Source organism: Lepisma saccharinum, chromosome 14, assembly GCF_977018435.1.
Source record: "Lepisma saccharinum chromosome 14, izLepSacc3.1, whole genome shotgun sequence".
Lineage (NCBI taxonomy): Eukaryota > Metazoa > Arthropoda > Insecta > Zygentoma > Lepismatidae > Lepisma > Lepisma saccharinum.
This window is the reverse complement of record NC_139242.1, coordinates 5,145,972-5,218,060: the sequence shown is the minus strand read 5'-3', so window position 1 is coordinate 5,218,060 and position 72,089 is coordinate 5,145,972. Positions and strand designations below refer to the sequence as shown.

Here is a 72,089-nt window from a genome sequence, read left to right as displayed (position 1 = left end):
CATGATCTCCTTGTAGTCCGATAAGAATCCCGGCCATCCTGGCTGCATTGGGGGCCGTTGGAAGTTTGGCTGGGGGTAACGCCGCAATCGCGAAAACCGTCATCGACTCGAAGAAGAACAAGGCGGAATTGGAAGAACAGAAACGTCACAATCTGGCCATGAGAAGAAAGGGAAGGGCGTCATGAGGAAGTTTAAAAAAAAGAAACAGCACTCACCAACCGAGACATTCAATCTCTGATCAAACCATTACAAATCAAAAACTTCAGAGGCGTTTTCATGTCCGACTCGTTACCTTCAACCGTTAAAAATAGAGAATGCGGAGTAGTCAACTTGGAGTCAAGAAAATCCAGGCACGCATTGGATATGTTACCACAAAAATAATAAAGCATTCGTTTTCGATTCTTTCGGAGGTGTTCCACCTACAAATTTAGTCCGTTATCTGAAAACGAACAAACCTATATACTACAACGACGAACGCATTCAAAATTTCGGAGACGTGAACTGCGGTCATCTCTGGCTCTCCATGCTCGCGTTTCTCTCTAAAATAAATAAGGTGGAAGATTTCCAGAAAGCATTGTGGAACCTGAAACAGCATCACGATGGGCGTGTTCCATCTCACGAGCGAATCTTCGATCTTGAAACTCACGCTGCACGACGACATCGTCTATCCTAAATCCATAGCTCTGCGTGCATTCTACAGCATGTACCTCATACCTAACGTCACGCAGCACAACAACAAAATTAGCGTCGGAAACGAACATATCGTCGTCACGCCAGGTCAATACAATCTTTCTACTTTGCAAGCTCAATTACCCAAAGGCACGTACCTTTCTCAAAATTCGGTCACGCACAGAGTGGAAATCGTATCCGCGACGGAGACCGTGGATCTGGGCACCATAGGAGAACTTTTAGGTTTCGAGAACAATCACCCAAAACTCGAAGCTGGCATCAAGCACACGGGAGCAAACATTCCTAAATTTCTAGCCATAGAGACTCTGAACGTACACTGTAACGTGGTGGAAGGCATGATCACGAAATCCTCGGACGGGTTGCTGGGAAGTCACAAGCAGACGGGAATCATAGCCACGTTCAAACCCAGTTACGAATTCATTGAACCGATCATCTACACACCCTCTTCGCCGATCTATTTTCCAGTATGTCGCAACCGCATAGACAACATAGAGTTGGTGCTGACGAACGAGAAAGGAGAGGTGGTGGATTTTGCAGGTGCCACGACCACGGCCGTCCTGGAGATCAACGTATAATAAATAACACACATAGTGAAAAAAAAATGGAGCAAATCGAAAGCTACGAATTGCAATCTTTTCCTCCGAACCGTCGCACGTTCGCAAATTTGAACGAAGCGAACCGGGAGATCGAATACGACGTGGACGTAGGCGACGGGTTCGTTCATCCTCACAGAGCGGACCATTACCTTCAATTCGACGTGGTGAAGAAAGTCAGCGGAGAAGCGTTCCCCGCAGCAGCAAATTTGATACTCGTGGACAACTTCGTGCCTCACCTGTTCTCGCAGGTGGAGGTGAGGAAACACAACACCGTCATCGACAGAATCGATTATCCAGGCATCACGTCGACGGCAGTGGGAACATTGAAATTATCCAAAACGGACGCAGCATACTATCAGGCGAGAGGATTCGAAGCGGGGACGAAAATATCGACGAGAAGTCACACGGTGCTCTTTTCCATGCGTCTGCTTCCGGGATTCTTCTCGGACTACAAGGAGATCATGTAGAAGGGAGGACTGAGAATCACATTTCGAAGAGCGGCCAACGACAACGACGCACTGATGCGATACGCTACTTTGGGTCCGGACGGCACCACGCCGCTGCCCAACACTTTACCCGAAGCAGCCAAATGCGTCATCCGGAGCATGGAGTTGAGAATGCCGGTGGTGGAATACGAAACGAACTACGCCCTCAAGTTCAAAACGGAGATCTTGAAAAGTCCGCAGGTGCCCATTCAATTTCACGGTTACCAGTGCGTAAACTGTAGGTCCAGTCCCGATTATCCATACTGTGAACAAAGTGGACTTAAAACGCTAACTCAATCAATCAATCAAATTTTTAAACATGTCTTGTACATACTAAAACCGAGCAAAAATGTAACAAGTCGCTAGTATTGATTAAGTTGGAGTTCTAAGTCCACTTTATGGACAATAATGCTGGACCTATAGTTTAAAGGGGCATCCGAACCACTATGTACCTCCATCAGGTATCGAACCCGGGACCCCTTTCGCAAGTATTATCCACTTTCATTGGCATATTTTAAGTAAGAAAAAATAACACAATAATATATATACGTATATAATTTATATCCCCCTGTACTGCTAGGAGTTAAGTACAGTGTAAGTGACACCGGTGAAGAGATTAAGGGGAAGAAATGGCATGGCAATGAGCGAAGTTACTAAACCAAGAATATGTGCATGAGAAATTACTATTGTTTTTGCATGCTTAGTTTACCAATAACTTCTTTCCTTTTCTTGCAACATATGATTTCTACTTCAAGGAAGTGTGTGTAGGCCTCCTTGATGGCTCAGTGGTAGCGTGGTCGTCGCCTTGTAATCAAGGGGTCCAGGGTTCGATACCCGTTGGAAACACATAGTTGGTCGGATTCTACTTTAAACTGTAGGTCCAGTCCCGATTAGTCTTTCTGTGCATAAAGTTGACTTCAAACAACAATTCAATTCAATTATAATGGATGCTCTCATTATAATTTATTAATAATAATTATTATGCATTGAAATACATATTGATACAAACAACTCCTTAAAATACTGAAAATTGATATTGGAAATGTTAAGTAACGGGTGTTTAAAGTAATCGAATTTTGAAGGAAAATGTAACTCACTTCCCCATTGTTATCGTGTCTAGTGGAGTGACCTACTAATCCTGACAGCAAATTCAATGAGTTCATGATATTTTCCTGGTCAGGGTGTACCTGTTTTTATATTGTGTTTCTTTTATCATATATTTCATAATCCATCCTCATCGCCGCAATTAACCTGTATACATATAATTCTGACCATAAATAGCAAAATGCAAAACAAAATGGTTTATTGTGTTTATTAGGTTCGATTAAATATTCCTTTTGAGTCCCAAAACCATTTTCACATGTAACACACTTGGTCCCGAGCCGATTTTGAGCAAAATGCATAGTTTCAATTAAATAAGTGTAGATCGGAGACTAATTGCCCTAGAGAGATGAGTGATATACCGTTGTACGCGGAATGAACCACGAGATTCAGACCATATAAAATTTATGCAAATTCGGCTATATGTGGCAGGGTGGAGGGTGCACATAGAAATTATCGGTTGCATGTAAGAAAGAGAAAAATATTTGCATCATTGTCATATGACCAATGTAACGCGAGTTGTACTACTGAAACGAAAGGCTTGTACGCCACAGTACGCACAAAACGACACACACCTACGCACAACTTTCACGGACGAAAAGCTAAAACACAGTGAAAAATGAGCGCCGATTCTTGCAGCTGCTTGAAATTCTATTTTTAGACAATGCAGGGTAACCTATGTTGAAACATGTGCAACACTTGTGCTCAAAAACAAAGGTTTCCTTCTGCGCGCCCCGAAATTCTATTCTCACAACGCAGATTCAACAACCAGTCATCCCCCTCCCCCCACCCTCAACCCCTGCTTGCGCCCACACGGAAAAATTTCATTTTGATATCGGATACTGATAAACAAGCTTCCTTCCAATGCAGTTACCAGGCGGGAGTGAAAAGCATTACTTTAGAACAACAAAGCCGGTCTTCCTTTGTCGGCAAAAATTTTCCCTTGACAAGAGACGCAAAAGAGAAGTCCCTTTTCCCGTCTTTACCCCTCCATTTTCATGAAGAAAAAAAAGTGTAAGAAACATTTCTGTTAAATACATGTGTTAGGAACAATATATATATATATATATATATATATATATATATATATATATATAAATCAAAATTCTAGCCAAAAATAGAAAAGTTGTAACGTAAAAACTACGACCTTGACACAGCCTCTCGATCGAGACGCTTGGGACCGCGAGTGTTACATTTGGGTATCTCGATCGAGACGCTTGGGACCCAAAAGGGTGCATAGTGTAAAGGTAAAATTAATGATTGGATAGGTTTAAGTAAAATAATATCAAAGAACACGAAGTGTGCTGAATTCACTTGAAAAATGATAAAGGTGTTCAAACAATGTTACAACTAGGTCTGGATAAGTGGCACGAAATCATTAATACAGTTTTAGATGTAATAATAACATTATTCGCGTGTAGTTTGGTTCTAGAAAAGCGAGGAGGGATGCACAAATGTAAGTTGCATAGTGGGGGGGGTGGCAGAGCGTGATAGTTACTATCTGCTCCAATAGCAACACTGCTTCTTGAGTTGTGTCGCACATCGCACGGCATAAATATCTGTGGTGGGCTATACGCTACTGGTTATAACCGCTCTCACTGCCATTGCGAGGTCATCAATAATTGCACTAAATATTACACGGTTCTTACGAGAAAGAACACTTTTCGGATCTATTCTTGACATTACCTGGAGGACTTAACCGACGAAGAGTGTTGTGATTTTCTTTAGACTAATAAAGAGTTAAAAGAAGGGGGAAATATGAAAAGAAGTACTACTCTGGAAAGAATGGAAATGATAATTATTGGTCATAACTATAGACTAATATAACTGCATTTTTTTCTTCAAAAGGCAATGGTCGAGACATATAAAGCATTTAATTTCATCTGTCCGCCATTTTGGAAAATTGCCGTATTATTACATGCAGTATAATTCCGAAGGGAACCCCTTCTGAAATCGTTTCTTTTGTGTTAACCTACATGCATGCAAAGTGGCTCCTTACTATCCGGAAGTGCATTTTTTCAGTAGAGTGGGATACATGGGCTTTGCAACTATGGCGTAGAGATAACGTTATGGCCTTGTAATTAAGTGGTCCCAGGTTGGATACCAGGTGTAAGCACACGTGGTTCGGATCCCACTTTAAACTGTATGTCTAGTCCCGATTAGCCCTCGTGTGCACCAAATTTAGTATTGCCAAGCAAATTGCCATTGCCATCGCATTGAAACAAGAAGTCAAACAAGCTGCTGACAACTTCCATACCAGCAGACATTAAGAGCACGGAGCATGCAAGATAATATTTCGTGAAAACTGCTATGAACAATTTGCCGAGCAGTACTTGTGGACCCCTTTGTACAACCCATGCTATACGATACACATTGTCAGTATGGATGGCCACAAATTTTCTGATGCAAAAACCGGGATCCAAAATTCAAAGTGCACTCATACTAGAGTAGTATAAAATACTATAGGATGAGGACAAAAATCATACAAATGAAGAGCTCATATGATTAAACAGACTGATTTGGCTATACTTAAAACAATGTCAAGATGTCTATATGAGGCAATTGCCCAAGTGTGCTACATAGTTAAATCTAAAGACTCTTGAGCCCTAGTGTGCAAATGAAGAATTACAGTGTACAGATGAAGAAACCTCAACAGACTGATTTTAAACAGACTGATTTGGCTATACTTAAAACAATGTCAAGATGTCTATATGAGTCAATTGCCCAAGTGTGCTACATAGTTAAATCTTTAGAATCTTGAGAACTAGTGTACAAATGAAGAATTACAGTGTACAAGTGAAGAAGCCTCAACAGACTGATTTGGCCATGTGGATAAAAGCTGAATCTGTCAGTCTTTTGTCTGTAAGCCTGCTAAAAATATATTCTTCTTGATATTGGTATGGCTACACTTAAAACTAAGCCAAAAATGCTCATACGAGCTTTTTGCTTACACAGTAGTATACTGTAATATATGCTTAAATACTTGTTACTATTATGTTAATATGTTGACCTGGAATGTACTGAATATTTTAATTCAAGACCGGGCTCAACTCATATATCTAATACTAAGAAAATGCATTGTGCAGAAGTATTCTAGAATTGCTCTATGACTCTTTCATTTCTTACATCATAAACATATGCTTTTTCACCGATAAGAATAACACTACATATGGTGTCATCACGGAGTGTATCATGGAATTCACAGATAATTATAATTTTTGTCCTGTCATTACCCACAACCTGATTCCTTTTTGAGGTGTTGATTACAAACAATGATCTCTGTGCTTTGAATTCATCTGGTGAGTAACACATGTCGGTACTCCCGGTTGTAAGTCTTTCGTATGCTGTATATGCCTCGTATAATTTGAGGAAATCATCCTTGGACATGTTTAAATTATAATTTTCTCTGGGAAACACCTCATTTCTGCCATTTTTAAGATATATGTTCATGATGTTGCAGCTGTCAAACTTACTTGATTTTTTTAGTGGTTATTGTTTCTTCCGGTCTGAAACAGTACCACTACAAAATCTGGCATGTCATATCATATTGTATACTGGAGAATGAGTTTGTAGAATCAAATTCATAATAACTACCAGTAGCAGGCTTCTGGACACATTGATATGTATAAAATTGTAAAGGCATCTGTGGATTTTTTAGTATACCTGCTTTGTATTTAAGAGCATAGCTGCCTTCATATTCAACAACCGGGATTCTTAGCTCCATAGTCTGAATAACACATTTGCCTTCATCAGGTAGGGTATTAGGCAGAGCTGCCCCAGTAGAGTTTAATGTACTGTACCTCATCAAAGCATTATTATCATCGGCGGCCCTTCTAAATGTGATTCTTAAACCACAATTCCACATAATATCTTTGTAATCTGAGAAGAATCCTGGCAACAGGTGCATCGGGCTCTTGGTTAATATTTTATCACCAGCCTCCAATCCACCTATTTTGTAGTAAGAAGCCTCGGTCTTGGATAAGTTCAGTGTGGTCAAAGCTGTCGAGGTAATACCAGGGTAGTCTACTCTGTTTATAACAACACCATGTTTTCTGATCTCGATATCAGAGAACAGATGGGGTACAAAATTGTCTATCAGTCTTATGTTTGAGTTAGCCGGATAATCTGTGCCATCGAGCTTTACAACATCAAACTTGATATAGAGGTCTGCTCTGTGGGGGTGTACAAAGCCATCCCCTACATCAAGGTCAACCTCAATCTATGTGTTGGGTTGATTTAAATTTGCAAAGGTCCAACGGTTCGGGGGGAATGACCGTAGCTCATAACTCTCGATATTTTCCATTTTTTTTGTATGTATTTCTTTTTAAATATTAATTTCTATGATAGCAGTTGTTGTGGCTCCAGCAAAATCAACCAATTCTTATTTTTCATTAGTGACCATCAACTCAATGTAGTCTATTCTATTATGGCACACAGGAAAATATAATGTTGGTGATGGAGTGTAGATGATTGGCTCCATAAATTCAGAGTTACGTTTGAATGTTGCGATGATGCCAGTTTGTTTGTGATTGCCTATGCCATCTGATTTGGTGATCATACCATCGGCCACATTACAGTGAATATTCAGAGTCTCTATGGCTAAGAATTTAGGTATATTAATAGCAGTGTGTTTGATGGCTGGTACAAGTTTTGTGTTGATCTGGAAGCCTAATAGCTCTCCTACATTACCCAGATCTATTGTCTCTGTAGCAGGCACAATCTCTACTCTGTGAGTGACAGAATTTTGAGTTAACACTATACCTCTGGATAACTGAGCATTTAGAGTACATAGATTGTACTGCCCTGGAGTGATGACAATGTTTTGATCGCCAACTTCAATCTTGTTGTGGTGTGTAATATTGGGGATCAAGTACATGCCACAGAATGCTCTGAGAGCTATTGTTTTGGGATATACTATATCATCATGTAGTTTGAGCTTCAATATTGAATTTTGGCTGGTAAGATGGAATACTCACATGATGCTTCAGATACTACAAGGCTTTCTGAAAATCTTCAATTGATGTTTTATTTATTTGAGACAGATATATAAGCATAGATAAACACAGATGTCCACAATTAACATCTTTGAAGTTTTGAACATTTTCATTATTGTAATAAAGATTAGTTGATTTTAGATATTTTACTAAATTCTCAGGTGGAATACCTCCAAATGAATCAAATATAAATGCCTCATTGTTTAAATATTTAAGATAGCAAATCCATCTAGTGCCCTGATTTTTGTACTTATTGACTATTCCACACTCTTTTTTGAGTGATTGTTCTTGTAAAGAATCAGACATGTACACACCTCTAAAATTTTTGATGCCCAGTGGTTTGATTAAAGCTTCAATATCTTGGTTGGTAAGCGACTCTTGCTTTTTAAAACTTATTCATGGCTCTCTTAAAACCTTTGACTTGTTTTTCTATGGCCAGATTATGGCGCCTTAGTTAATTTAATTCTGCCTTATTCTTCTTGGCATCTATTACTGTTTTTGCTATGGCAGCTGAATCCCCTGCTAAGCTGCCAACTGCCCCGAGTGCTGCTAAGATGGCCGGGATACTAAATATGAAGCAACCTACATGTAATTTTTTTCTAGATTGCTGTAATTTTCTTAATTGGGGGGTACTAAGTAACAACTTTATACCATGGCCCTTGGCAAGACAAGAGCTTTTTTTCTTGCGATGCTTTTTGGTTAGAAGACTATCAATAGTCCCAAGAGATTTGAGACCTGCATAAGGTATCTGATACATAACACCCTTGGCCTTCATCGTAGGTTTATTATATACATATTCTGGGATTACATAGCTTAATTAAGTGGTTTAAATTTAAGTTGTAACACTTATTGCAGGGCCAGTTTATTTAGTCTGTTACAACCCCCACCCCAGTTTTTGTTTGATGTTCATAGCTATGGTGCTCCCTAATTTTTTCACCCAAAGAAGCATCTTTGCTCACTAATCTACCAAATGCAGCCTCTTCTAATTTTTTATCTGCCACATGTCGCCTATCAAGATTGACATGTGTATTGTATGCTATGTCATGGTCTCTGCAAGCTACATCTAGGGGATTTACACCAGGGTCACCTCTGTTTAGTCTATGTTCTAGTTTGGTACCGGGACCACAATACTGATAGCCTGGTATGTGTAGCTCAAATGGCAGTTTGTTTATGATGTCATTAACCCTCCAGTACTCGCGCGGGTGACCATTGTCACCCAGCCCATTTGTTTTTGTTACCGCCAAGCAGTGTGATGGAATGGAGTGATAGGGGCTTCAGTACCTTCCCCCTACATTTCCAGCTACCTGACTAGTGTGAGTTTGTATGTTGTTGTGAGGAGTGGCCCGTGTTATTGCGCTTGAAAGTCAGTTGGGTGACACTTGTCCCCCGCGCGATTAACGGCGTTATGAATGCACCAAAGCGCCCACGACTCTGTAATAACTCTCTTATTTTGGACGTATTGCTTGGTGAGAGTTCCGATGAGGATGATGTTGTGGAGAATGATAGTGACGTTGATGGAGATGACCATTTAGATGTGCAGGACGATCTCTTTGACACAGAAGAAGCAGATGAGCCACAAACGGACCAAGTGAAAAATGCCGAAAATGACCTGCCGCCAAATGCGGAAGAAGAATCCAGTGATGAAGAGGACATCCCATTTGCAAATTTATACATTTTAAGAGACCAGTTTAAGAATATAATGAAGTGGAAGAACTATCCTCTCAGCCCAGAAATGTACGAACCATAGCTGACAACATTATTTTGCGGCTCCGAGGACCAACTAGACATGGTAGGGAAGCACGCAGTGCACTTGATTGCTTTGTACTTTTTTACGTTATTGGAACTATAGTTACATCAACCAACATTTATATTCACCATATAAAGGAGCATTTTAGCCGAGAGCGGGACGCCAAACACACGAATGTTGTTGAAATTCGTGCTTTCATAGGCATTTTGCTACTAATTGGCTGTTTTGGCAGTAAAAGGAAAAAACTAAGCAATGTGGGACAACTCTGCAGGGACTGGTGTGGAAGTCTGTTATCTTCTTAGTGAGAATAGATTTAATTTCCTCATGCGATGTCTTCGTTTTGATGACATCGGAGATCGTCAGCAGCGAAGAGAAATTGATCGGCTTGCGCCTATCAGAGAAGTCCTAGAACTTGTAAGGCGAAACTTGTGGTCAACGCCTCAATCATTTACAAGTTCAACAAAGCTGCAGCTGAACCACCTGCAAGACGAGAATTCCTGAAAAGTTTGGCGTTGGAACTCATAAAACTTCTGATTGATGGTCTAATCCAGCTTCCTTTCATCCCTGCACATCTGAAGAAAGAGGAAAGGCCCTCCTTGTAATCGAAGAAACTCCTCAGCCTGAGCGCAGACAACAAGGTAACAGTAGAGGTCGCTGCTATCTGTGTGGGAGGGCGAGAGACAAAACAACCAGAAAACATTGTGAAAAATTTGGACGTCATATCTGTAGTGATCATTCATCAATTCTTTGTCATTGAAATTTTCAACCTACAATATGCATAAAAAATTATTACGAGTAACAAACATTGTTGTGACTATACTCTTTCTATATGTAAAATGCAGGGTACGCTTTAGCGATTTATTTTGCCCTGTAATAAAAGCCAAATTATGTTAATATATATATTTATGGATTCTCAATAAACCAGACTTTCAGATGAGCAAGGAGTTTTACAATGTTACCCTGCATTAAAAAAAAAGATACGGTAGCCTAAAGTTTTAGATATTTTTTCCATGCAAAATTTTGTTAAAGAACGATTTGGTATTTTTTTCTTTACAACACCTGTTTCATACAAAAGTAATTAAAAAAATATTTTAAGTGTTCCTAGAATAGATTGTAAATATAACAAAACAAAAAATCCACCATACTATAATTAGTCTTATCGAAATAAATAAAATACCTTATGGGTGACAACTGTCACCCGCGCGAGTATCCGTGTTACGGGATGCCGCGCGAGTACTCGAGGGTTAACCAGTCCCCGACCCTCAGAGATATTCCAAAATTTAGGGGGTTGAGTATTAATAATTTTTATAAGATATAAAATCCCCTTAGTGTCATTGACTATAAAATTAGACAATTTGGTGGCTATCATGTCCATAATTCCAACCTTTTCATTTTAAAAATTATGGTTACCAGCATTTTCTTTCCCAGCTATAATCAGCAACCTATCTACAAGTTTCCTGACATCATCAACCCAAACAAATTCTTTAGGCAGGGTGTTGTACTGTTTGATCCCGCTACCAGTCTTGATCTGTGTCCATATGGGCTTTATTAAGATGTTGTATTTTGCTCCACTGCTAGACTTGACTCTTTTTTGTGTGGGATCATTGTTCTGGTATAAAGCATTTGTATTAGTATTTCTTTGTAGTGCTCATAGTCTTGATCTGTATAGCTGTCAGGCCTTTTCCGAGTCATCAGTTCCCACAATCCAGGTGTTCCAGGATACTTAACAAAACTGCCTCTTTCTCCAAGATGAGATTCTGAATATACTATCAGATCAAATCCCATAAATGTTACTCTGAAATTGCCAATTCTATGTATGAAACTACCATCAAGCTCTGTGTCAGCATATAAACCAAAGACCTCATCTTTGTTGTCTTTAGATGTGCTTAAATATTTTTGAGCAAGAAGACCCAATGCAATAGGATCCTGACTAGCTTCAATTCTTCGAGGAGGCATAGGACTAGGTGTATGAATACTAGAAAGTGGGATGATTGGATAATCTAATATGTTCCTAGCAGCTACCGGCACAAGCTCTGTGTTCAAATTTTGATTTTGCTCTGTAACAGTTCTGATATCTTTGCCTAGTTCACCAATAGCATCAATAATAGGCTGTTCTGCGCGCTTGTGTTGTTCATAAATACCTCGGTTCTCTGATTTCCATCCCTTAAATCTTTTTACAACATAGTCTCTTAATTTAAGATCATCAATGATTGGCCTTTTCATGGTTATTTATATATGTTTCAATGTCTAGAAAATTGTTGATTTTATTTCTGTATTTACCACTATTGGGTTTCCTTGTCATATCAATTGTGACAAACCCATAGCTGTCCTGGTTCCAGCACCTACTGCAAAACTTAGAAAAATCATTGTAGCTCAAGTCCTCACCTACATACGCATCATGTATGTGTTTGAGGTTGGTATGATATTGATGAAACACGCATATAAAATTGCTGTTGTCTCGGATCAGCTGTTTTGGTATTTTAGAAAAAGTCTGTGCCAGGTAGAAGCAATCTATGTTTTTGTTTTGCACCTGTGTAAAGAAATTTCTAACCTTGTTTTGATTATCCAGTATAATGTCATCAAACACAACAACAGAGTTATCAAGACAGACATTGAGTGGCTTAACATCTGATTCAAAAGTGGCTATATCCAGTTCATTATATAGCTTAATCAGCTGCTGATATTTTAATTGTTCTAAGCTCTTAGAGAAGACATACAAGTGCCTGTTTTTCCAGTCTAACCAGTTGGGTGCCAATAAAAAAATTATCAACCATTAATGTAGTTTTACCACATGCCGATGGCCCAACAATAAGACATCTAATATTATCAGGCAGCAGCTTGCCATTTCTCTTAGTCTGCTGTTCTGGCTCTGGTAGTCTCGTTATAACATCCCAGGTGTTCATAGTATCACTTCGTCTGCCTCGGTCCACCTGTGTTCTGGGAGACCTAGCCATTTGACCAGTATCTTGTTGCCTTTTCTGCGGATGACTTTTTCTATAAGATATGTGTCGGGCTGTTTAGTTTTGGTGAGTTCTTCTTCATAGATTCGGCCTTTGAGGATTTTGTTGTGATGGTCTTTTATTATATAAGTGTTACGGGTCCCATAGTAAACAGTGTTGATGAATTGCTGCTCATCAGATGAAGTTACCTCAGAGGGCTTCATGTTGATTGTGGTGTGGACTGAGTTGTTATACTGATCTAGAAGTTCTGATAGCATAGTAAGCCATTTATAATTACCTTGAAGGCTAAATTGTTTATACATATGATTTTTTAGGGTTCTGTTGAATCTTTCTTCAATAGAGGCCTTGAGATCACTTTAACTCGAGTAATGTTGAATTGACTGGCTTTTAATACATTTTTGGAACACAAAATTATAGAATTCTTTTCCATTATCTGTTTGTAGATAGCGCGATGATCTTCCACTCTGATTGATGATTGTCCTGAAGGCTTCTGTAACACATGCTCCATTCTTGGATTTGAGTGGCACAGCCCAGGCATATTTTGAAAATGTGTCTATGACAGTGAGTAGATATTTGTAGCCTTTGTTGATCTTGTCTAAGTTTTTCAGCTGTCCACTTGCCATCTCAACCAAATCAGCCTGCCACAAATCATCTATGCTTTTGTGACCACTGGCAGTCGCTTATAGTTATGTCTGGCTGGCCTGTGTAGTTCATCAACAATGGTTTGTCTAGACATAGTATGTAAACAAGAATATTGCAGCTATGGGGTGTTCAGCAGCAGATACTAAGGGATTTTCTAAATACAGCTTGTCCTCTATGTGTATATTAAATTCAAGAGAACCATCATCTTCAGCATAAGCGTCTTATTGGTCCGTTCCGTGCCAATAGCATATTTTATCTGTGCAGTTTCCAAATATCCACGGAAACGTGCGAATTCTGAGGGTGAATTCAATTGGACTCGAATACTATCTCTAGTTATTCGAATTTTTGGGTCGATTTTCAGTTGCTGAGCTATCGTGCTAACAAAGTTATGTGGAGCTAACTGTTCATAAACATAGACCAAAGGATAACGATGTGTACGAGGAGTATTTTCCCCCGATAAATCCTGTGCTTGTTCAGGTACCTCTTCGGCACCGTCTATCTGCATTTCGTTGTTATTGTTATCTTCTTTCTGCTCCATTGGTTTCAGAATTTCAAATGGATTGGAAATCTCAATCGGCGGCTGTGATACATTGTCCTTCGAAGACGACAGACTTGATTTTCGTATAGTAATCTGCTGAAATCCATCATTGTCAATAATAGGTGTTTGTCGATTTGGAAGCGGATTATTTACTGTTTGTTGGGTACCAATATTGGTTGAATCTGCTTTAGATAACCCTATAGTTTTAGTCGCCGTCGTTTGCAAGCCGGAACTTTTGGGATGGTCCCAGTATAACTAGCTTTCTTTTCCTCTCTGGACAGCGCCGAATCTGACACATACCCTTCCCACTTCGCCCGGGTTGCTGCGAATATATATCTCTGGAGTCGACGAATTACGTTCAACTTGGTCGCTCATTTCCGAGCTTCGACTCCCAGCATGAAATGGAGCCGTCTCAATGGTCGAACCAGAGAGCTAGGTCACTGATCGTCTTTCATTTTTCTCAGGAGGGTCGAAGGAGTATGTGCGCCTGGCTGCACAGTCATCACGCCGGAGCTGCTTGCTGCACTGTGCACTGCCTTATATAGACTAGTAGAAGCGTTGCGCAATATGGTGTGATAATGCGTTGTTGCAAAAATATTCTGCAATAGCTAAACTTTTTAAATAATACAACATAAATATGAGTCAGCACATTACGTAATAACTTGTTGCAAAATATTTTGCAATAGCTTACTCTTGTAAGTAATACAACAAAATAAATGCATTGCACAATATGTTGTGATGTTTTTCAGCCAAACAAAAGACGCAATGTTAGATATAAATTACCACGTTATATAATAAAATATTGAAAATGTGCAATAGCTTTAACCCTGTAAGTAATCGTACGAAGAGCGTTGCAACAGAATATCGATACACTTCGATCACTCACAAGTTCAGTTTTTTTTTAAATTTGTGAAAATTTCATGTTGGCCCACCCCTGCCAAAAATGCTTTAGGGTGGTACCCAATTTATGTCGAACACAACAAAACAAACCGCATGTGTCTACAAGTATTTCTAAGGAAGAAGCTACTGAAGACAAACATTAAAAATTTCACAAAGATCCCTTTGGTTTTGCGTCGTATACTACATCGCATCACGTGGCATTGCGTCGCATGGAATTGGCGTTACATCACGAAAGAAGATACAAAATGTGCAAAGTTTACAATTGAAAAATCACTTAAATATTCTTACAGACATACGAGGAAGTATGTATTTAAGCAGTGCCAGTCCTTTGTTACTAAAAGCAGATAAAACAAACATAATTTTTTGGGGGTAAATAGATATTGTCTTTTAAAAATGTGAAATTATGCACACGAGAGTTGTTGCATCAGTGTGCGAAATATAATGCAGTACTTATAGCACATGGTAATCGCTTACAATATATCACATATACGTCTCGAAAGAACATATGAAGATACAACATATACAAAGTTTACAATTGAAAAAAAAACTTTCAATATTCTTACATACATAGAATATAAATTATATATTTAAACAGATAAAACAAAACATAATTCGTCTGTGTTAAATAGTTAACGCCTTTTAAAAATGTCAAGTGACACACACGAGAGGTTTTTCACCTGTGTATGAAATATCGGTTGCATCAATAAACATACGACATGTGAAAATAGCTTACATCAATGAAAGAAACATATGGATATACATTATGAATGGTTATGTGCCAAGCATGTATTTAAGCAGCGCCATTCCTTTTGTACGTAAAAACGGATAATACAGAATATTATTTGTTTTGGTTAAATATATATTGCCTTTTTAAACATCAAGTAATGTTGTTCCGTCTGTGTACGAAAAGTACTACATCACTTTTTGCACATGGTAACCAACACCTGAATATTGTATTAAAGTAAAATATAATAATAAGTATTATGAAAAAAATAATTATATTATAAAATTAAGTAATATAATACTTATGTTACCGTTACTTGTATTGCCTAAGAATACTCTGTTGCAAAAATATAACTCTCGCAGACCAAAAACGTATGAAAATGAACTTCACACCGCTGTACAGCCAGTACCAGTGAAGATAGAAAGGCGGAACAAAAAAAAGTCAAAAGCAACACCAAAGTCGCCCACCGGAAAAACACCAGGCGGCAGCCGCGAAACGCATGCGCAGGGGCTTCCACAAAGGAAATAGGAGTGTCCCGCAAGACAAGTGAAGGGAAAGGGTAGCGATCGACAACGATAGGGACAAAAGAAGCAATGAAGCATGAAGTAACAATTGCACAGCGGGAAACAAACACCATGACTGAAGCAGTTCAGTCTAGAAAAGTAGTGCGGGGTTGCAGAAGCACGGGAGGACGACGTAGGACGAAGAAACACACCGAGAATGCAAGCAAAGTGGTCCGTGACAATCGACAGGCAGCAGACGCGTACATGGGTCGGGGCAGAAATGGCGGCGCTGGCGGTGCAGCGCATGGGGAGTCCCCAAACACAGTGGGGAGACACCGCAGCAAGAACAAAGCACGGTGCAACAAGAGAGAGAGAGAGGACCGGACTAGGGATGGTACCTGCCAAGGAAACAAGAAATGCAGGACGAGGGATTCCCCGTACTTGCACCGAGGGGATGTCACTCAGAGGTCGTGCGTCAGCAGGACAAACACAGCAACTACGGGCACAGGAGGTTATTGCCAATTAAATGTGCACGTACAGATAGGACAACGTATACCGTACAGACGTTGTTACAAACTTCGTGATGAGGCCCAATCAGCCTCTGAGAAAGGAAGCCGGAGGCACATCGCTGGGTGGGAGGGGGTGTAAGGCTGCTCGAGTGTCGTACATATCCCACCACTCCGTACGGTGGACGACATCAATTGACGAGTTCGGAAAGTGTCCAGCCCGATCACCAAGTCCATCGTCCCAAGATCTGACGTGGCTGCTTACTTCAGAGCCGAACCCCAGCCGAACAACTCGAGTCCCTCCTCGGCAGCAGCCTTCCGCTCCGAAACCAAGCGTGGCCCCACACCACCGCAGCCGCAAACTGCTGCGGGGGTGTGAGACCGGGCTGAGCGAAGCTGGACAGACAAACTGCGTGGGACAGCCGTGGCATGAAGCTACGTGAGGGTATGGACGTCTGTTCAACTGCTGCGTTACGCCAATTTGGTGTACGCAAACACCACACGATCGTACGTAGTGCTCCCCGTCGGCTGGCAAGACGGACGACGTACGTGTTGTGTGTGAATGGGGCAAGAAGAAGGACGCTACATGTGTTCCCGACAAGCACCCCAGAGTACATGGCCCCACCTGACGGCAGTGGTCAGGTAGTGAAGAGCACAGGCACGGGTGGCTCAGGAACGTCAGCTGATTGTACCACAACACCGTGCGGACGTGTGGGCTGCAGGCGTCTGTTCTGCGTACACAGTCCCAGATTGGAATTTCAGCGTCAGGGAGCGTGTCAGTGAAAGAGCCGGTACTGTGGTGGTGGTGTGCGGCAGTTGAGTACGTTGTTTCAAAGCCGTTGTGACCAGTGTGTGTGTGTGTGCCACCTGTGCACTGGAGTACAGTATTCCATAATTGGCACTGTCATCACCGTACCATGGAACGCTACACATTTGTAGAACTGAGGGACATGCATTTTGTTTACGGCCTTGCAGATGGCAATGATCGAGCAGCTGCACGCCTGTATCGAGAATGGTATTCGAACAGGTGACACCCCGACAGCAGGTTGTTTTCGAACGTGTACCGTACCCTTGGTGAATCGGGTGTGTTACGTCCAGGCAATCATGTCGGTCACCCAAGACATGTGCGCACCGCGGCAGTGGAGGAGGATGTACTTGCTCGCGTGAACGACACACCGTCCACTAGCACCCGTAACATTACACGTGAAGTGGGAGTATCACAGTCGATAGTGTGGCGTGTCCTTCATGATGATCTGCTGTATTCCTATCATCCACAGCGAGTCCACGCGTTGCTGGCTAGGAATTACCCACGACGTGTGGAATTCTGTCAAAGACTGTTGCAGTTTTGTATCGACAATCCCCGTTTTTTGGGCCATGTGGTTTTCACGGACGAGACATATTTCACCCGTGAGAGCATCTTGAATTGCCGTAACAGCCATGTGTGGGATTATGAAAATCTACATGCAGCAGTCCAGGTGCACCATCAGACCCAGTTTGCAGTGAATATCTGTTCAGGTAATCGATGAACAGATTATCGGTCCATACCTTCTGCGACCACGTTTAAATGGCCGCCTCTATCGCACCTTTCTTGGATCAGTCCTTCCAAAAATGCTAGAAGATGTACCCCTCACAGTGCGACATCGCATGTGGTTTCAATTGGATGGAGCGCCTGCACATTTTGATGGCACAGTGCGAACCATTTTGCACCGTACCTACACACAGCGCCGGATCGGCAGAGCGGGCTCCGTCCCCTGGCCGGCCCGATCGCCTGACCTCAAACCAATGGATTTCTTCTTGTGGGGCCATGTGAAACCACTCATCTACGAGACCCCGGTGCCTGACCAGGAAACATTGGTAGCGCGGATACTTAGTAGCATCTACCGAGGTGTGTACCATGTCAGGGATACTCGGAAATCCATAATGGCAATAGGAAGTGGGTATATCTCAAACACAGTTAGACTTAGCTGAAATCTGTTTGCGAATTTACAATATACACCTATATGTGAGTAAAAGTCTCAGTACAACCTATCCTCGGATATCCCAAATGGCGACAGGAAGTGAGTCTATCTTGAAAACCGTAGGTAGTAGAGAGTTCGGGTTTTCTACATTAGCATTGTCTTTGTCTCTAAGTTTGGTATTTTGAAGTTCAAAAAGGGAGGGGTTTGGTCTTACTGTAGAAATTATGGATTTGATGATGACACTGCAATGTGACTCAAGCTTTCCATGTTAGCATGTTGAAATACCACGACAATAAGTTCCCTATGTTGCGAATAGGGATTTTCGTAAAATGCAAAATTTGCGACATCACAGTAAGGTAAGGTGTCATCCATTTAGGTTAGATTAGGTCGTAATAGAGTACGATGTTAGTTAAGAGCTTTGTGTGGAAGTGTAACATGAGTCGGTAACACTGAGAACCTCACCGAGCTCCATTTTCGAAAGCTGGCAATACTGTTAAATATACATCGTAAAAGGCTTTGAGATGGGTACACTGTAAAGTATACATAGTAAAAGGATACAGGTTACCAACACTGCGAGCCCCAATGAGCCCCTTTTCGGTTTCAGAATCGGCCTCACTACACTACAAAGGCTACAGTGGGTTTGGCAACACTGCAACTTCCGGTGAGGTTAACATACATCGTAAAAGACATTGGCCACTGAAAATAGAAATCGTAAAAGGCTACCGTAGGTTTCGCAAACACTGTGGGTGAGTTTAACATACGTCGTGAAGCCTGTGGCTACTCAAAATATACATAGTAAAATTCTACAGTGGGTTGGTAACACTGGAATTTCCGGTGACATTACTTCCGGCGTTGCCATGGCAACGTGTTAACTATTTCTGGCTATGCCTTTACTACTGGCTAGTATCTGTTACAATCTGAATCTATCAGATCCAGTCTTAATAGTGGTGTTTACCAGGGAGAAGTATAAAAGTAAAATGATTTTGATTTTAAAAAAAATATTTTATTAGATTAAGTTTTGATTTATTCATTTATTCCACTTTATTACTACTATATACTGTTTTTACAATATCATTAGTTATTTTATTGATTTCCGTGTTGCTGCATACGTATTCATAGGATTAATTACACTTTATTAAATTTTGTAACATTACTTTTTGTTATGTTACAATTTTAAGTTATATTTTTTTTCTGGTTATAATACACTGGTACAAAAACTACTGCACAGTACAATTTTGTTTTACAAATCTGTGCACTTCCCTTGAAAAAATTAATGTTGCATGCATACGGGTTTCTTACATTTTGTACAGATGTGATTGGTTTTCATATCTGCCTTCCATTTGCAATAATGCATATCGTTCCCTTTATGTTTAGTGCTGGAGGTGCAATAGGATTCGGATCAGCCGAGGATGAAGCACAAGCGATATCAGCAAACTGTTTCCCTAGTTCGATAAGGAAAAGTCGACACTGTGTGATTTTCCACTGCTAACTAACTAACTCCCTAGCCTTCTTAAACCCGAAGGTTCATGGCTGCAGCAACACAGGCCTTCCATCTTTCCCTATCTTGAGCAAGTTCTATATACTCTTTTCCATCCCTACTGATTTCCCTTAGGTCCATCTCAACGTTGTCCCTCCATCTTCGTCTGGGCCTTCCTACAGGTCTCTTGCCATCAGGTTTCCCAACAAGAATTCTGTAAACTACTCTTTCCTCTCCCATTCGTGCCACATGGCCTGCCCACCTAAGTCTTCTTGATTTAATTATTCTAATAATATCTTGACATGAATACAAATTATGTAGTTCTAAATTATGTAACCATCTCCACTCACCTGTCTCCTCATCCCTTTTAGGTCCAAAGATTTTCCTAAGGATCTTATTTTCAAATACTCTCAATTTATGTTCCTCTTTCAATGTAAGGGACCAAGTTTCACATCCATATAATACTACAGGCAAAATTACTGTTTTGTATATTTTAACTTTAATTTCTTAGATATTAAACGAGAAGACAAAAGTTTATGAAGAGAGAAGTAACATGCATTTCCTGAATTAAGCCTACTTTTTATTTCCTCTTTAATATAATTTTCATTTGCACGAACGGCGCAACTGGGAATTAAGAAAGGCGTTACTTTGCAACCGAAACCTGTACATACATAAGTCATACACCAAATGTTCGCCCTGTCCAAGTAGATATTTTTAAACATAGAAACAACAAACGGGGTGCAGTGTTGTTCATGCAATGTTGCCAAATGTAAGTGAAAGTGTAAATTTATTTTTCCACAGAGCATGGAAAATTGCATGTCAAACATTCGTACGGAAATTTGGACGTCAATTTCCACCTTGGGTATGTGGACTATTTCGTCGTCTATAGTTCAGAGAAGAAAACAGATCGTTTTCGCGTATAGCCAATCCTGAAATGCCTCGTAAAGGCGTACCGGTCCAAATGGGTGTTTTAAAAAAAAATTATGAGGTACAGTGGCAACACTGTTGATGTTTGAAGGCAACAAAAGGTGTGTTTAGTGATGGTCTTTGACATGGAGATACTGGAAACAGGGAAAAAAGAAAATGAAAATTATGGTGAAAAAAGTGTTACTTACCTACTCATGACAACCATGCAATGCACGTAACAGGCAGAGTAGCTATACAAAAGATGTTGGAAATGACAAACATTTTCCCTGAGGCATTCATCAACACGTTTTGTCATGTTGGAAGCACCTTTATGCAAGGTTGATTGGTTTATATTGTAATGACTGTGCAAATGTTTATTTTTAGATCATCAAGTGTTCTTGGGTTATTAATGTAAACTGTTTGTTTCAAACAACCCCACAGAAAAAAAATCTGGAGACGTCAGATCCGGAGAGCGACTGGGCCTTAAGTTTTTGTTTATTATGTGATCGCCAAAAAACTCTGCCAACATGTCTAAAATTTCAAGATGTGTGACATGTTGCGGAGTCTTGTTGAAACCAACAATCACGTTCATCACGTTCCAACAGAGAATTAAACTGTGTGATAGGGTCACGATAAACTATTCCGTCAACTGTTGTGTTGAAAAAGAATGGACCGATTACACTGATAAACAATGAAATACTCCTTTAAATAAAACTAAGTGATCTTTATGTATTCAGATGTGCTGATAACGAATATCGCATCCGTTTTCCTGTATCACCTAAATTTTTTGCAGAACACCCACATTTTATAGTATTATGGTTTCAGGTCTCCGCAGCCTGCTCCGCATCCGGCTTAACGTTTGGATCCTAGCAAATGGATAAGAACCTTTTAGCGACCTTGTGTGTTTATGACTGGCACTTAATATTTCATGGAGGAAACATGTGGCAGTAGAGTAATTTCCTGTTTCTCTGTTAAAATTTGTTCTTTTGTGGGTTAGTTGAGTCTTAACTTCCTTTCCGATAACTTCGCAAGTAGCCATATTTTATGTTTGTGTATGTTCGTGAAATTGTGAATGTAATATTGTGTATAGTGAAGTGAAGTGTAAGTTGTATTTTAACAAAACGATCAGAGCATTCATAATTGTTTTTTAACGAAATATATTATAACTCAATTAATGAGTTCGCCATGTCACACAAATGTGTGAATAACCCGAACTTGTTTTGTTATATTTGCTGGGAATTTACTCCGAAGTCACAGAGAAATACTATCACTCCTATAGTGAAAAAAGCATATGAGTTGTATTTTGGAAGTAAAGTAGACGAGGGAAAAAGCTGGGCACCAGGTAAAATTTGTTGTAATTGTTCACGAACTTTACGTGGTTGGCTTAATAGCACTCACAAATCAACGCTCTTCGGAAACCCTGTAATATGGACAGAACAGATGGATCATACTACGGATTGTTACTTCTGTTTAACAAATATAGTGGGATATAGTTCTAAATCAAAACATTCTATATATTTTATCCTGATGTTCCTTCAGCCAAGAAACCTATGAGTCATGATTTTATACCAATTCCTAAGCCTCCTAAAGAATGGACAGTGGATGAAACAGAACCAAGCAGTGCTTCTCCAGATGACGATCCTGGACCCTCTATTCAAACACCGATCCAAATTTTCCTGATCCAAATATACCTCACTTTATTTCCCAATCCGAACTAAATGATCTAGTCAGAGACTTCAACCTTTCTAAAGTTCGAGCTGAATTATTAGGTTCTCATCTCCGAGGGTGGAATTTATTACAAGATGGTGTTAAGGTGTCATATCGGAAACGCCAATAATCACTGACACATTTTTTTTTCTGTTAGTAATGAGTTAACTTACTGCAATGATGTAGAAGGCCTTCTGCAAGAACTTGGAAGGAGTCACAACCCAAACGAGTGGAGACTATTTTTAGATTCATCTAAGAATAGTTTAAAAGTAGTATTGTTGCATAATGGGAATATATACCCATCAGTACCCCTTGCCTATTCTTCCACCTTGAAGGAAACATGAAAATGTGGATACAATATTAAAAGTGATAAATTATGAACAATATGGTTGGCAGATATGCGGAGACCTCAAAATGATTGTTATACTGTTAGCCATGCAGTCTGGGTTTACAAAATTTTGTTGCTTTCTTTGCGAATGGGACAGCTGGGCAGAATATAAACATTACAACATTGTGGATTGACCCATACGAAAAAACTTAATTCCTGGAGAGAAGAGTGTTAGGAATCACCCTCTACTTGAGAAAGACAAGATTTTGTTACCACCGTTGCGTATAAAGTTAGGGCTGATGAAAAATTTTGTTAAGGCTTTGGATAAACACGGTGAGGGTTTTGGGTACTTGAGAAAAAACTTTTCCTAAACTCAGTGATAGTAAGTTAAAAGAAGGCATATTTATTGGGCCGCAAATCCGTGAGATCATTCATGATGACAACTTTGTGGAATTTGCTAACACAAAAAGAGACATGCGCATGGTTAGCTTTCAGACAAGTATGCTGTAATTTTCTTGGAAATGTGAAAGCTGACAACTACAAGGAACTTGTTAAGAATTTGTTGAAGTGTTATCAGCGCATGTCCTTGAAAATTCACTTTTTACATTCGCATTTGGACTTTTTCCACCCTAACTTGGGCACGGTTAGTGACGAATGCAGCGAGAGATTTCACCAGGATATTTCTATCATGGAGAAACTATATGCAGGAAAATCGGTACAGAACATGTTAGCAGACTACTGTTGGAACCTCAAGGAAGAGGTTTCTGGTGGCAGTTACAAACAGCAGAGTTCAAGAAAGAAATTTTGAAAATGTGAGTAAAAATGTGTTTTTTTCCCCCTTTTTTGCATGAAATTTCTTCATTGAACAGTCAAAATCGGTCCTATATATATATATATATATTTTTTTTATATTTCATAGTTATTCACTACAATATTTAAATCTTATTTCATGAGCAAACAAACAAAAATAATTTCAAATTTCGATGTATTATTACAAAGGGAATTAAATTTTCATTAAAAACAAAGAATGAAAATCCAGGGGAAACGATAGGTGATACAGCATTTCTACTTTCAGATTTGGATTCAGCGGGGTCGAATTATAAATAATCACCTATTTTCGTTCAAAGGAGCAAAAAATAGTTTGAATTTGTTCATCAGTGTTATTTTTCTCCGCGAACTCGCGCACCACACACCGATCTTTTGTGGATGAAGTGATTGTTCGTGTAACAAATGGGGATTGTTACGTGACCAGTGTCGAGAATTTTGACTGTTGACATATCCATTTAAGTGGAACCATGCTTCATCCGTGAAAAAAGAACCTTATCCAAAATATTCACACCATTATCTCTTATAAAATTTCTAAACCACTGACAATATCTTACACGTGCACCTTTGTCTGCTTCCTTCAGTTCTAGCACAGCCTGTACCTTATATGCACGTAGGTGCAATTGTTTTAACGCTCGGTGAGTTGTTGTTTTTGATACACCTGACTGTGCAGAAAGTTTACGAAAAGATTTCCTGGGAGATAGTGATATTCTCTGCTCCACATCCTGCAGCACACCTTGTGTCAAAACTGGTGGTTGTGTGTGGTAGGGTTTGTCATTAACTGATTCTGTTTCACGAAATTTGGAAACAAGTCGATATATCGTTGAATTTTCTGGAACACTGTTATTCGGATATTTCTCGCGAAACACAGTTTTTACACTAGTGTACGATTTTGAACAAAAATAATGCACCCTCTCTTCCAAAGAGTACTTCATTTCACAAAACAATTCTAATCTTCCCCTACGAACAATGCGAAATGCACGGCTCAAACAGTTCTGAGTACACAACTAACTGATTCTTTTGTTCTCGTTCCCGTATCGCATTGCATGGTTGCCAGGAATAGGTAAGTAACACTTTTTTCACCATAATTTTCATTTTCTTTTTTCCCTGTTTCCAGTATTTCCATGTCATAGACCATCACTGAACACACCCTTTGTTGCCTTCAAACATCAACAGTGTTACCACTGTAACATATAATTTTTTAAAAACACCCATTTGGACCGGTACGCTTTTACGAGACATTTCAGGATTGGCTATACGCGAAAACGATCGGTTTTCTTCTCTGAACTATAGATGGCGAAATAGTCCACCTACCGAAGGCGGAAATGGACGTACAAATTTCCGTACGAATGTTTGACATGCATTTTTCCATGCTTTGTGGAAAAATAAATTTACACTTTCACTTAAATTTGGCAACACTGCATTAACAACACTGCATCCCATTTGTTGTTTCTATGTTTAAAAATATCTACTTGGACAGTGCTAACATTTGGTGTATGACTTATGTATGTACAGGTTTCGGTTACAAAGTAACGCCACTCTTAATTCCCAGTTGCGCCATTCATGGGACACCCTGTATTACTCCTAAGTATTTGAATTTGGAAACTGGTTCAAACGAGTTGTTATCAATAATAAGATTTTGATTATTACCTAACACTTGGTTTCGGCCTGTAAGCACATATTTAGTTTTCTCTTTGTTAACTTCCAAACCTATCTCTTTAGAAATTTAAAAAAATATTTTAGCATTATTATTAATTGTATTCACATCATCCCCCAGTAAGTCTACATCATCTGCATATGCTAACAACTGAGTCACACCATTTAATTTTAGTCCTTCTTTAGTTTATCTTACCTTCCCAACAGCATATTCTAAGGCAAAATTAAAGAGCAATGGAGATAGTGCATCTCCTTGTTTTAACCCATCATGAATTGTAAATTTGTGAGACACATTAATACCCACACGAATTTTACTTTCTGTTTCACTGGTGCATATTATTATCATACTAACAAGCTTCTTAGGTATTCCAAACTATACTAATACATTACATAATTTATCTCTTTTGACCGAATCATATGCTTTTTTGAAATCAATGAACAGCTGATGGACATTTTCTTTATATTCCCACTTTTTTCAAGTGTCTCTCTGATGTGAAAAAATTGATCTGTAGTTGATCTGTTACGTTTAAATCCACATTGATAATCACCTATAATTTCATTAGCATATGGCGTTAGTTTTGTTAAAATAATTTTACATAATATTTTATATGTTGTTGAGAGTAGAGAAATTACACGGTAATTATTGCAGTTCATTTTATCACCTTTTTTAAACACAGGAAAAATTATGGATTCTTTCCACTGTTGAGGGATTTCTTCTTTATTATATATTAAACAAATTAATTGATGAATTTGACATATTAATGAATTTCCACTATAATTAATTAATTCAGCTGGTATTAAATCAATGCCAGGTGCTTTGTTATTCTTTAGCCTTTTAATAGCATTTTTAACTTCAGTCAAGTTAGGTTCTGGAACTAAAGATTCTGCTGTGTGGACTTCATTTACTTCTGATTTATCTCCTACATGGACATTTAAAAGGTCATTATAGTAGTTCTTCCATCTATTTATAATATCGGTTGGGTCAGCTAGAAAATCACCGTCTTTATCTTTTATCAAGTTTACTTTAGGTTGCCACCCCTTTCTAAATACATTTAAACCTTTATATAAATTTCTGATATTTTTATTTTTGCTGTTTGTTTCAATTTTGTTTATTACAAGTAATCTCTTTTTTTACTTCTAAACGTGCGGTTAACTTTTCGCTTTATTCTATTATAATTGTTTAGATTTGTATCATCAGAGTTATTTAACTACCTAAGTCTAGCCTGATTTCTTATTTCTATTAGATTATGACATTCATTATCAAACCATAGCTTACTTTTTCTTGGATTATGGTATCCTATACTTTATTTAGCTGCTGATTCTATTGCATTACGTATGTGCTCCCAATTATTATTTACGTCTGTTTAATTTATATACTGCTTGACAAAAAAACCGGACACCTTAATATTTGACATCTGAATTGCAATTACTTATGAATTACGCTCTCAGTTAAGTATTGAACAATTGAACATTCATTATTGAACATTTTCCACAGTTTTCCGTTTATTATTTATCTATTTATTTATTTATTGACTCGTATTTACTTATTTGGAACACTTAGTAGGCTCAAAATTAATTTCATGCAATTATTGACATTGTCATTGCTGGTATTTTTCTTGCAAGTGTATTGTAAGTTTGCTGCTAGCTTGAAAATGAGACGTGAAGAGGTAGTGTAAAAGCAGTAGCTCTTCGCGATGATGGTCGTAGTGTACACTATATTGCTAGGGTGCTAAATATAGCACGAAGTACTATCCATGAAGGTCTCAGACGGTATGACGCAACCGGTTCCTATGGTAGAAGACCGGGTTCTGGTCAGAAACGATGCACAACAGCACGGGAAGATCGTTTAATGCGTATCATAGTCTGAAGAGACCGTCGTACGACTTCAAATATTGTGGCACAGCATTTGAGAAATGTTCATAGAACTGTGCTTTCTTCACGAACAGTTCGTAGAAGACTGAATGAAAGTGGTTTATCATCTCGGAGGCCGGCTGCAGGTCCCAGGTTGTTAGCACGTCACAGGAAGCGAAGACTGGAATTTTCTACAAAACACTTACGTTGGAATGTAGAGCAGTGGGAAAAGGTTTTATTCTCTGATGAGTCAGAATTCAACCTACGTTCATCAGACGGGCTTGAATATGTGTATAGAAGACCTAATGAGCGTTATGCACAATGTTGTTTCGTTGAAATAACACCCTTTGGAGGTGGTGGTGTCATGGTCTGGGGAGGTATCTCTTTACAAGGACGTACAGAGTTGGTTCTTGTAGATAATGAGGCAATGGCAGCTTGCAGGTATATTACAGAATGTGTGGCAGATCATGTAGTACCATATGCACCATTCATAAGCCCGGACTTTGTTTTTATGCATGACAATGTGCGTCCTCACGTTGCGAATATTGTCACGGAGTACTTGGACGAAGTTGCGATTACGCGATTAGAATGGCCACCACAAAGTCCGGACCTAAATCCGATAGAGCACGTCTGGGATCAACTGAAACGACATATCAGAAACCGCGCAATAGTTCCAGAAACAATTGAAGAGCTAAGACGTGCTATTCAAGAAGAATGGGAGCAATTGGACCAAGAAGTGATTGCCAACCTTATTCGAAGTATGCCACGGCGGTTACAAGCTGTAATTGATGGCAGGGGAGGTAACACCCGCTATTAGACACCACCAGTACCAGTTAACAATATTAAAAAAAAAACATTGCTAAGATTTTTTTTGGTAGTTTTCTGTAACCTTCGTTTATGTTCTAATTTAACTTATTAACAATAAATTTTAATTTGCTTTCTGTTGAATATATTCAGGATTTCTTATTTCCAATAATTTCTGCAACATTTACTTAGCCTTCGAATCAGAATTTATGCGTTATCACAAAAAATGCAAGTGTCCGGTTTTTTTTGTCCAGCAGTATATTTTCATCATCAATTAAATCCTGCAAAACATCAAATCTATTTGACAGTTTAATTTGGTAATCTTTCCTAATTCTTTCATCAGTAAACTTTCCTGTATCAAATTTTAGAACTTTTAGATTTTGTTGCTTATGATTTATCACTGAGAGTCTTAATTGCTTAATTCAGCAATTACTAAATAATGGTCACTGGCACAGTCAGCACCTCTATGTGAACGAATGTCAATTATACTAGTATGCCTTCTCTTATCAATGAGAATATGATCTATCTGATTATGAGTTTTACCATCTGGAGAAGACCAGGTATATTTATGGATATCTTTATGTTTAAAAGTGGTACTTTTCACAATTAAATTCTTTGAGGTTGCAAAAGTAATCAATCTTATACCATTATCATTACTTAATTCATGAAGACTTTCTTTACCAATCGTGGGTTTAAATGTCTCTTCTTTGCCAATCTGTGCATTACAGTCACCTAATAGAATTTTCATATCATACTGAGAAAATTTATCAAAGACCGGTTCTAACTCTGTATAAAAATCATCTTTAGTGTTATCATCTTTATCTTGCGTTGGTGCATATATGTTTATTAAATTAATTTATTATGTTAATTTTACACCAACCACCCTGTAAAACTACTGTTTTAAGAGACGAGATAATTCTATTATTTATGAAAAAGCCTGTTCCAAAATTATGATTTTCAGTACCACCACAGGAAAAAGTATAATTTTTAGTTTTACAATTCCCTTCTCCTGGCCACCTAACTTCCTGTACAGCTACTAGATCTAATTTATACTTAACTATCTCATTAACTGCACACTGAAATGCCCCAGGCCGGTAAAGGCTCAGAACATTCCAGGTGCCTAATTTAATATCCTTATTCCTAATGTAGATCTTTTCCTTAGTCCAGGGACCTCCCAAAGTAGTCCCCACCCGGAGATCCGAACGGGGTACTATTTTACCTCCGGAATATTTTACCTTGGGAACATCCATGACCTTATATTGCTGTTTCTTGACATTTTTTTACAGTGCAGAGTTGTCAGCTCTACGCCTAACCCCCAATACGAATGGAGGAACTACTACACAAGACAAACACAGACACATTAGATAGCACATTTACTACACGAGACGAACACAAACACATTAGACAGAACAATTACTACACAATGTAATCATAAACAAGGTACACACCACAACTACTACACAAGACAAACACAAACAAATTAGACAGCACAACTTCTACGCAAGACAAAACAAACATACTAGACATCACAACTACTACACAAACATACTAGACAGCAATTATACCTTTTAAAGCACAACTACAACACAAGACACATACATACACACCACCATACTACACGAGAGAAACAGAAACACATTAGACAGCATAACTACTACACAATATAAACACAATTACACTAGAAAGCACAACTACTACACAAGACAATTCCAACCAGGAAGAAAATAGATAGGAGGAACAAACCTCTGCATGCAGAAAGAAATGAAAAAGAAGTAAATGAAACTACCAAGTTGAAGCAAGGGTATAATGATAATTGAACCCCTCACGAAGAATAGACATTAGAGGATGAAAAAGATCCACCTAGTTAAAGAATGGAGTTGGAATGTGAAAAGAGGAAAGTAGAAGTAGAAGAGGAAGAAGAGTAGAATGTTAGGTTATATAAGAAAAAATGTAAGAAATGGAAGAATGAGCTAGAAGAATGCAGAGAAATAAGTGGCAGAGGGAACCAAAAAGAAAGGAAGAAAGTAGACCTACAAGCAGAATGTATGACTATAGAAAAAGGTGAATAGAGGAAAAACTTAATCCTTCAATTAGAAGAAGGGGGAGATAGAAGGTAAAGATTTCATCATGGAGAGAAATCATGAGAAAGGAGAAAGAAGGAAGTAAATTGGAAGGTAATAGAATGACTAGAATTTAGGACTGGAAAGAGAAAAGAGAGAGAGAATTGATATTAAATAAACCTCCAATAACAAGGGATTGGTGTCTGAATTATGCAAGGATAATACAAGGAGATATTAAAAAATAATAAAATAAATGAAGTATATCCAGAAATTACAATGAAAGGAAACATAGTCCTTCCAATCAGGTCACATAATGCCAAAATCACAGATTCAAACATCGATGAAGTCACACAATTTACTACCCCGTCCCCGTATCAAATATGCATAAATTCAGAACAATTATTATCCCCAAAATTTTTATTGATTAGAATTTACAAATTACTGATTTTTATTCTAAAAAAACATGAAAAAAGATTGATAATAATAAGAAATAAAAATAAATAAATAAAACCTGTTCGGATAAACGCCTATACTGCCACGATTTGTGTCTGAACAGCCTAATGTTCCATAGCACACTGATTGCGAGACTTGGAGCGAAGACTTCTCCGCGTCGTCGCTTGCAATCAAGTAGTACGGTGTTCGATACCCGATTAGTGCACATATTCTTTCCAATTCTACTTTAAACTGTAGGTGCAGTCCCGATTAGCCTATCAGCATAAAATGTACTTACAACAAGTCAACTCAAGAATATCCAAGCAGCGTATGGGAAAGTAAGGTTTCGAATAAAATGCGGTGATTGGTGTTCTCTCCCCGTTGCTCTTCATTGTCTTCATGAATGATAATAATGTACATGAAATAACACACAGGAACACGAATCCAATTGCAATCTCTGACACAAAAAATCCCGCTCATTAACAGGCTAGAGATCAGGTTTCTAATCTGTAACTCAATAACAGGTTTGATGCGAGGCTTAGATACTGTATTACGGGTATATAGCACGGAGACTAAAGTAATAGTAATGAATAGCTATGTATGTTGTGGTACTGAGCATTGGGAATAGGCGGAATAAACGTGAATAATGTCAAATAGGACTATCTGTACATGATGTGGAAAACAAAATGTGTACACGACGTAGGGAAGAGGACAAAGAGAAGGAATATAATAGAAACTGCAATATTATTGTAATACACACAGTGTAAAGATTCATATTTGATATAAATTCTCTCTTTCTCTCTCTCTCTCTCTCTCTCTCTCTCTCTCTCTCTCACACACTTTCTCCTTCTCTCTCTATGTAAGTGTGGATCATACACGTCGATCCCACCAAGAAGCGAACCTGGAAGGACGCACAAGTTTCAACCCTAATACAGTATTTGAGGATTTTGACGAATTTTGCAGAAAAGGTATGTATTTCACCAGTTTTTCAAAATTAGCTTTCTTTTTATAAAAAGAGGGCACTTTTTCGAAAGACGAAAAACAACTAACACCGATTTTCTTCATTTTTATAGATAGTTTATCGTACTGAAAAAAGGTCTTCAACATTTGCGTGTGTTTTTGCATCTGCAGTTGCCTTAAAATTCAAAGCTCAATCGATAGAAATATTATTTTTTAGGGGTACCATAGTAGAGGTATTGGAGCGATTGAAAGCAATACTTGGTACGAGGCCTATTATTTTTATTAATTTAAGCACAATGGAAAACCTATTTTGACGATGTTTTTGTCGATTTTATACTATTGCAAATCTGTGATTTTTCATCTCGCACTTCGTACGAGTGTCATAATTTTTTTCGAGTTAAAGTATGTAACACCTACAACCACACACACCCACGCCAACCCACGCTCACCCACGCACACACACACCAACCCACACACACACCCATGCCCACCCACGCCCACCCAGACACACACACACACATTTATTTTCGGTCTACTTCCGGTCTACTACTATTGCATCATGTTGCGCAACAAGTTATTACTCAACATTGGGATGTCCCCGTATCTGACGTGTTGTTTTCTGATTGGCTGGTTATGACGTAATGCGATGACGTGGTGTTTTCTGATTGGTTGGTTATGACGTAATGCGATGACGTATTGTTTTCTGATTGGTTGGTAATGACATAATGCGATGACATGGTGTCTTCTGATTTTCTCACTGTTTCGGATGTTTTCAACGCGGTTCGCGCTTAGGTTACTTAAAGGGTTTTCGCATTACATATCAGTCAGTATCGTGAGAGTGTTTGAAGAGTGCAGACGTGTCGTTGCAGTGCTCTTAATTTTTTTTAAAAAAATTAAGTATTTAATTGATTTAAAAGCTACTTATTATTTATTATTTTAAGTTTGAAAGTGTATCAAGTGATCTTTTTTCATAGTAATTTCGATCAGATTGAGTTTTGGTTGATCAGATGTTACTTATTGGATCCGGAAATTCTGTATAAATAACATAGCTGAAAATTTTATCGTAATAGCTACAATCATTTTATTTTGAAGGGGGTTCAATTCGTTTTTCACACAGATTGAATTTGTATGAATTTGTGTTTGTTTTGAAATTTGAATTTTTCCCGAGAAAATTAATATATATACATACCAGAGCTGAAAAAAAATTAATTATAACTATTGTTTTTTAAGTTACATTCTATCAATTATCGTAAGTTTAAAAGTGCTTTTTTTCTAATAAATAGAATCTTATTCAATTTCGAGTTGATTGTGCGTCTTATATTTATTTACTTAAAGAACATTAAAAAAAATGTCATCTACCAATTTCATAGAATGTGTAATTTGTGAGAAATTAATCTCCAAAACTAATATTAGCAAGCATAGGGCAAGATGTACCGTAACAGGTTCAACAATAAATCGTTTGTTACCTACTAAGCCTTGTACTCAATGTGGAAATTGCTAATTTAAGTAAACACCTGAAAATTTGCAAAGCATCAACCGGACATGGAACATTGAAAAGAAAAATTGATCATCCTGAAACTGAAGCTTCTACTTCCAAACAAATTAAGATGTCTAATGACCAAAAGCCGATTAGATCTGCATTCCACAACCAACTCCTGGATTTTCTTTTTACTTCGAAACCAGGCTGTGATATTTCTAGTTTTTTGAGTGAAATTAAAACATCTATCATAATCATTTTGAAAAATAAAGTAGAAAACAACTCCATAAAAGTATATGTTGATCTAATCTGTAAATATGAGAAAACCGATGGTACAAGAAATATTTTTTTCACAAACCGAAAAACCAAGTTCTTTATTTGGCAGACAATGATAATTTGAATGTTTTTTATTGTAATCTTACTACGGAATTGCAAGAGGGAAGACGATGTATTATTGTGAAATTCTCCACTTACAAAATACGCCACCTGGTTTGGTCTTCGAAGAGGATGCTAAGGGACGCCGGGTGCCCCCATTTCATCACGGAGTCCCTCACGGCCACTCGCCAAGAGATCCTGCGAGTGACTAAGGACAGATTTGGCCGGCGCTCTTGCTACACAGAGGATGGGCGTATCATCGTACGCACGGAGAATGGCAGGAAACATACCGTCAACCGCATGAGAGATCTGGAACAGCTGTCGTCGTAGTCTCCCCTCCTCCCCGAAGTGACCCAAGATCAAATACACAAGGACTGCATTCACCTGAACTAAATATTTTGCTTATCTAATCCGTTGCCGCATGATAACACGTACTTTAAGTTCTTCACTATACCATATTATTATTATTGAATCTGATTTAGCAACAATAGTGTATGTGATTGTGTGCGCTTCTTTTATTTGCTTAAGTTTTTCGCAGATATATTCAACATATTCATTTTTTATATATATAATTTTTCCTTGTCCTATTAAGAGTGATGTAATGAAGAAAATGTGTGTAATCGTGTTACCTCAGTGTCCAAATATCAACCTGCCCGACCTGTCATTTGTTCCACGAGACAAGGTAAGCCTTTACTCTTTAATAGCAAGTATTCAATAGTTGGTAAGACTGAAAACATCCAAAGATTTTCACTGCATTCCTTGCAAGGGCTCAAATGTGAGGACGGTTCCCGTTAACCCCCGAGGTAACGACCAGCTGCTGGGAAGGGGAGGGCCAAGAAATCACTCATTTTTCCTTGTCGCTCTCGCGAATGTCAGATCGTTAGTTCCGAAAATGGACGAACTGCGGCTTGTTGTAAAAGAGGGAGACTTCGATTTGATTGTCATTACAGAAAGCTGGATAAAGGACGGAACACCACTATCTCTAATTAGTATACAGGGTTATGAAACGCTAACAAAAAATGGAACCAAGAAAAACTGTGGCGGAATTGTAGTTTTTCATAAATTCAACTTAACTGTTCGAACAATAGAGACGAAAGTAAATACTGAAGCCATCGAAACATTAACTTTGATTCTGAAGTACATGAATAAACAGTTTGGCGTATGTTCCATATACAGACCGCCCAATGTCCCGTACACAAAACTTACATTGTTCGAAGAATTAATGTCGAAATCTATCCACTAGTTGATAATCTCTTCCTGTTAGGAGATGTAAACTGCGATTATCTCAGCCCGAATAAACCAGAAACACGGTTTTTAAGATCGATTTTTGATTCATTTGGTCTAACGCAAACAGTTAATAAACCAACCCGTATCACCGAAAAAAGTAAAACGCTGCTTGACATCATAGCCGTCGACAATACAGAATTACTGTTTAAAACTGACGTCACTGTCCCAATCGGTAAATCAGATCACTGCGTTGCGTACGCTGATTTCTTGTTTGCTAACCGGAACCTCAAGCGAGTTACGTTTATTGTAGAAATTGTAATACCTTCAACGGAGAAATTTTTGCAAAATATATAACTGATGTAGATTGGTCAAATATTTACTCACTTGATGATGTTAATAATAAAGTGGAGTTTTTTACCTCAAATATACAAAATGTTTTTGACACGCACGCACCTCTAAAAATCGTAAATCACAATAAGAAAAATGCACCGTGGATCACCAGTAATGTTAAATTGTTGATGCGAATCAGAGATAACACGCTACGAAAGTTCAAACGTTCGAACAATCCAAGCGACTGGCAACAATATAAAGAACTCCTGAACTTTATAACAACTGTCATAAGACAAGAAAAGAAATGGTACCTTACCTTCAATTTTGGCGGGGAAAATTTAAACCGGAGAGAAACATGGAATGAGTTGAAACAATTGGGTATTGATAACAACAAAAAGTCTCACGATAATACATTCTCGCTCATATGTACCACTGACGATTTAGATGCTGTTAATGACCATTTTGTTAAAATTTGCAATGAATCTGAAATTCCTCCTCCAATTAAGGCTCAGCAAATAAAGCATTTCGAGAACAAAACCTGTTCCACCGCTGAACAATATTTTAACTTTACTGAGGTAACTGAAAAAGACGTACATAAAACTATTTATAGCATACGTTCATATATTCATGATTGGGAAAAGAGAGACGCGGTAGTATATAAATACGGAGAAACTAGTACTCACTTTTATCCGCGAAGCTGTTTTTTCTTCTTTTTCGATTAATTTCAGTGGCCACTGCCACCATCCTCGTTGGAACTTGCTGCGCTGTTGCTTGGCGTGCGTCTTTGTACCCTAGAGGTACAAGAGATAACCAGGCTATTGGAAGTTTGTCTAAAACACAATTACTTTCAGTTTGAAGATAAATTCTACAACCAATCCGAGGGCCTTGCGATGGGCAACCCGCTATCAGCTCCTTTAGCCAACATCGTCATGCACCTGGCTGAAAAAGAGATACTCCACACCCCAGAACTACAACATATCCGATATGGAAGGTATTCGGACGACACAATAGTTGTATACAAAAAGGCAGAAGAACTCAACCTCCTAGTGAACAAACTAAACAGCATCCACCCCAGGCTCAACTTCACCGTAGAGCATGAAAAACTTGGTAAAATCAACTTCCTGGACATCACCATCAGCCGTGCACTTAACAAATTCACAACCACCGTCTACAGAAAACCGGATGCAGGCAACCAGTACATACATGCTCTCTCTAGCCATCCCCCTAAGCAAAAAGCCAATGTGTGGCTAAACTTTTATCGAAGAGCCTTCTCCTACTGTGGCAAAGAAGAGGATCTGCGAGAGGAGATAGCCACCATCACAGAAATAGCCCTGAAACATGGCTACACTGAATCTCAACTTTCCACTTGGTGCAGTAAGGCGGAAATACAGGTCAGACACCCTAACCTACCACAATCAACCCATCCACAAGCAACCCAGCCACAACCAACCCCCAGCGACCAATATAAATGGTTTGCCTTCCCCTACCATCCCACCACTTCCAACCGCATAGTCAAAGCCCTTCTCCCATTTGGCATCAAAGTAGCGCACAAACCCAACTCCAAAATAACTGATAAACTGAACAAGCACAAACGGTACTTCCTCTCCCCCCTTGACAACCCAGGTGTATATGATGCAGAGTGTGAATGCAAGGCTCATTACATCGGCAGATCCATCAGATCTGTCAATGAAAGAATCCAACAGCACCTAGCAGATGCGAAAAAAGCCCAACCCACTACTGGTCTTGCTAGACATATCAAATACAATAGCCATAAAATTCAAAAAGTTCGAGTCAAACACACTGCCCACACGCTCATAGACACCAATATCAAGGAAACGCACGCCATAATGCACTTCCCGCACGAACTAAACATCGATAGCGGGCAAGCGCACCACACTTGGATTCCACTACTGCAGCAGTTATCGCCCGGAAATAGCAGACGACGCACCAAGATGCACAGCGCACCTAGCAGCGCACCTAACGGCAGCCAGAGAACTACGAACAAAAGACGCACGCCAAGCAACAGCGCAGCAAGTTCCAACGAGGATGATGGCAGTGGCCACTGAAATTAATCGAAAAAGAAGAAAAAACAGCTTCGCGGATAAAAGTGAGTACTATTTTCTCCGTATTTATACGTTCATATAGTTTTGGAGTAGATGGTATCTGCACTAAAATGCTCAAACTTTCTTTGCCTTATGTATTATCTCCGCTAACGCACGTCATTAACTCCTCTCTTTCCAGTGGCGTCTTTCCTGAAATGTGGAAAGAAGCACGAATCCTGCCACTTCAGAAAAAGGAGATCGCCACTTCTTACAATGACTTTAGGCCTATAAGTCTTTTGCCTGTGCTATCTAAAGTACTCGAGAAAATAGTGCATTCGCAGACGGTAAACTACGTTAACACTAATAATTTATTGCCCCCGATGCAATCCGGATTTCGTGAGAAACACAGCACAGCCACTGCTCTTGCTAAAGTTGTGGATGATATTCTCTATGCCATTGACAAACAGCAAGTCACTAATTTAGTACTTCTGGATCTCAGTAAGGCTTTTGACACTGTGCAGCATGATTTATTATTAGCCAAACTTAAATATTACAAGTTTTCTCCTTCAACATTAAACTGGTTTCAAACATATCTATTTAACAGACGTCAAAGGGTCGTATTACATAATTCACCATCTCACGTGTCTCAACCTGTAACGCTGAAAGCAGGCGTGCCGAAAGGATCGATATTAGGCCCCCTCCTCTTCACCCTTTACACTGCAGATTTGCAGCAAGTCATAAGATTTTTCACTCCACATTTTTACGCAGACGATACCCAGTTATGTTTCTCAGATCATTACGCTTCGTTGGAACATAAGCTTCAGTCACTAAATTCTGACTTGAACATCGTCAGTAACTGGTGTGTATCTAACGGTCTTAAAATAAATCCAGAAAAATCCACTTTCATGATCATTGGTTCTAATTATTCAAGGTCGTTAATTAAAAATATTAAGATCGAGCTCAAGATAAACAATTTGCCCATTGTCAGGAATAACACTGTTAAAAATCTTAGTCTGATTTTTGACGAAATTTTTGATTGGACAGAACATGTAAAGACGCAATGTAGGAAAGCTTATGGAACACTTAGGAATCTGAATCGTTTCCGTGACTTCCTCCCTGCGGAATGCAAGCTAAGACTCATCCAAGCATTAATCTACCCTTTGTTCGACTATTGTGATAATGTTTACGGCCCGCAACTCTCGCAAAAGCTCAGTAAAAAGATACAAATGGTGCAAAATGCGTGCTTCCTATACATTTTTCAAGCCAAAAGATCCGATCATATTCTTCCATTCTTAAATAATAATCAGGTTCTTACCATGGCAAACAGAAGGAAGTTGCACTATCTTTGTTTTATACGCCACATACTGACAGAAAGTAAACCGCAGTACCTGTTTGAGAAGATGCATTTCCGTATGGAAATCCATCAGTATGTTACCCGTAAGCGGAACAACTTCGATTTACCCCATCACTCTACCACGGCCTACAAATCATCCTTCTTCTTTTCGGCTCCTAAAGCATGGAATGCATTGCCCGCAAATATCGCTAGTGTAAACAACCCATTATATTTCAAAGGTAAAATAAAAGATCTGCTGTTAATGGAACAATGGCAGAGTCGGGGCACATACTGAAGGTATCAAGTCACTCACTATAAGGAATTGTATTATTGTATTATTATTACTATTGTCTTTTGCATTTCTAGTTACACTTTTTTCGTATCCAACTAATTCCTATGTATTTTTTCTTTCTTCATTTTTTTTTTTTTTTTTTTTTACGTTTAGCTTACTGCTCCATACGCAGTTTATATCATCTCATATGTATTCTCATATTGACAAGGGTTAGGTGGCAGAACAGCCCTTGGCTGTTATTATTATTATTAGGAAACACGATGAATTCGAGGCTAAGAGATCAGGTTGTAGAAGTCCTCACAGATTAATAGCTTATGTAAACAAATTTACATCTTTTTCTGCTTCAAGCTACGTTTCACTTTCGGTAGAAATTCAGCATAAGAGAGCCGTGCTGAACATTCATAACACCGACAATAAGTGTTTTATGTGGTGCATTTTAGCGGCACTTCACCCTGTTCATTGGATTGATCATCCATATCAGGTTAGTCACTACACACAATAAGTAGACGAGATTGAATATGCTATGTCAGGCATCAAATACCCTGCTACTATATCTGACATAACAAAGTTTGAAAACAGGGCCCGAGATGGAGAAGGAAAACGATTAGCAATAAATGTATATTCGTATACTTCAATTGTTTTTCAGGATAGGATAGATAAACCATATATATATATATCGCGGACCGAATGATATTGAACTCTTTTTTAAAAAGATGGTGGAGGAGGTTGAGAATACTGGCAGCTTCTTATGCCAATCGAAATCAATGCTTCCATTATCTAGCGATGAACGTCAGACTTACAATAACATTGAAACGTGTACGGTGTGTGATCAAGATTTCACGGATGAGAATCGAAATGTATTTCACCATAATGGTTTAACCGGAAACTACATTAGTGGAATCTGTAACACCTGCAACCTCAAAATCCAGAAGCCTAAATTCGTAAATATTTTTTCACAATGGATCCAATTACGACTTAATTTAATTAGGAATCTTGGATACGATATGCAAAAAATCGATATTCTTGCTCAAAACGAAGAACGTTATATTTCTATAAGTAAAAAAGTTAAAATTCCAGCAACGAATGAAATCATAGAGATGAGGTTTCTAGATTCTTTTAGATTCCTATCGGCAAGTCTCGATGCTTTAGCAAGTAAACTTACTGACGAACAATTTAAAATTACGAAAGCTAGTTTTCCCAACATACACGTAGAACTGATTAAACGTAAAGGCATTTATCCTTAAGAATATGTAACCGATGAATCCAAATTTGACGATGACACTCTCCCACCTCAGAAAGAATTCTTCAGTCAACTGAAAAAAACCGGAAATACGAATAAAGAATACGAACATGCGAAATTAATATGGAAGGAATTGAGATGCAATAATCTCGGCAATTACCACGATGCATATCTCAAATTAGACATAACAATACTTGGTGTTGTTTTGCAGGTATTTAGAAAAACAGCAATAAATATTTATAAATTAGATCCAGCATACTTCTACAGTCTTCCTGGTTTGGCGTGGTCTGCTATGTTGCTCCAGACCAGGATCAAGTTGGAATTGATATCGGACGTGGACATGTTACTTTTCATAGAAAGGGGAATACGTGGGGGGATGGTGCAATGCTCGCAGAGACATGCAAAGGCAAACAATATTCACATGTCTGAGAATCAATACGATGCAAATCGACCATCGAATTACATATTTTACGCTGACGTAAGCAATCTCTACGGATTTGCAATGATACAAAAACTTCCCTACGGAGGATTCGAGTGAATAGATCCTATTTCAATTGATATTAATCATTTCGACGATCGTGAATTTGGTCTGTTTATTGAGGTGGACATTGAATTTTCAAATAATTTGCATGATATTTTTTTCCGATTTACCTCCTGCTCCCGAAATTAAATGTCCACCTGATTTTAATCAAAGCAAGCTTATGTTAACTCAGGAGAGAAAAGAGAGATATGTCGTCCACTACAAGAGTCTCCAGTTTTTGATTGGGAAGGGTGTTCAGGTAGTAAATGTGAGAAGAATTCTCAAGTTCAAACACTCTCCATGGTTAAAATTTTATATTGAGATCAACACGAGATACAGAACAGCTGCCATTTCAGAATTAGATAAAGATTTTTTGTAAACTAATGAATATTGCCGTTTATGGAAAAACGATGGAGAACGTCAGAAAGAATATAGACATAAATTTGGTTTCAGATAATAATAAATGTAGATTATTGGTATCTGATCCTAGATTCAAATCGCAAGAAATTTACGAGAAATTGAAACTTTTTAATCTAGATATAAAAATGATAAAATTCAGAAAACCTCGGTTCTGAATGTATACAACTTCGAACGCAAACCAGCAAACTCAACAATAATATCACCGTTACACTCATCTTTGAACTTGCCGAGAACCTTCTTCTTGTGGGAAGGAATTCCAAACCTGTTTTGTTGAGGGTAGGAAGAAGTTTCGAAATACCCAAGCATGGAAGGATGTTTAAGATCTTCGTAGAGGTTAGGTGTTTGTATGTCATAAATAAAACTATCGGTATCTATGTACAAAATTGACAGCTTATCATTATAGAAAGGTTTCATAATATTATAATGAAATTCGAACATGTACAATTTCGACAAGTCGAGAACTGTTGCACCAACGCAAATAGGTTTTCTGAATTTTAATGTTTCAATGTTATTGTAAGATTGAAGTTCATCGCTGGATAATGGAAGCATTCATGTCGATTGGCATAAGAGGCTGCCAATTTTCTCAACCTCCTCCACCATCTTTTTTTTAAAAAAGTTCAATAACATTCGGTCCGCGATATATAAATGGTTTATCTATCCTATCTTGCCAAACAACAACATATCCAAAATTATTTGGATCATGAAGCTGGTACGGTGTTGTGGAAGAAAATTCCGGATCGCAATAGGACAATGGTTTGAGAAAAGCCTCAAAGTCTGCAATGATAATGGCCGGATGTAACAACAAGGCCTTGTGAATTTTAAATTCTTCAAATTCATTTGCTTTGGGCATTAACATGTGAGTCGGTCTGTTGACACCACAGTAGACTTTATGTTCAGCAAGTTTTTGTTTGGCAATTTCTTGATTTTGGAAATGTTGGTAATTACGTTGGTCACGATCGTCGAATACAATTTAACACCTTGGACATTATGCTTGGTTGTTTTGCTTCTGACCAAGCGGGAGAGTGAACGAGTTAGCGTGTATTGATGAACATTATTGTCAGCAATAAGAAGCAGATTGATTTCTATGGCTTCGTCATCAACAATATTAGTTAACCTAACAGGATGCACAAGATGCTTAATTGAAGTATACGAATATACATTTATAGCTAATCGTTTTCCTTCTTCATTTTGTACCCTGCTTTAAAACTTTGTTATGTCTGAAATAGCAACAGGGTATTCGATATCTGTCATAGCATATTTAATCTCGTCTACATATTGTGTGTAGTTACTAACCTGTTCCGGGATGATTTGAACAATGAATCGGGTGAAGTGCCGCTAAAATGCACCACACAAAACACTTATTGTCGGTGTTATAAATCTTCATCACAGCTCTCTTATGCTGAATTTCTACCGGAAGTGGAACGTAGCTTGAAGCAGAAAAATGTGTAAATTTGTTTACGTAACCGATTCATCTGTGAGGACTTCTACATAAAAACCAACCTGATCCCTTAGCCTCTAATTTATCGTGTTTCCTAATCAATTCATTAGTATGATTATAATAAAAACATTCAAATTATCAATGTCTGCCAAATAAAGAACTTGGTTTTTCGTTTTCTGAAAAAAAAATTATTGTACCATCGGTTTTCTCATATTTACAAATTAGATCAACATATAGTTTTATGGAGTTGTTTTCTACTTTATTTTTCAAAATATTTATGATGTTTTAATTTCACTAAAAAACAAGAAATATCACAGCCTGGTTTCGAAGTAAAAAGAACAGCCAGGAGTTGGTTGTTGAATGCAGATCTAATCGGCTTTTGGTCATTAGACATCTTAATTTGTTTGGAAGTAGAAGCTTCAGTTTCCGGATGATCAATTTTTATTTTCAATGTTCCATGTCCGGTTGATGCTTCGCAAATTTTAAGGTGTTTACATAAATTAGTAATGCTAATTATTTTTCCACATTTATTTTTGAACCTGTTTCGCTACATCTTGCCCTATGCTTGCTAATATTACTTTTAAAAATAATTTGCCACAAATAACATACTTCATGAAATTGGTAGATGACATTTTTTTAAAAATGTGCTTTAAGTAATTAACAATAAGACGCACAATCAACTCAAAATTCAATAAGATTATATTTACTAGAAAAAAATTATTTTATACTTTTGATAATTGAAAGAATGTAACTTAAAAAACAATAGTTATAATTATAGTCATTTTTTTCAGCTCTGGTATTTATATATACATTTTCTCGGGAAAAAATACAAAATTCAATACAAATACGAACTCTATACAAATTCAATCTGTGTGAAAAAACGACATGAACCACCTTCAAAATAAAATAATTGTAGCTATTACGATAAACTTTTCAGCTGTGTTATTTATACAGAATTTCCGGAGACAACAAATAACATCTGATCACATCAAAACTCAATCTGATCGAAATTACTATGAAAAAAATAATAAATAATAAATAGTATTTAGCTTTAAAATAAATTAAATACTCAACTTTTAACTTTGCGACAACACATCCGTACTCTTCATAACACTCTCACGATACTGACTGATCTGTAATGCGAAAACCCTTTAAGTAACCTAAGCGCGGATGAAAACATCCGAAACAGTAAGTCAATCAGAAGACACGCATCACGCCATAACCAACAACATGCTAGATACGGGTCTGCGTAATAACTTGTTGCGTAAACATTGCGCAATAGTTTACCTTACGAGCCATCACAATGTTGCGTAATTTTGCGTAATTTGACTCGAAGGAAATTATGACACACGTACCAAGTACGAGGTGAAAAAGCACAGATTTGCAATAGTATAAAATCGACAAAAACATCCTCAAAATAGGTTTACCATTTGTGGTTAAATTAATAAAAACAATAGGCATCGTACCAAGTATTAGTTTGAATCCTCAAAAATACACTACTTTAACTTATAAAAAACAAACTGGAAAAACCCACAGGCGTCTGTCAATTAAACCGGAAGTAGACAGGAAGTAAATTTGTGTAGGTGTGCGTGGGTGGGTGTGGGTGTGCGTGGGCGTAGGTGGGTGTAGGTGGGTGTGGGTGTTACGTACTTTAACTCGAAAGAAATTATGACACTCGTATGAAATACGAGATGAAAAATCACAGACTTGCAATAGTATAAAATCGACAAAAACATCGTCAAAATAGGTTTTCCATTGTGCTTAAATTAATAAAAAATAATTGGTCTCGTACCAAGTATTGCTTTGAACCGCTCCAATACCTCTACTTAATATCCTTACGACCAAAGCGTTGAGGGCACTGATATCTATCATATTGTAAATGATCACCACCAGCCATCTAATTGTCATTCTCTTCACAGAATAGAAATGAGCGATTTAGTCCATTGTTTCGACTCCTGCCTTAGTGCTATTTAAACAGAGGATGATCTCTGGCTCTCTCATTGAGTTTTTCTCATCGTTGTTGCTTTTAGAGTTATGGAACTGAGAACAACAATTACTTTGCCCTTTTTGGGACAGTAGAATTCTTGTAAAACCAGAATGCTGTGGTATTGGAGTCACGTCCTTTGGTTCTGAGGAACTCTCTAGGAATCTCAGCTTTATTGTGTCTAACAGTTCTAAGGAAAGTGGGAATTGTCATCAGTAGATTCCCGGCCAGGGCAAGACTAACAAAATAATTGTTGCACGTGATGTTCCTCCCAGAATTATCCAGTTCATGTACCATATACATCAACACTTTTTCTCCAAGTCTTTTTTCCTTTGTGCACCTTCCTCCTTTTCTTTATATATATACCCATCTTCCAAACAGATTGTCAATATCTTGATTTCATACTTTCCGGGTTTCAACGGGATGTATTGTCGAAACGAGCAACAACCTCTGAACGTGACAAGTTGCTCATCTCATGTTATTGTTGCTCCAGGGATGTATCCGTCGCGAAGCCTGGTGTTCCACATTTCAAAGCAGTGCCAGCTTGTCGAGGGGATCTATGGGCTCTGGGATGCAGCATCGTCGAATCGAAGGACACTAATTAGCTGTTGGAAAAGGCCAAGACTCATATTTCGATTGGAAAATGGTCTGCAATGTTCTCGGCTCAAAGTTGTTATGTTTTCATTCTTCCAGTTATGGTCGCGAAGGAGAATAAGAACTTCAATGAATTTATCCAGGTCTTGCAGGTGCATCTGCTTTCAGTTGTCTTTGTAAACTAGTCTTCCATCTTGATTAGTCCACTTGCATATTTTCTCTAGAAGTTGGCGTCGGAAGAACAGCTAAAAAGAGGATATTTCACTATTGCATTCCCTGTTCGAAAATCGGGTCGGTCTTGGTGGGTTCTTGATAACTTTACCTCTGGACCTGTCCGAAGGAACTGAATATGATTCTGCCAAACAAAATTCCTTGCTATTCACGAGCTTTTTTCTAATTGTTAGGGACAAACAACTCTTGCTTGTAAAATTGTACCCCAACATGCCAATGTATAAATGCTTTTAACCTCATTACATGAGGAAAACATATAAAAATGTTTATGGATCAGTGCCCAAATTGCTTACAGACTTGAAGGCCTTTGAAAAATCCCCATTTTGACGCGAAAAAGAACACTGCAAGGTATTGCATACGAAGCTTAAAAAAATAGTTTACTTGTTTTTGGGCGAAACATGCAAGCCAAAGCAGTATATCAAATTTAAAGGCAAGAGTGCTGGAACTTGCGATTCTGCACATCCACAGATTTATCTCGATTTGAAAGCAAGATTGAAGTCCTTGCAAGGTGAACTAGAGCAATTACAAACAACGCACATAAATAAATTTAACCAAATAGTTCAGTCTCTCAAGAAACTGGATTAGAATCGTAATTGACCAGCCTGTCTTTAATTTTAAATGGAGTTATTGAAAACAAGGAATAGCAAAAGAGCACTCATTGAGAAATCTTAAATCAAACTACGGAAATTTCAAATACAAAGGTTTGCAGAGAAACTATTATGACAGGGTGCATTAAGGGACAATTACAGAAGATCAAACTATTAAAGGGGACCAAGGAATTTCCGTCGACACATTGAAAATCGGATCAGATATTAAAATCAACACACACAGGGGAGTTTGTGCGGAAAAAATACGGGTGGATTTATATCTTCTTCGCTTCGAGGCAGAGGAAAGAAGAGCTAGATGCGTTAAGGCAAACGCTGCAGAGCGTGCAGGTTTCTAAATAACACATCTGATATGTGTTTATAATATAGGGACAATTTAAACCAATGGTAACCGCATATTATGGAGAGGAATGTTCAGTAACTGTTAGCAAAATAACAACGGTCTCTACGTTTCCCCAACAAGACTTAATATAAACTTGTAGATTGTGGAACACAAATTAGTGATTGCTGTGATAAGGGAATAAATCCAGAGGGGAAACTTTTCAAAATTAACACAGCTATTCGGCGGGTGTCAAATCATCATCTCACAATAAATGAAAGTTTTACAATCACCTTTTCTAAAAATGGTTACAATTTTAAGCATCCGTTCCGCGTTTTTACAAATTTGGAAAATGAACATACTTGGCAATGATTTTTTGAGAGCACAAAAGGCAACATTACATGTCAACGAAAATCTGCTCACTTAACAAAGATTTGGAACGCCTCCGCGAAACTAAATTAGAAATTAAAACAAGAAAACCATCAAAGTGTCTATAAATGTTGCGAATTTGATGAGTAATGCTCTAGTGCAGAATACAGTGTCCCAAAAAATTAGTTTCCAACCTAAACTCACTTGCGTGAGCCAGTTGAACTTGAAAATTAAAATTAGAAGATGGCAAGCTTTATATAATCAGATTTGCAGTTACAGACAAAAACCGGATTATTATTGTCCAGACCTGTCATAAATTCAGAATTATCCTTAATTCGGATCACAAATCCTAATAACTACAGTACGTCCATTTCGATCTTCAGCCGTGAGATCGGGAGAAGCGTGGCGGGCGGCGCTGACGGAGATGCCGACATTTGCGGCCTGTAATGCCCGTTATTTTTATGGACATATGCAGACATTTATATAAATATTGCAAAACGAGCACTAACCTGTGTTATAAGAGTACGGCTTTAATTTTAGTAGCTTAGTGGCTGAATGTGCCGATGATTTTGACACGCCCACCTCTTGTGAAACACGGCGTAGAGGTTTGTTTGGAGAACGTTCTAACGCTGCACCAATACCATCGAGTTTTGCTTCGGTTAGAATCCGTCGTTTTTGCTTAGGTGTTTTAAAATTTAACGATCCAGTTTCTCGTAATTTAAGGACAAGATGTTTAACAGTATCTCTGTGTGGAATTGAAACGCCTGGGAATTTCTGTACAAATTGCCTACACACGTCTCGACACGAGTCTGTTTTCACGTACGTGTCATACATAAAAAAATCTTTGTTCTAACGTGAACCTTTCGGCTGGCATTCCAATCGTCTCACTGACACAACACACATACACACTGCAATAACACAAACAAGTAACTGCAAGTAAGCAAGAATAACACTCTTGCGCACAGTACGAAATTAACACTTTCTTGGTTTACATTGCTCGCCACTATATTCACAATTCTGTCTTCATCTAGTCGCGAAGGAACAAAAAAACTCGAGTTCGGATATTTCGGATTGCAAGGAAGCTCACGAAAACCATTCAGTTTTAACGGTTTCGTCTGCAGCGTAATCTTGATAGAGTGTTGCACATTCGAAACCTTCAAACGATTCCCATGGCCACAAAACTCTTTCAAGGATATAAACTTAAGCAGGACGTTACTGGTCAAAACTATGATTAAAATGCTTTATTATCTGTGGCACTTAACATCGTTTCTATAGCGTATTTATTTGTGTATATAAGAGCAGAACTTGGATGAATTACAGAAGAACTGTTGCGTGTTATAACACAGGTTAGTGCTCGTTTTGCAATATTTATATAAATGTCTGCATATGTCCATAAAAATAAGCGGGGATTACAGGCCGCAAACGTCGGCATCTCCGTCAGCACCGCCCGCCACGCTTCTCCCGATGTCTGGGCTGAAGATCGAAATAGACGCACGGTATAATGTCATCATGAAAAAATGGTGCACGCATTGGTACAGCTCAGAATTGAGAAAGCCCAATAAGAAGAGAAAGTGGATGTATTGAATGTACCCAAGTAAATGTGGCAATAAAAGTTCGAAGCTGTAAGCAGTGTAGTTCCGGACATAAGTAAACTGGACATGAATCCAACACTGGAACCTCATCAGGAACAGCAACTTCAAAACTTATTAGAAAGGTACATGAATATTTCTTGAATAGTCAGATCAAGACTTCTCAAACGTCACAAATTATACCCATAAAATAAGACTGAATGATGTCTAAGAATTTCATGTTCCAGCATACCCAATGAAAGTAAAATTGCGTTCAAAAATAAACAAACACATAGATACATATTTGGAAAATGGAGTTATAATTCCAGATATTCCACCTTTTAACTCCCAGTTCATACTTGTAAAGAAAAATAATTGTAAATATAGCATGGTACACTTCTGTTCAGGGTAACTGGCACACTCGTTTCAGTTAAAGGTACGTTTCGGAGCCGATCCAATGTGGGAGTACAGCCGAAGTAAAGGTTCGGAGAAACAGAACCCTGTAGTGTTGCTTACCACTTGAGTTTTTCACCGGATGCAGGAAATTTTCTGACTTGCCGAGTGAAAATAAATGGTTACGGTTATAGTTGTGGTTATTGGTTACATTTTAATTATTAATGCAATGCAGTTTCCAATTCATAGAGAGAATATCAGGAAAAAAATATTAAATATGTTCGAGATAATCAGTATCCCATAACTAATCCAAAAATAACTATCTCAACTCTTTCGCGGGGGAAAACCTCATATTCATTTGAAAGCACTAAGAGCATTACCTCTTTCCCTAGCGAAACGTAACAGCAACGTCGACGTTCTGAAAGAGGACCCAGTTTCGAATTCCGACCTGTCATTGGGTGATATTTGCGACTGTCCCTTCAAAAAAAAAATTTCGTCGCGATGAACTAAAAGAGGAAGAAAAGCGATGCTAACAAAAAATGAACTCAAATTTACGTTCTAGATGCTGGCGGGAGAAAATAAACAATTTAAGGCAAAAATAATATCTATCACTGACCGAATGTCTTGACTTCAGGATCACTTTCGTTGTTTCTATTACGTATTCACACTGCTTTTCTAGCTTGCAATTTGAAGACGAATGTAGTATAATGAATCTCCCAGAATCAGTAAAGGCTGGATGATTGTCTTCATATTTTCCTGAAAACTACTCTTCTTCGTCAAATAGTTAGTTAAAAAATATAATTATATATGTGCCATTGACTTATAAGATTCTTCACCACACAAGCAGAATGTTATCAGAATCTAGAGCACGAAGATTATTGTGGGTTGGAAACACCAACAATGCAAAAAGCTCGTCTTTGATCGTTTTCATTATTGTACAAACAAAACGTTAACTTAAAGTCTGTGAGAAATTTGTGCACAGCTTATAGACACTATACCATGAACGGTATTGCATTCAAACTAATATAATTAGAGAGAAGGGACATTGAAAGTTTTGATCCGGACAGGTAAAGCTGCAATCTTCAGGGGAAATCAGCCTAATGCTTTCTCGCACCTCGGCTTGTGTGCTTGTCGGTAAAACGCAAGCTTCGTAAGATGAAATCCTATGTTCGATTCCCCGTGTAGTCAAAGCTTTTATTCCCTTTTCTGCAAACAGGTAACACGAAAAGTATTTCACCTAGTCACAGCTTTATCCTTTGTTGTTGTTCGTGTGGCAAGTAGAAAATAATTATTGGAAAGACTATGCTTGTGGCATAATTTTGATTTCACGGTCGGTTTTATATCAGTAATTTCTTAATGTAGCTGAAAAAAGTTAGTAAAAATGGTAAAATCAAGGCATTTCTGTTTGTCTGTTTGAAGGCATTATTACTATAAGTATTCGAAATTTATTTTAAATTCACGGAAATGAAACTCATTTTGCGTTTGCTTGAAGATCAGGTTAAAATATCTTCTTAATTGAGAAACCAATAATTAATTTTTAAAAATAATAGAATTTTGAGTTTTACAGTGGTACGTGGATTATATTCTCTGATGAGATTTTGTTTATTAGTTTTAGTATTATGAGACAAGAGAGCAAGTTTCATTCACGAGATTTGATTTCACGCTCGGTTTTATATCAGTAATTTCTGGATGGTAGATGAAAAAAGTTGGTAAAAATTGTAAAATCAAGACGTTTCTGTTTGTATGTTTGAAGTTATTATTACTATAAGTATTCGAAATCAGGTTAAAATATCTTCTTGATTGAGAAATCAATAATTAATTTTTAAAAATGATACAATTGTGAGTTTTACAGTGGTACGTGGATTATATTCTCTGATGAGATTTTGTTTACTAGTTTTAGTATTATGAGACAAGAGAGCAAGTTTTATTCATCAGATGTAGCAGAAAATACCACATATATAGTGGTTAAATGCTCACAATAATAACTTTCGTACTCATGCACAAAACTGTAATTGCAGGTTTCACCTCTATTGAGGGAATTACACCAACCTACCCGTGTTGTAAATTATGCATTTAATGCTACAAAGCTGGATCTCATCTCAAATGCGTATACTTTTCGAAAGACAAGTGTGGTGTTTGGTGTTGTCTGTCACAGAGATTAAAACATTGGCTAAATTTTATTTCTTAAATTATTTTTAGATGGTAAGAGGGAAAGAGACTTGGGACTATGCACTCAGGAAACTAAAAATTATACACAAAGATGGAAACGCTTAAACAATATTTGTAATTCTGATGCAGTCGCAATTTAGCTGTCGCTAATTTCAAAATGCGTCTGAAATTTTGAGTTTGGTGCCTATCTGAAGTTATGAAGTTTGCCATATTTGGTGAGCATTTAATTCAATCCAACAAAACCATGATACAAATTTTGTATTCTTCCTTGCTTACTTTCTATGCAGCAACATGGGCTATTTCACTTTCTCATTATTTAACTATGTTTTTTTATGTTACTTAACTAACTAACTAACTAACTAACTAACTCTCTAGCCTCCTTAAACCCGAAGGTTCATGGCTGCAGCAACACAGGCCTTCCATCTTTCCCTATCTTGAGCAAGATCTATATACTCTTTTCCATCCCTACCGATATTCCTTAGGTCCATCTCAACGTTGTCCCTCCATCTTCTTCTGGGCCTTCCTACAGGTCTCTTACCATCGGGTTTCCCAACAAGAATTCTGTAAACTACTCTTTCCTCTCCCATTCGTGCCACATGGCCTGCCCACCTAAGTCTTCTTGATTTAATTATTCTAATAATATCTTGACATGAATACAAATTATGTAGTTCTAAATTATGTAACCTTCTCCACTCACCTGTCTCCTCATCCCTTTTAGGTCCAAATATTTTCCTAAGGATCTTATTTTCAAATACTCTCAATTTATGCTCGTCTTTCAATGTAAGGGACCAAGTTTCACTACAGGCAAAATTACAGTTTTGTATATTTTAACTTTTAGTTTCTTAGATAATAAACGAGAAGACAAAAGTTTATGAAGAGAGAATATTATGCATTTCCTGAATTAAGCTTAATTTTTATTTCCTCCTTAATATAATTTTCATTTGTTAATGTTACTTTTAAGTATTTGAATTTGGAAACAGGTTTAAACGATTTGTTATCATTAATTAGATTTTGATTATTACCTAACACTTGGTTTCGGCCTGTAAGCATATATTTAGTTTTTTATTTGTTAACTTCCAAACCTATCTCTTTAGCAGTTTTGGAAAATATTTAGCATTATTGTTAATTGTATTCACATCTTCCCCCAGTAAGTCTACATCATCTGCATATGCTAACAACTGAGTCACACCATTTAATTTTAGTCCTTCTTTAGTTTCTATTACCTTCCTTACAGCATATTGTAAGGCCAAATTAAAGAGCAATGGAGATAATGCATCTTGTCATGAATTTACTTAGAGAACTAATTTTATACTTTCTTAGCTTAATTGGTCGGGGTTTCGATATCCGGTGAAGTTATGATGAAGTCCGGATTCAATTCAAACTGTAGGCCAAGCCCAGATTAAACTGTCTCTGCATATGCAGGCTTATATCAGAAGTCAAACTCATGTTGGAACAATTACACCGCTCTGCAATTTGAATTTTCTTTCTTGATGTTTTGGTTTCGACTGCAGTTTCCCCTTAATTTTGGGGCGCTGATTCCAAATATGTAAGCAGTTTTCTTCTATCACGTCCAGATTGTTGGAAAAAATGAAAACAAAATTTGCATATTGAACCATTACCGACATATATTTTTACCCTTCTACAAGATCTTTGCCATGCTTAAAAACGTGGAGTATATTATAATTATGTAATTGTAAACACAATGTACCTACAGTTCACAAGAACTACCAACAAGTGATATTATTTAGTGACCTCACTTATTTTACAGGCAGGAATTTTCGTCTTCTTGAACTTCTTCCATATGCATGAGAAGTACTTTCCTTTTTCAGGGACCAACAGTAGTCTGCCATCATGTTCACAGTCCAACCACCATGGTATATTCTTTCCATGTCTTTAAAATCCTGATGGAGACGTTTACCCTGTTCCTCGCTGTAAAATCCAAGACAGGTATCTGGAAAATAGTCAATGTGAGCACGTAGGAAGTGTAACGTCAAACTCATGTTACAACCTAGTTTTCTAAAATTTTCCAACATGGTGTTCACAATGGTTTTGTAAGCTGGACTCCTTCTGTTTCCTAGGAAGTTTTTTACATCTTCGTAGCTCTCCCAGGCTTGCTTTTCCGTTTGGTTCATTGTATCCTCAAAATTGGGGTAACACATTAATTTCCTGATCTGAGGTCCAGCAAAACACCTGCTTTCAGCTTACTAGGGTCATTCTCTGATAAACACTCACTGTCCTTATCTAGGGCACGTACAAACTGGCTCATGATACCCAATTTAGTGTGTAGAGGAGGGAGAAGAACTTTTGTGGGTTCCACAAGGGGCACATGCATAACATTCTTTGTTCTGGGTGTCAAGGGTCCCCTGGTTGGCCATTCCCGCCTTTGCCAGTGATTTTGTCTGTCTCGACTATTCCACTCGCACAGGAAACAGAGAATTTTTGTGTATCCCGTTTGTAGTCCCAGTAAAAGGTTGATAACTTTGAAGTCACCACATACAACCCACCCATACTCGGAGTACTTCACACACTGCAAAAGAAACTGCAAACTTTCATATGATTATTTCAAAGTATTAGAATAAGCAACTGGTACAGATCCAAAAACATTGCCATTGTGGAGTAACACACCTTTCAGGCTGGTTACAGAAGAATCTATGAAAAGCCTCCATTCAGAAGTTACATACTTTACACCAAGCCCGTTACAAGTTTCGGTATGTCATTGCAGAAGATCATAGACCTTTCTACTGAAAATAAAGAAACTATTTCTTGTTCCCGGGATTTGTAACATGAAATTTTAGTGCCAGGTAACAATAAATGTCTGTCTTTCAGTATAGAAGCTAACAGTTTAGAACTTTCCTTTGGTAACGCAAGATCACGTACCAAGTAATTCAGTGGGGTCTGACTAAATAAGTGTGGGGTATTATCACTTGTACTGATCCATTGATGTCCGTTGTATCGCTTACAACTTCCTTTCGAGGCGATGTACAGCTTGAAGATGGACGAGAAGGAATAGGTAGACTTCCGTCATGTTTGATTGGTCTCATTGCAAATCGCAAATGTGGATGCACTATGTCACTTTTGTTCTTGGCACTAAAAACCTTGCAATTGAACTTGACAAAAATAACAGTCATCCGTATGGTTTAATTGTTCCCTCCATACCATTGGCAGAGCAAAATAGAATTTCTCTCTTTGTCCATTCATCCAGAACCTCAAACTTTCAACACAAGTCTTGCATACTTTCTGGGGTGCCAATGGTTTATTTTCATTGCCAAGAACAAGTCCAAAATATGCAAGGTAGGCTTCTTTGATGAATGTCGTTATCTTTAGTCTTCGTTTACACAACATGTACTTCCCACATACATAAGAGAAAGTGTTCGGGTCGTTTTTGCAGCCACGTGAAGACATTGTTGTCCGAATATACACAATTTGTTACTTCATGCAACCTTTCAGCACTAGGAATACAAATCACTCGACCACCTGTGAAACAAAAAACAGTTAAAATAATGTTGCCAGATCACATACAAAGGTGTAATCACAATTTAACTGTAAATACTCTCCATGCCCTCCTATGGTATATAAATGGGACTTTTATGAAACACAAATTCCTAATTTTCTCGAAAATCTGACGTGATAGGAAAAAAACGGATTGCGCCGTTGAACTCAGCGTGAAAATTTCATTTAGGAACACTCATTCATTTGAAAACCTCATTTTTGCCTTACGTGTTTCTTCATCTTCTTTTTTTGATGTTGCTTTTCTGTTTAAGACTCAAGCTCTCATCTTCCCTCAGCTTCTTCTTCAGCTTTCTCCTTCGTTGTCTTTTGCTCTTGCTTCTCTATCAAAGACTTTAGTTCTCGCCTTCTCTCAGCTTCTTCTTAAACTTTCTCTTTTGTTCTATTTTGCTCTTGCTTCTCTATCAAAGACTCAAGTTCTCGCCATCTCTCAGCTTCTTCTTTAGCTTTCTCTTTTACCTTTCGCTCTTTAGTTCTTCTTTTCCTATCTTTTTTTCTTCTTTGTCCATTTTGAACCACTCAAGGATCAACCGTTCAGGAGGTGAAAGCGTAGGCATTATTACCTCAGGCTCAATATCTTTGAGAACAGTGGTCTAATAGTTACTACAAATCAAGTCACCTTCTGAACTTACCACCTCTTGTCCATTGCAATTAAAATTATTATATTTTAAACACTGATAATACTGAATATACTCCTGGTCGTACGCCAGATCTACACAGTAACCAAATTCCAATTCGGGAACCATGGTCTTCCTGGATTTGTTCCTCAGACTCAGGCCACTACTCATACCAACACTTCACCTGTATACTTTCGTGATTCCCGTAAAGACAAACTTACTTCACTCGGAGCATCAAAACTGTATCCTTCACACTAACACTATCACAATTAGATCACTTGTGCTTTCAAACTACTAGGTTTCTATTTCCATTGAAGTCCTATTTTTGTCGTGCCCAACGTTGAAAAACCAGACATTTTTGCTAGGAGTATGATAACTCTTCGGCACCCAGTGTGTGCTGGGTTTAATTAGTATTCTCCGTTACTATATTCACACGTTATTAACAGTAATTGACATAAATAGAAACTATTTGGCACTCGTGACTGAACACGTTTAAGAAACACTTCCTTCAAGAAACTTACCTAACTATGACTTGTAAACTCGTATCCTTCATTTAATTCCAGCTGATATATGCAGCAGACTAGATAACAGTATATAATCACTAGATTACTCACCAAAATGTCTTAGATGACGCAAATATAAACTTATATAAATGACCTCTTTAATTTTTTGATAACTTCCCAGATGGAAAAAAAATCTCTATCTTTTTATATTGTTACCAAATCGCTTTTTTCAACCCCGTTACCAACGTCGGACAGAAAGTTATCCTATCTAAATGTGTGATGACACCAGAATATTCTACGACCATACAGGCCCTGTTATACGTGCGTAAACATTAGAAATCTTCTTTGACCATACACGTTATACAAATACAGGATAACTTTGATTAAAAAAACAACATGTACATAAATTAAACAAAGAACTAATTATATTTTGCTACTACATAACTTGGATCGTTGCATAGTTTTCATCACAGGCGACCTTTTCCTCCCTTATCATGGAAATTGTGAAGAGTCAAAAGCGTTCAACCTGGAGTGTATCAACAGTGCATTCAGCTTCAGGCATCTTCAATAAATCGATTCACAGACTAGTTCCACACCCTCAGTGCAATTAGAATGGAGATAAGGGAATTTTTTTGGTCGTATCTAGTTTGACAAAGAGGTGGGATATATGAGATCACAACTAATATGTTTGTCATTTTATCAATAGACGTAGATGTAAGGCCGATACAATTTTTATTGCCAATTCATACTCTCGAACCCAGGAGAGTGAGTTTCGATCAGTGCGTGCGAGGCAATATGGCACAGCATATGCAGTGTTTCATTCCGTCCAGCTATTTCCGTTACAGAAAATTTGTAAAAACATGTATAAATTTGTTTATAATCAATATATCATTGTTTCATATCAGTGATTGACAATACACCAAACATCCTAGTTTAATCAACTCAATGGAATGCAACATTATGGTCCTCCAGTCCAGAGGCAAGGGTTCTTACTACATACAACACGAAGCGTGGTAATTATACTAATTTTCCATTCGTTTGCATCGTTCAAATTATACAAACTCAGCTCAGTCCAAACGTCATACACATTTTGATTCATAAATGACGTACCCACAATAATTGGTCCACAGTGCCGACCACCGATCCTTTTTCAATAAGACAAGCCATTCCATTGAATACATAACATGTCAAAAGTTATCTGCATAACAATTTATATCAAGACGCCACCCTAAATGTTGCTTACAGAGAATAATGTGCGATAGGAACAAAGTTTAGTCGCAATTAAATTGAAATCTTGATTTGTGGACAAGTAATCTAGGTTCTCATGTCTTAGAATACTGTCTGCTGTTATTGACAACTGCCACCTCTGTCTGACCATCATTTATAATGATCGACGTGATTGGTCCATTTTTGAAAATTGCAGTTTAGTTAAAGTTTATTTACACATATAAATTAACGAATGTATAAATTCTCGATTATTCCTGTGCATATTTGCGCGCTGGTGAGCTTATCTCTTTCAAAGTAAATACATTTCCTTTCATGTGACGAGCATTAGTTCTTGTAGAAAATGTTTAACAAGGGTGTGACTACCTAACTTGCTGCTCGAGGCTGTCTATATTCACGGGTTGCAAAAGGTAAAAGTTTCTAAAAGATAAAAAAATTACTGTACCGTAGAATTATACAGAGTGGAAAGTACAGACGGCATAGAAGCAAGACACATAAATTTAAAGAGAGCGACAACAGGATGATTTGAAGTTTGTACTAAGAAAGGTACTAGGATAATTTGGAAATAATCTGACACTAATTCGACACATTGCTCACAGAATATCAGTACATTTTTCGTGTGCATTTCAATGCATGAAGTTGTAGTACCAGGTGAATGTTTACAAGCCTAAATAATCGTCATTGGCATTCAGGCTTTGTGCTAGAAACATAAGCATTTTTAATAACATTAACTTTTAATGTCAATTGATGCAAATGATTTTTTATCACCCTGTCTCTAAACCGCCCATCCCAATTTTTTCATCAGGTATTAGTACACACTTTGAGCTACCTACATATAAAATTGGGGGGGGGGGCATTGCACGATATTCGCACTTGAAGTTAGTCATTTTTTTCTTCTAAAAAATACATAAAACTATACATAAAAATACATGGTTATTAATACAATCATCTGAAACCTTATTTAAATTAAAGTTTACACTTTAGTGATACTTGTACTTCAGGCTTTGTGCTAAATACATAAGCATTTTTAATAATATTTACTTTTAATGTCATTTTATGCAAATGATTTTTTTATCACTCTGTCTCTGAACCGCCCATCCCAATTTTTCCATGAGGCATTAGTACACACTCTGAGCTACCTACATATAAAATTGGGGGGAAATTGAAGGGGGGGGGGCATTGCATGAAATTCGCTCTTGAAGTTAGTCATTTATTTTTCTAAAAAAATACATAAAACTATATATAAAAATACATGTTTACTGATACATTTATCTGAAACGTTATTTAAATGAAAGCTTATACTATTCTGAAGAAAAGAAAACAAACTTGAAGTTTCTACGGCAAACTCGAGAGAAGATACGATCGTTTATAACCTAATGCGTGTCATTCAAAGTGGAGCCGCATGTAGCGTACACGGAGATCTTAAAAAGCGCGTAACTTCTCAACCCCTTGACCAATTTTTAAAAAGTTGTCATTTTTGTAATCAGCATCAAAAGTTCTATAAGCATACCGAATTTCATCAAAATCGGGGATGGAGGGTAACATGGCCTGGATGAATTGACGTGGAATGACCCTTTTGTAATCAGCATTACAAATTTTATAAGTATACCGAATTTTATCAAAATCGGGGATGGTGGTTCAAATGTTCACAAAATTCTATATGATTTGACATGGAATGACCCGAGTGTGATACTTAATGTGAACAAAATTGTACAATGATGAAACTGTGTACTAAAGAAAAATAGAGTACAGCGTAGAATATCGAGAAAGAAAAATTCGGATTGAAATTTTGGTAAATATTGTTAGACAATTATATTCAAACCCATTGTCGTGTTAGCTTTATCAAACATTCACACATTATAAATTGGTCTTGTAATTAGGGAAGTAACTATATGATTTTCAGAGTAGTCAATATTTATAGGTGCTGAAAGAACAAAAAACAATATAGCGGAATTTTTTTCAGACTATGGCTGCAGTATGAAAAAATGGATCTCAGGTTATAACTTTAATGTAAGTTTGGAAATGAGGGGCACTGAATTAGGAGTGTATTAGTGTTTATAATAATAATTTGTGTGTTGAACAGTGTAACCGTCTAAACTAAATTACCTGAGATTATATAAAATCGATTGGTGATTTTATTTCGCGTGCTACTTCAGTCCAAGAATTTTGTATACATTATAAAATATTGTAAATGTAGAAAGTTATAAATATAAATAAGAGAAGATGCTATTATTTCATGAAATTTTTATTCTAGGTCATATCGTTCAACGAAGGCAGACGATTCTGGTTAATGGACTCTTTCAACTATAAGATACGTGTTCTTTTCCCTAAGATTATCCACACAGAATATGGGCCTTGCCATGCTTTCAACACACTGTTGGGAAATGGTGAATGGTACACAGTAATTTATATTTACTTCTTATAATTAACTTTACTGGGAAAATTTGACACACCCGAGCTTGATTTTCACATATTCTTTAGCACAAAACGTTTCGAAATGTGTGAGTGATAGTGTGTGTGTGTTTGTGTGTGAGTCTATATATTTTACCCTATCGCCACCTACAGTTACATACAGGGTTAGTCAAAAGTATCGGGACAAGGCAGTAATTACGAGACGCGTGAACGAAGGAAAACCACACATTGCAAGTGGGTACTGGTTGAGGAAACTTCATTGAATGAGGGTGTGGCCATCATGGCAGCCATCTTGGATTCCATCATATTGGATATCACACAATATTTTCAAATGGAAAATGGTATATATGACACACCAATTTAGGCTATAATAGTAGAGGAGAATTGAGAATTAATTGACCTCCTAGTACTAGGATTTGTAATATTAGGGCCTATTTTTGACTAAAATTAAGCTATATTTTCATATTTTCTGGTGGATTTAGATAATCTATAATGGTAACAAATTGCCAAATGATATGCTCATCATACTACGAGGTCTAAACCCTAGTAGTAGGATTATTAAAATTAAACTGGTGCATTTAGCAGTGTAACAATCCTATGCTCATACTACTATTAGATCCAAGAGGGTTTATTCTGTGATCCCAGTATAAGGGTCAGGATCATGTAGCCCTGTTGATTGGTTGGGTGTGTATATATTTGAAGGCCCCTCTCTACCCCTCTTGTAGATTTTGAGAACGGGAACTTGCACCCGCAAGTGTAATCCGGGAATATCCCGAGAGCTTAGCTGGCTCTTTGCTCGAAAATGTCCCGAGAGCTGAGCTGGTACGGGAATGTTCTTCTTATAAAATATTTTAGTAGTAGTAGTAGTAGTAGTAGTAGTAGTAGTAGTAGTAGTAGTAGTAGTAGTAGTAGTAGTAGTAGTAGTAGTAGTCTATCCAATGTGAATTATTAGTTACGAAAAAAAAATTGGGATGACATACAGAACCATAGTATTGTTATAGGATGACTAATAATAGAAGGGGGATTTGTCACTGCGATTGTTAGATATTATGTGAGTTGGCACCTGGCAATATTGTTTACTCTGTTTTCCGGGCAATAGCCTGTGCAGTATTTTGGTTGTTCTATGATGTGTTATATTACTGTCATCCCGCGCAGAAAAAGTATGAAGATTGTCATGTTTTTACTGTGTTCTGTACATGTTCTTGAGAATATAGTCAAAAGGATATTAGCAGCGAGTCTTTTTTTCTCGATCCAACATTTATTGGCGACCGTGACAGGACCTGTCTTTTCTTTCTGTGTTGGACCGGAGAAGAAGTAAGTGCAAATATGGAAAAATGTCAACGGACCTTGATCGTCTCAAGAAAAGCCGTGCAGTGGCTAGGTCAGCTTTTACACGTGTTTCGGAGAAGATTGCAAATGAGTTAGCGACGCAAACTCCAGACGGGAATGTTATTCAAGCAAATATCCAGTTGCTTGAAAATAAGGCAAGTGATCTGCATGCGGCTGACATAACTGTTTTTGATTTGATGATGGAATCGGGTGCTAGTGAAAATGAGTTAGGGAAAGAACAGTCAGTGTCGGATGATTATCAGTGTTTGTTCAACAAGCGACGTATTGAAGTGTCGAACTTTTTGAAGTTGTCGGAAGGAAACTGCTGTCAAGGACAGTAGTTTTCGGAAGTAAAGAATCGAAGATTCAAGTTACCTAAAATCGAACTGAAGAAGTTTGGAGGGGACTTGAAAGAGTGGTTACATTTTTGGGGACAATTCAAGAAGATCGATGAAGATGATACAATTCCTGCAGAGGACAAGTTTCAGTATTTGATACAAGCGACGATTGAAGGTTCTCGTGCGTGCCAGCTTGTGAACAGTTTTCCACCAACAAAAGAGAATTACCAGAAAGTTATGCAGTCCATGAAATCACGTTTTGGTCGCGATGATATACTCGTGGAAGTGTACGTGCATGAACTGCTAAAATTGGTGTTACAAAAGGTGTTGAACCGTCAAGAAAAAAATTGTTTGAGCACTTTGGATGACACACTGGAGTCCCAACTTCGAGCATTAGAATCGATGGGTGTTACCAGCGACAAATATGCAGCAATGCTGTTTCCATTGGTGGAGTCCAGTCTCCCAGAGGATTTGATGCGTGTGTGGCAGAGAAGAACATTGTCTGCTGCTGAGGAAAATAATGAGACAACACCGACCGGAAGAATGCAGTCCTTGATGTCATTCCTGCGAGCTGAAGTGGAAGGAGAAGAACGAATCAACCTTGCAGCAGCTGGGTTTGAATTGGATGGTGCAGCAGTGAAAGTTCGGAAGAAAAGGTGTTCTCCACCGCGTCAGCCTATTGTCCCCAGTGCGACAGATTTGTTGAGTGTCAGTGGTGGTAGGGAGAAAAGTTGTGTGTTCTGTGGTGGTAAGCACAGTTCATATGATTGCTTTAAAGCCCAGAAAATGTCTCTCTCTGAATGACAGAAGGTTCTAAAAGATAAAAAGCATTGTTTTGCATGTTTAAAATTTGGTTATTTTTCGAAGAAGTGCAAGGCCAATTTGAAATGTATTGTTTGCAAGAAAAAGCATGTTGTATTGATGTGTCCTAATATTTCAGACAAAGATAATGATTCTGACCATTATTCTGAAGGCAAAGAATCAAATGCTGAGATAAACAATACACTGATAAACCAACTTGAAAATCCGCATGTATTCATGCAGACATTGGTAGTAGATTTGAAAGGTAACTACAATAGGAGCAGGAATGTGAGAGTTCTTATTGACACAGATTCACAAAAATCGTATATATGCAAATCTCTTGTAACAGATATGGGTTATAACTCCATTGGCAAACAAAGTTTGATACATTCGCTATTTTGTGGTACCATGTCTAGTCCTTGCAATCATAATGTTTATAATGTTAAGGTATGTAGCATTGAGAGAGAATATTCGTGCACATTTGATGTTCTTGATCAAGATACAATATGTGGTGAGATTCCTTATGTAACACCAGGTGTTTGGTTAAATGAGCTGAACAAAAGTCAAATAAGGTTAACAGATACTGGTAAGATGAAAGGTTCAGTTGAAATTCTTATTGGTGCGGATGTTTGTGGTAAATTACTGACTGGCCATGTTGTGAAATTAAAGTGTGGTTTAGTGGCTGTGGAAACTCAACTGGGATGGACACTTATGGGTAAAGTTCCAGGTGAAAACAGAAAATCAGATGCAGCTTTGTTGGTATCGAATTTATATGTTGGTGAAGCCGTAGCTGATCTGTGGGAACTGGATACCATAGGAATCAAGGATCCCATTGCCAAGAAGTCTGCGGAAGAACACACACGGGATGTCAAAGAACAATTTTTACAGACACTGACATTCAATGCTGAAAGAAGATATGAAGTACAGTTACCATGGAAGGAAGATTGTTCGCCTCTCCCCACCAATAAAGATCTAGCAGAGAAACGACTTTGGTCAACTACACAGAAGTTGAAACAAGAACATCTGTTGCAGAGTTACGATGAAGTGCTACAAGAATGGTTGTCCGAGGGAGTCATTGAGGTGGTTCCAGAGGATGAAACAGAGAATGTTGGCCATTACTTACCCCATCGACATGTAGTGAAAGAGAGCAGTAACACGACAAAAATTAGACCAGTGTTTGATGCTTCTGCTAAAGTAAAAGGACACCCGTCTTTGAACCAATGTTTAGAACCTGGACCCAACTTGATTGCTCTTATTGCTGATATTTTACTACATTTTCGGAAAGGAAAAATTGGAGTTATAGCAGATATTAAACGAGGTTTTTTACAAATTGCTGTACACCCTAAAGACAGAGACTACCTGAGCTTTCTCTGGTGGCACGATATTAATACTGGAACGGTTCAAGAATTCAGACATACTCGTGTAGTGTTTGGTGTTACGAGCAGTACATTTCTGTTGATGTGCTGTTATTGAACATCATTTGGATCAAGCATTGCAGAGTTGTCATTTCGGGAAGGAAGAATTAGGTTATACAGAAGATACTATTTTAAAATTACGAGGTTCCTTTTATGTGGACAATTGTGCCACCAGTGTAGACAATCACGAAAATCTCCATAAATTTATAAGAGAATCGCGTGCAGTTATGGCTGAAGCAGGTTTTGACCTTAGAGGGTGGGAGTATTCAGTCCCTCAAAGGGTTGATGAGGACATTAGCCCTACTTCAGTGTTAGGACTCAGTTGGAATCCTCAAGCCGATACATTTACAGTTAATTTTGACCTTGAAGATGTTGAGCTCAAGACAGTTTCGAAAAGTGTGATATTATCTGTAGCACACCGTATATTTGATCCTATAGGTTTTACTTGTCCCGTGACTCTTCTACAAAAATTGTTACTTCAGCAGACTTGGGCAGAGGGGCTCGGATGGGATGAGCAAGTTAGTGAAGAAATAAGAACACAGTTTTTAAACTGGTTACGAGAATTGCCGATGTTGAAAGAAGTAAGGATACCCAGAAGTTTCATGGGCTGGGATTATGAATCCAATGAACTTAACTCTATGAGCATTCACGTGTTCTGTGATGCTAGCAAAGTGGCATATGCATCAGCAGTTTTCATGAGGGTTGACACAAGGAGAGGTGTTAGCGTACAATTGATTGAGGCAAAGGCACGAGTGGCTCCAAAGAATAGTGCAATTCCTCGGCTAAAATTGCTTGCCGCAATGGTGGGAGCAAGGCTAGCAACCAGGATTCGAGAACATTTGAATTTAAAAGATAACTCCATTATCTGTTGGACTGATTCTTCTACGGTGCTGACTTGGATTCGACGAGAAGGAGTTTGGGGAGTATTTGTTGGGAACAAAGTTAAAGAAATTAGAAAACTCTCTGATCCCAGTGCATGGAAATATGTACCCAGTGAAATGAATCCAGCAGATTTTCCTTCAATAGGTTGTGATGCAAGGCAGTTGTTGAGATCCTTATGGTGGGAGGGACCTCATTGGTTGAAAGGGGAGCCGTGTGAGTAGCCACCGAAGGAGTTTCTTATCAACAAGGAGGAAGTTGACAGAGAAAGAAGAAACGTGCTACCTTCATCAACGATGCTTAGTATGAAAGCTCAAGATGCTGAGTCTAAATGGTATTACAGATATTTCTCTAACTATAACCAAGTGATTATACTCACTGGATGGATCAAAATATTTTTGTATAATAGTAGAAATTCGCAGAATCATAGATCTGGAGATCTTGGTGTTCGCGAACTTCAGGAAGCAGAAAATGCAGTATTAAGACTAATACAACAAGAAGCATTCCGAGGAAAGAATGACAAATCCCTTTCCTCTTTGTGCACATATGAGGGCGACAAGATTATTCGTTTGAAAACCAAAATTATTGCCAGAGAAGATACTGAAAATTTCAGGCTTCCCATAGTTCTTCCAGCACAACATCCAGTCGTTAAATTTCTGATAATGTATTGGCTCAAGAAAGCATGTCATGCAGGTGTAAGCATATTACTAAGTATTTTTAGAGAGAACTTCTGGATCCTTCGTGGTAGAAGAGCTGTGCGTTCGGTGCTCTCGAAATGTGTTACTTGCAGGAGACACGCAGCCAAACCAATCCAAGCTCTTCCAGCACCATTGCCAGCTGATGGAGTTAGAGATGCTAATGTATTTGAAGTAACAGGTGTGGACTTTGCAGGACCTGTATATCTTAAAGATGGCAAAAAGGCATGGATATGCCTTTTTACATGTGCAGTATATAGAGCCATTCACTTAGAGTTAGTTACTTCTCTATCAACTGGGATTTTTATCCAGGCTTTTAGACTCTCTCTGTGTTCGATTCTCTGCAATTGGACTGTATTAAAATTGTTCCGTTACTCTCTCATTCTTCCCGTCATATACAAAAGTATTCCCTGCGTTAAAAAATTAAAATAGACGAAGTGCTGTCGGGCAGGGGCTGACAGATCTCGCACAAAATCTTCTTATTAGTTCTATCATTGACCACCACTTTTTATCTTTTCGATGTATTGATGACAAACAAAGGTCTGTGAGCCTTGAATTCGTTGGGATTGTAGTAGACATCTATGTTTCCCTCAGTCACTCTCTTGTATTCGGTGTATGCTTCATATAATTTGAGATATTCATCCTGTGCTATGTCGAGATTATATATAAATTTCATTTTTAAATAGGCATTTGTGATCTTGCAATTGCCGAATTTGCTTGAATCTTTTTCATGATTGCTCTGTCTCCCAGTCTGGAACAGCAAAATTACGAAATTTGGCATATCATACTGTATACTAGTGAATTGATTAGTGGCATAAAATTCGTAATGTCCACCAGAGTCTGGTTTCTCGACACACTGAAAGATGTAAACTAGATGGGTACTTGCTAATTTTTCAGAATATTCGTTTTGTATTTTTACTGCATAATTAGTCTCGTATTCCTCCACTGGCATCCTCAGCTCCATGGTCTTTAGGATACACTTGAGTAGGCTGTTGGGTTGTGCTCTGCCGTCTGCGTTCAAGGTACTCTAAGGCACCAGAGCGTCCATGTAGTTGGTTTATCTGCGAAAATTGACCCTCAGTCCCCCGTTCCATATTATGTCTTTGTAGTTGGAGAAGAAACTCAGCAGCAGACGCATAGGTAACAGCATTGTGTGGCTTCTTGTCAGGATTTTGGTTCCTGCTTCGAATATCCCGGCATGGCATCTAATTTGAAAAATTTCAATGTTCATATGGCAGTAGAAGTGATGCCAGGATAGTGTTTACCCGATGTATGACAATACCGTTTTTCCTGATTTCCACTTGAGAGAATATGTGTGGCACAAAATTATCTACTATTTTCATGTTTGCACCGTGGGGAAAAGCCTCAACGCTATCGTTTTTCAGCACTTAGAATTTGGCATACAGATCGGCCTTATGAGGTGAATAAAACTATCCGCAATGTACACATATATCTCTATCACTCGATTAGGGTTGTTATGATTGGAAAAAGTGTGGCGATTGGTAGGGAAAAACTGCAAATCGTAATTCTCGATATACATGTTGATGGTTATTTTTATATTAATTTCTATGATTGCTGTTGTAGAAGGATAAGCAAAATCTACGACTTCTCTCTTTTCATTGGTTACCAGCAGCTCTATTCGGTCTATGCAATTGTGGCATACCGGAAAATAGATCGGTGATGAGGGTGTGTAGACGATCGGCCCCATGAACTCTTATTTACGTTTGAAAGTCGCTTTGTTACCAGTTTGATTGTGACTGCCTATGTCATCATCTGAATTGGTAATCATCCCTTTTGCTACATTACAATGAGTAGTGGGATTGATGATATTATAAACTCAACTCACAAGTGTAGAAAAGAAGAGGTTATTTGATTGAACAACCCGATTTGCCTACACTTAAAACAATGCCAAGAGGGGCTTATACCCCAATTTTTTAAGTGTGATATGCTCTGAATTTTTAAGAATTTTGAATTCTAGTGTAGAAAAGATGAACCCCCCTCAGACAGATTTGCCTACAGTTAAAACTATGGCAAGTTCCCATATGATCTTATTGTTTACAGTGTGTTTTTCTGTTAAAATCCCAGGAATCTTGAATTTTAGTGTAGAAAAGATGAGCCCCCCCTCAGATTGATTCAGCCATGTGTATATTAATATAAAGCTCATAGCTACTGGGTTCTGAGACCCAGTAGAGTGTGGTGCATAGCCCCATGGTTTTTGTTGCCTTGTAATCAGGAGGCTTCTGGGTTTAAGTCCTCATAAAATGTGAGGCCTCCCCTGATTGCAAAGTGTTAATATTGTTGCCTTGTAAACAAGAGGCTCGGGTTTGAGTCCTGATAAAATGTGTAAGATTGAAATACATGTGGCAAAATAATATGTCCACACGTGAGATTTTGAGAATAATTATTGCTAGTTGATATACAACTGATAGCTCCCAGATCTGAAACCTGGTAAAAAGTGTTATACAACAGCATAAAAGAGCACAATTATTTTATATTGGGGATCACCAGAGCCTAGTTACTGCTGTTGTTTGGGTATAAAAGCACCAGCTTAGCCACTAACTGCTGTTATAATTGTATTGGCTATACTTGAAATTAAGCGAAAAATACTTAAATGCCGGCATGCAAGCAAAACTTCCTGATCAATACAATAGCACAAGGGCAGGCATGCATAATTTATTGCTTGCATGTTTTTTCTAATCTTTGATCAGTCCCATGTCCTGGCCAGCAATAAATTATGCATGCCTGGGAGATTTTATCTGCTGGCATGCAAGACATATAATCTATACTGTGCTCTTTCATCTTTCAGAGAAAATTACCATGCCAGTAGATATAATCTCCAATTTACTGGAAGAGCACAGAACTTTATTCTTGCATGCCCGAGCCAATTCAAGTTTTGCCTTCTTCTGATAATATATACCGAGAGAGACTTACAAGAATATTTATTCCACATTTCAAAGTCCAACTTTGAATTGTATTTAGCTGATATAGAACTCATAACTCCTGGGTTCTGATGCTCAATAGAATGTGGACATAGTTCCATGGCTTTTATTGCCTTGTAATCCAGGCTTCTGTGTTTGAGTCGGCCCTCTAGAATTGCTCTGTGACTCTCTCATTTCTTACATCATAAACATATGATTTTTCACCTATGAGAATAACACTACATATGGTGTCATCAGGTAATGCCTCATGGAATTCACAGATAATTTTAATATTTGTCCTGTCATTAACCACAACTTGTTTTCTTTTTGAAGTGTTGATGACAAACATGGGTCTCTGTGCTTTGAATTCATCTGGTGTGTAATACATGTCAGTATTGAAAGTAGTGACCCTTTTGTATGATGTAAATGCCTCATATAATTTGAGGAAATCATCCTTGGACATGTCTAAATTATAACTTTCTCTAGGAAATACCTCATTTCTGCCATTTTTAAGATATATGTTTTTGATGTTGCAGTTATCAAATTTACTTGAATTTTTTTCCTGATTATTGTGTCTTCCAGTCTGAAACAGTACCACTACAAAATCTGGCATGTCATACTGTATACTGCAGAATAAATTTGTAGCATCAAACTCATAATAGGTACCAGATGCAGGCTTCTGTACACATTGATATGTATAAAATTGTAAAGGAATCTGTGGATTTTTTGTTATATCAGCTTTGTATTTAAGAGCATAACTGGCCTCATATTCAACAACTGGCATTCTTAGCTCCATAGTCTGAATAATGCACTTGCCTTCATTAGGTAGGGTATTAGGCAGAGCTTCCCCTGTAGAGTTTAATGTGCTGTACCTCATCAAAACATTATTATCATTGGCAGCTCTTCTAAATGTAATTCTTAAACCACCCTTCCACATAATATCTTTGTAATCCGAGAAGAATCCTGGCAACAGGCGCATGGGGAACAGCACTGTGTGGCTTTTAGATATAATTTTATCACCAGCCTCAAATCCACCTATTTTGTAGTAAGAAGCCTCGGTTTTGGATAATTTTAGTGTGGCCAAAGCTGTGGAGGTAATACCGGGATAATCCACTCAGTTTATAACAACACCATGTTTTCTGATCTCAATTTCAGAGAACAGATGAGGCACAAAATTATCTACCAATCTTATATTTGAATTTGCAGGATAATCTGTACCATCGAGCTTTACAACATCAAATTTGATATATAGATCTGCTCTGTGGGGGTGTATAAAGCCATCCCCTACATCAAGATCAACCTCAATCTCTGTGTTGGGTTGATTTAAATTTGCAAATGTCCTCCTGTTTGGGGGGAATGATTGTAGCTCATAACTCTCAATATTTTCCTTTTTTTTCTTGTATGTATTTTTATTTAAATATTAATCTCTATGATTGCAGTTGTTGTGGCTCCAGCAAAATCAACTAATTCTTCTTTTTCATTAGTGACCATCAACTCAATGTAATCTATTCTATTATGGCACACAGGAAAATATAATATTGGGGATGGATTGTAGATGATGGGTTCCATGAATTCAGAATTAGGTTTGAATGTTGCAATGATGCCAGTTTGTTTGTGAGTGCCTATGCCATTTGATTTGGTGATCATACCATCGGCCACATTACAGTGAATATTCAGAGTCTCTATGGCTAAGAATTTAGGTATATTCATAGCTGTGTGTTTGATGGCTGGTTCAAGTTTTGTGTTGTTCTCAAAGCCAAACAGCTCTCCTATAGTACCCAGATCCACTGTTTCTGTAGCAGATACAATTTCTACTCTGTGAGTGACAGAATTTTGAGTTAAAACTATACCTATGGGTAACTGAACATTTAAAGTGGACAGATTATACTGCCCTGGAGTGATGACAATTTTTTCATCACCAACTGCAATTTTGTTGTTGTGGTGTGTAATATTAGGGATCAAGTACATGCCATAAAATGCTCTGAGAACTATTGTTTTGGGATACACTATATCATCATGTAATTTGAGTTTCAATATTGAATTTTGGCTGGTGAGATGTAATACCCCCATGATGTTTCAGATACCACAGGGCCTTTTGAAAATCTTCAATTGATGGTTTATTTATTTGAGACATATATCTAAGAACAGATAAACACAAATGTCCACAATTAACATCTTTGAAGTTTTGAACACGGGCATTATTGTAATAGAGATTAGCTGATTTTAGATATTTTACTAAATTTTCAGGTGAAACACCTAGAAATGAATCAAACACAAATGCCTCATCTTTTAAATATTTAAGATAACAAATCCAGTGAGTGCCCTGATTTTTGTACTTATCCAAATTAACAATGCCACACTCTTTGTTGAGTGGCTGTTCTGGTAAAGAATCTGACATGTACACACCTCTAAAATGTTTGATGCCCAGTGGCTTGATTAAAGCTTCAATATCTTGGTTTGTAAGCGGCTCTTGTTTTTTTAAAACTTATTCATGGCTCTCTTAACACCTTTGCCTTGTTTCTCCATGGCCAGGTTATGGCGCCTCTGCTCATCTAATTCTGCCTTATTCTTCTTGGCATCTATTACTGTTTTTGCTATGGCAGCTGATCCCCCAGCCAAGCTCCCCACAGCCCCGAGAGCAGCTAAGATGGCCGGGATAGTAAATATAAATCCCACTACATGTGATTTTTTCCTGGATTGCTGTAATTTTTTTAATTGGGGGGTGCTAAGTAACAATTTCATACCATGGCCCTTGGCAAGACAAGAATTTTTTTTCTTGCGCTGCTTTTTGGTTAGAAGATTATTAATAGGCCCAAGAGATTTGAGACCTGCATAAGGTATTTGATACATAACACCCTTGGCCTTCATTGTAGGTTTATTATATATATATTCACAACCCCCACCCCAGTTTTTGTTTGGTGTTCATAGCTATGGTGGTCCCCAATGCTGCTATTTTTTCACTTAAAGAAGCATCTTTGCTTACAAATCTACCAAATGCAGCCTCTTCTAATTTCTTGTCTGCCACATGTCTCTTGTCAAGATCAGAATGTGTGTTGTATGCTATGTCATGGTCTCTACAAGCAGCATCTAGGGGATTAACACCAGGATCACCTCTGTTTAATCTATGGTCCAATTTTGTACCGGGACCACAATACTGATAGCCTGGAATGTGTAGTTCAAATGGCAGCTTGTTTATAATGTCATTAACCAACCCCCGACCCTCAGAAATATTCCAAAATTTAGGGGGTAGAGTATTAATAATTTTTATAAGATATCCAATCCCCTTAGTGTCATTCACTATAAAATTAGACAATTTTGTGCTTATCATGTCCATAATTCCAACCTTTTCATTGTACAAATTGTGGTTGCCAGCATTTTCCTCCCCAGCTATCACCTATAGCCTATCTACAAGTTTCCTGACATCATCAACCCACACAAATTCTTTAGGCAGGGTGTTGTATTGTTTGATTCCACTACCAGTCTTGATCTGTGACCATATGGGCTTCATTAAATTATTGTATTTTGCCCCACTTGACTCTTTTTTGTGTGGGATCATTGTTCTGGTATAGAGCATCTGATTTTATTAATATTTATTTGTAATACTCATAATCTTGATCTGTATAGCTGCCAGGTCTCTTCCGAGTCATCAATTCCCACAATCCAGGTGTGCCGGGATACTTAACAAAAGCACCTTTTTCTCCAAGACGAGATTCTGAATATACAATCAGATCATCTCCCATAAATGTTACTCTGAAATTGCCAATTCTATGTATGATGCTACCATCACGCTCTGTGTCAGCATATAAGCCAAAAACCTCATCTTTGTTGTCTTTAGGTGTGGTTAAATATTTTTGAGCAAGAAGACCGAATTCAATGGATCCTGAGTAGTTTCAATTCTTCGAGGACCAACAGGACTAGGTGTATGAATACTAGAAAATGGGGTGAATGGATAATCTAATATGTTTCTTGCAGCTACAAGTACAAGCTCTGTGATCAAATTTTGATTTTGCTCTGTAACAGTTTTGATATTTTTACCTAATTCACTAATAGCATCAATAATAGGCTGTTCTGTTTGTTTGTGTTTTTCATAGATTCCCCGTTTCTCTGATATCCATCCCTTAAATCTTTTTACAAGATAATCTCTTAATTTAAGATCATCAATGATTGGCCTTTTCATGGTTATTTATTTATGTTTCAATGTCTAGAAAATTGTTGATTTTATTTCTATATTTGCCACTATTGGGTTTTCTTGTCATATCAATTGTGACAAACCCATAACTGTCCTGGTTCCAGCACCTGCTGCAAAACTTAGAAAAATCATTGTAGCTCAAGTCCCCACCTACATATTCATCATGTATGTGTTTGAGGTTGGTATGGTCTTGATGAAACACACATATAAAATTGCTGTTGCCTCGGATCAGCTGCTTCGGAATTTTAGAAAAAGTCTGTGCCAGGTAGAAGCAATCAATGTTTTTGTGCCGGCCCTGTGTAAAGAAATTTCTAACCTTGTTTTGATTATCCAATATAATATCATCAAACACAACAACAGAATTATCGAGACATTCATGGAGTGGCTTAACATCTGGTTCAAAAGTGGCTATATCCAATCCATCATATAGCTTCATCAACTGCTGATATTTTAATTGTTCCAAGCTCTTAGAAAAGACATACAAGTGCCTGTTTTTCCAGTCTAACCAGTTGGGTGCCAATAAGAAATTATCAATCATTAGTGTAGTTTTACCACAAGCAGATGGCCCAACAATAAGACATCTAATATTATCAGGCAGCAAGTTGCCATTTCTCTTATTCTGCTGTTCAGGTTTTGGCAGCCTCTTTATAACATCCCAGGTATTCATATTATTATTTTGTTTGCATCGATCCAGCTGTGTTCTGGAAGTCCTAGCCATTTGACAAATAACTTGTTGCCTTTTCTGCGAATGATTTTTTCTATGAGATATGTGTCAGGCTGTTTAGTTTTGCTGAGCTCTTCTTCATAGAACCTGCCTTTGAGAATTTCTCCTCGGTGGTCTTTTATTATATATGTGTTAAGGGTCCCAGGTTTAAATTGAACCACTGTAAATAATTCAGTGCTCCAGTTTCTTGTAAAACCTCTTTTGAATAAGTGCTTATATTTGCTGATTCTTACTTGATCACCCACCCTGTATTTGGCTTTTC

At 37.9% G+C, this 72,089-nt stretch overlaps 2 protein-coding genes across 2 annotated transcripts; both read left to right on the top strand.

Moving 5' to 3' along the window:
• Positions 1–61,127: 61,127 nt before the first annotated feature.
• On the top strand, positions 61,128–62,480 carry LOC145998648 (uncharacterized). Its single transcript, XM_083135115.1, has one exon. The coding sequence runs from the start codon at positions 61,128–61,130 to the stop codon at positions 62,478–62,480; it is 1,353 nt and encodes a 450-aa protein (XP_082991241.1).
• Positions 62,481–62,649: 169 nt separating this feature from the next.
• LOC145998646 (uncharacterized) lies at positions 62,650–63,525 on the top strand. The gene has a single exon (XM_083135114.1). The coding sequence runs from the start codon at positions 62,650–62,652 to the stop codon at positions 63,523–63,525; it is 876 nt and encodes a 291-aa protein (XP_082991240.1).
• The last annotated feature ends 8,564 nt before the right edge of the window (positions 63,526–72,089 follow it).

What these genes read in the sequence shown, in the direction of transcription:
- LOC145998648 (XM_083135115.1), top strand. Translation starts at nt 61,128, where the DNA reads ATGTGTCCTAATATTTCAGACAAAGATAATGATTCTGACCATTATTCT.
- LOC145998646 (XM_083135114.1), top strand. Translation starts at nt 62,650, where the DNA reads ATGGCTGAAGCAGGTTTTGACCTTAGAGGGTGGGAGTATTCAGTCCCT.